This window comes from Tamandua tetradactyla, chromosome 19 (assembly GCF_023851605.1).
Source record: "Tamandua tetradactyla isolate mTamTet1 chromosome 19, mTamTet1.pri, whole genome shotgun sequence".
In the NCBI taxonomy this organism is placed as follows: domain Eukaryota; kingdom Metazoa; phylum Chordata; class Mammalia; order Pilosa; family Myrmecophagidae; genus Tamandua; species Tamandua tetradactyla.
In genome coordinates this window covers 59307917-59380005 of record NC_135345.1, presented here as the reverse complement: position 1 = coordinate 59380005, position 72089 = coordinate 59307917, and the positions used below count along the sequence as shown (strand labels likewise).

Here is a 72089-nt window from a genome sequence, read left to right as displayed (position 1 = left end):
TGATAAGCTGTCTATTGCAACTTATATATCATTCTTTATTACATACTTAATTTAGTATTATAAATATAGTTCATTTTCAATGGCATTTTGAAGTAAATTTTTTCCCAACAGTGTTTTCAATGTGAACAATGTAATTGAATAGAAGAAACATCACATATTTTACTTTTTTACTCAAGTTCTTCCATATTTTAAGTATATAATATATGGAAACACAATTGCATTGCGTGCTTGTTTTATTTATTGCTATTAACTCTAATACACTCATATTCACTCCTAATTTACCTCCATTTGCATATATATTTCAAAATAATTTGCTGTTTTGAAAGGATTCTAGATGTATTGTTACTAAAATGGACTAATTGCTAAAAGCAAAAGGTGATGATACAGCAGCAAACTATCACAGAAGATAAGAAACATTGACTCCTGTTGCACTTGACTCATGTAATTAAAGCATGCAGCTCCTCTATTTTGCTGGAATTTGTCTAAACATGCCGAGTCAGACTAAATATCTTTGCCCTGCCATATGTCCACCAATATGTCTTAAAGAAGGAGTTTTCATAGGAGCTGACTAAGGATTAGATGAAGCCAAAAAAGGGATCTAGAAATAGAGTATTTGAAGGTAGGCTAAAGTAAATGGTGAAGATAATGCAACATAAAATTGAATAAAATAAGAAAAAGTAAGGTAGAAAATAAAATTAACTAGGACATTAGACAGAAGAGCATACTCTAGACAACAGACAGAGACCTAAAGAGGCAGAAATGTTTGAACAGGAAAAATAATCAAGAATTTTATGGTCAGAAATATTTTAGTTCAAATAAGAGAACTATGAGTGAAATTTACTTAATAACTGAAAGAAGAGTCAGGGAGTGGCTCTCCTATAAGTGAAATATGTATACATACATCATGTTTGTGCTGGTTTGAAAGGAAGTATGTACCCTAGAAAATCTATGTTTTAATCCTAATCAGATTTTGTAAAGGCAGCTTTTTCTTCTAATCCTTATTCAGTACTATATGTTTGAAACTGTAATTAGATCATCTCTTCCACATTATTTTCATGGGAATGTATGCCACAAACCCATCCCGAACCAATCACTGTAGCTGGGGCTATGGATGAAATTGATGGAAGAAGCTAAATTAGATGACCAATCCTAGAGATTAACAACTTCACCTGAACTACATGAACTAAGAGTGGATGAACTGTTTCCCAGAGGAAAATCTGGATACTTTTACCTGAGAATGGGGAAATTAATTCTGGACAAACACAAACAGGTAAGAAAAAAATATATACAGGGAGAAGGGAGATCATATAGTGTTAAAGAGGAAACTAGACTGTGGGATGGAAACAGATGTGAACAATGGACATAATGGGAGAAGGATGAAGAAAGAAAGTAAATATTAGATGGGCATGAAGAAAAAGATTACAAGAAGTGAAGGGATAAAATGCCAAATGTAGTCTCAGCTGAATTTTATGATCCAAAATATATGCACATTTTTAAAACAACATGGAAAAAAAATATGTTCCACAATTACTAGTTAAATATGGCCCAAGATCACACACACACCAAAAAATTTAAAAATAAAAAAATCATGTATCACAGACTCATAATGACTTTTTCATACCATTAGGCCTTGTACACAAGGATTCTGGAATCATAGAAATTAGAGTTAGGCATGCTGATTGGAAACTGAGACATGTTATGTGCTTTGAGTTCCATTTCCTTGCAAAGTTAGATGGTTTGATGAGATGATGAAGTATACAAAATAGAAAGTAGCCTAGTCTCCCTTCTCAAGTATGCTTTCTCTCTCACTAAGTAGAAAGAGTCTCATTTACAGTTAGAGTACATACATAATAAGCATGTATCACTATGGCTAAATTCCGAGCTTCAGATTTAGCTAAATCCAAACTTGGAAATGAACAGCACTAACAAACAACAGAATTCTGCATGGCTACATATGGGTACTGCTTTTATTAAACATAAAACATTGCAAACCTTTTTGAAGTGGATGGGGACTAAAGGTTGAGTGATTGTAATGAAGCAAAATTGCAGGCTCCCAAGGGCAGGGTGGAAAAGCAAATGAACTGTGTTTTCAGTTCCTAGAAATTACTTTGGCAATTAAGAGGTGTTCATATGTGTACTTTGACTGCAATCAGGGCACCCAGTGGAATACCCAGACATTTTTTAATGTATGTTAGCCATTACTTCAGCAATTATAAAGGGGATATAAAATGCTAACATTCACATTTCCAGTAATATGGCTTTCAGTCCCTATACCATCATTGTACAAATGTATTTTGTGGCTTCTTTGAACTCAGCTTGCTCTGCAAGTTCAGGGCAACCAGCAATTCATTCCTTGCAGAGTAACCATTTTATTAGGTAGCATGGAAGTCAGAGCTCCCTATTTCATTAAATGGCAATTAAGTAATTTAAAAATAATACTAACTTTCTTAATCAGCTTGTTTTGACCTGTATACCACAGGGACTTTGGCATTCTCTAACAATTAATAAGAAAAGCACTTTACAAATACAACCAATGCTTTTAAGGTTTGAATTTCCAGCCAAGGAAAAAGAGATTTTTAAATATGTCTCATATGAAAATAAGAGGAGAGCTTTTACTGAGTTGATGTAGCAATTATCTATTGTTAGAAAATATTTAATTTTACACTAGTGTAGACCAAAAGTAGGTAGATCTCAGATGAAGAGTTATGTGTGTGAGCAAATAAAAATCCTGTAAATATACATGAAATAATTTTATTTTTCCTTAAATATATATAATTTTAAACTGCCCTTAGAGAAAATGGTATCTTGGACAATTATCTATTACTGTAAAGCAAACCATCCCAAAGGTTAGTGGCTTCAAAACAAGAAACATTTATTATGCTCATGTGTTAGTTTGTTAAACTTCCAGAAAGCAATATACCAGAAATGGTATGGCTTTTAAAAAGGGAATTCATTATGTTACAAGTTTACAGTTCTAAGGAAGTGAAAGTGTCTAAATTAAGGCATCAATAAGAGACTACCTTCACTCACCATAGGCTGGTGGCTTTTCTTAACCTCTGTCAGCTGGAAAGGCATGTGGCTGGCATCTGCTGGTCACTTGCTCCTGGGATTCTGTTGTTTTCAGCCTCTGTGCCTGTGGGGGTTCCTCACTTGGCCTCTCCTGGGCTGGGTTTCGTTTCTTGGCTTCCCTCGGTTCTCTCCAGGTTCTGACTATTTCTGAGTTCTTGCTTAGCATCCCAATCTATTTGTGTCTTTATCCTCAAACTTCTCTTCTCTGTTATCTCTGAACATTCTCCAAAATATTTTCTTTTAAAGGATTCCAGTAAACTAATCAAGACCCACCTGGAATGGTGGAGTCCAATCCAATGAGATCTATACAATGAAAGGCTATACCCACAGTTGGGCATGTCACATCCCTACAGAGACAATCCAATCAAGAGATTCTGCCCTACGGTATTGAATTAGAATTAAAAGATATGGATGCCCCCACACGATTGAACAGGATTTAAACATGGATTTTCCGGCACAAGTATACTTCGAACTGTCACAGCTCACATATATGCAGTTTGGGCTGGGCTCATCAGGGAGTTGTACTTGAAATACACTTTCAGGTGGCTCATTCAGCTAACACACAAGTTAGTGCTGGTATTGGCCAGGAGCTCTGCCACTGTATGCGCCACTCTCCACTGGTTACTTGGGCTTACTCTGAGCAGGGTGGTTAGATTCCAAGAGCAAGCATTCCCTTATGGTGGAAATTATATTCATCTTTTCTTATCTAGATGGGGAAGCCACACATCATGTCTTCTGCCAGAATCATAACCAGATTAAATGAGAAATGAAATTAAAATGAGAAAACCTAGACTCCCAGCTTTCAACTTAAAAAATGTCAAAGTCATCTGAGAAAAAGAGATATGGGTTAGAAAATATTTTTGGGAAATAAAATCTTTTTTTTTTTTAGTTTATAATGGTGTGGTAATTATAGGACACACATTCAAGACCACAATGGTTAAACAAGAAATGCATTCCTCAGAGTCATAAGAAAAGAATTGTTTTCTAAAAATTTTATGAAATGCTTTTCTAAAAATTGTATGAAATGTCTTCATTCTTATCTATCATTCTCATATATACTGATATTTTCAGTATAATCAAGAGGAAATTATTTAGAATTCAACATTGTAACTTAAATCCTATGGTGTGTCTGGAAGATCCTAGGCAAGTCATGGACTCACTGAGTATTTACTATTTATCATTGAAATTAGGTCTTATAAGAACTGTTTTACAGCAAACTAGGTTATGATTGATATAAAAAACTGAGTACATAGGAATAATTAAATTTTGTTTAAGGCAAATGTGTCAGCAATGTCACTATGTTATTATTAAATGCATGAAGCCAGTAAGAATTTTATACTTTGCTAAACAACACCACAAATGATTCTGATGGAACTTAGCAACCTTGATGATATGCAGGGGAGATGTCTATATGTTAATTCATACAGGATTAGTTTGAAAGGCTGTGAATTTCAACCTATATTGCTTGTAGTTTCCCATGTCCTGATACTCCAAGAACCAAAACTCCTCATATTGCTGAAAAGAGAAACACTGTAAAATAAACAGTTTTGTTCTTTTTTCTAAGACAGGGAAATAATAATTTCACCTATGATAAAAATGTGTTAAACTATTTTTGCTGTTGTTATTACTATTAATTCACAATTAAAATGGATCTGGACAGATCAAATATCCTGAATGACAAATTGAAAAGCTCACCGTGGTAATCTTCAATTTATTTGCCAACGACATATAGAACAGTCTATAAATCTGTCATTATCTCAATGTGGAGCATGAGCTATAACGTAGTGAATACTAACATATATGCTTCTTAATATGTGAGATTATTCACATTAGCACAGTCAAAATACCTAAATCAATCTGTTCTTTATTATGGTAATATTGAATTTATTGAATTGCTAATTATTTAACCATAAGTTTATCTTTTCATATGTCCTACTCTCGCTCTCTCTCCCACACATGTACACTCAAGGCCATACTAAAATTCAGAACACAAAAATTCAAATATGAAAATTATTTTCCATTTGCTAACACACACCAAACACACATATGTATCTAGAAACGCTAGCCCAGATTTATAGTATGCATATATATAATACATTGTTAACTCCTTTCTGTTTGGTTTTAAAGTAGAAAAGAAATCTTCCAATCTATAAAATTAAAAAGCCTATGAAATATTAGATGAGAAAACATAACTACATTAATTTAATTTCCCCCCTAAAGTCTGCATGGAGAAACACTACACTATCTTAAACTATGTTCTAATTTGCTAGCTGCTGGAATGTGATATACCAGAAATGGAATGGCCTTTAAAAAGGAGGGTTCAATAAATTGCAAGTTTACAGTTCTAAGGCTGAGGAAATGCCCCAATAAAAACAAGTCTATAAAAATGTCCAAATTCAGGCACCAACAAGAGGTTACCTTCACTCAAGAAAGGCGGATGAAGTTCAAGGTTTCTCTTTCAACTTGAAATGCATGTGGGGAACATGGTGAAGTCTGCTTCCCCTTCAAACCTCTTGCTTCATGAAGCTCCCCCAGAATCATTCTCCTTCATCTCCAAGGGTCACTGGCTGGTGGGCTCTGTAGCATTCGTGTCTCTGCTGCCCTTGCCATTCTCATGACTATTTCATCATTCTTGTGGTTCCTGCCATTCTCTGCTCTCTCAGAAATCTCAAACCTTTTCCAAAATGCTTCCTCTTTTACAGGATTCCATTAAAAGTAATCAAGGCCCACCTGAAATGGGTGGAGTCATACCTCCTTCTGGTGAAAAATTAATACCCACAAGTGGGTTAGTCACATCTCCATGGAGATAATCTAATCTAGTTTCCAACCTACGTTAATGAATAGGGATTAGAAGAAATGGTTGCACCCACAAGAATGATTAGGATGAAAACATGGCTTTTCTAAGGTACATAAATCCTTTCAAACCAACACAACTATGTAAGGGATAAAACTTCTTTTCTTGTAGTGTTATGGAATCGAAATATTATTTTGTTAATCCTTTTCTGACATAAATCAATTTGAATGAATGCTTTCCAGTTTTAATGTTACTTTAAGGAATAGAAAAATAGGAAGACTGAAACATAAATTGTTGTTATTGAAACATGGTGGAGAGGAAGTGGCAATTAGAAAAAAGAATACTCACCTGTGCTAAAAGAAATATTGTGGGATGAAAATTAAAATAGATTGACTAATCTAATTCACTAATCTAATCTATTAGATTCTAATCTTCTATCTCAGGCATTTAAACAAGTCCGGACATTGAGAAATCAATATGAAATTTCACTTTATATATTTTTTAATTTTATTTCATTTAACAAAATATGGAAACTAAATAACAGACCTCTGGCAACCATAAGTATGCAAAAAAGTTACAAAACAGGACTGAGTTTGTTTGAAAAGTCACTATGCCATGATGTGGCTGTTAATGGCAGTTTACCCATGTTTCTATTTCTCTTCTTTCCTGGCACAGGGAAAGTTCCCCAATGCCTTAAATTTAATCATAACCAAGTGAGTCAATAAAATGTGAGCAGAAGAGAGATGTGTCATTTTTGAGAGAGAAGGTTTGATTTCATATTTTCTTCTCTTGTGCCATGGAGAACTGCCTATGTGAGTGAGTATGATTCTCATATTCCCCTGACTCCAACTCACAATGACCATGTATAAAAGCAAGTAAAGTCTCTTTGTTTTAAGTTACCCAATTGATGCAGCGTCCCAAATATCTACAATAGAGCCCATGCATTAAGTTACATTACATACCTAACAAATACAATTTTGTTGAAACTCCCTCCAGGGAAACCTTGACAAACATGATGACTCTGTTTTGGCCTTTTCAATCTAAACCTTCATATGGCATTAGAATACGTTCAAGACTATAGTCAAGACTGCTGTCATCAATGTAGGCTTACCAGATGGAATTTAGTCCTGAGATGTTTGTATTTAAAGTACAACTACTTGGCTGTACTAAAAAGCAAAACTTTAATTGTGTTTGTTTCAGTTCTGAACACATTAAAATACATAAAATAGAAACTAGGAGGAAACAGGGAATTTTTCTTTTCTATTTTTTCTTTTTTTTTTTTTGCATGGGCAGGCAAGGGGAATCGAACCCGGGTCTCCAACACAGCAGGCGAGAACTCTGCCACTGAGCCACCATTGCCTACCCCAGGGAATTTGATAATAAACAGCAGAAGAAGGAAATTATTAACACAGTCTCATAAACATCACTTTATGAAAAAGAATATAGACCTGGATATATAAACAATATAATACTTAATGTCCATCAGCATTATACTGAAGTTAAAGTTTAAATGTAACAGAATCATAGCCACAATTGGTTAAGTTCTTATTTTATGCAAGGTGTTTCTATTGTTTTCAACAATTTCCCCTAGGCAGATATCATTAAGAGTTTTGCTCTTCTTCTCCTTCTTCTCTTTTTCCTCCTCCTCCTTCCTCTTCTTTTTCTTCTTTTTAACATGGGAGAACTTAAGTTTCTTCCCCTAACATTATTTCTGGAGCAGGCCATTTCACCACTATTTTCCAGGGGCACTGGCTTATAATCAGCCAAGAAAATAGAAATGATTTTTTGATATGACCAAAAAATTAAAGATGTGTTAAGGTTTGTCAAATTGAAGACAAATTTTAAGAAATTAGAAAAGAGAGGCTGTTTATCAAAAGGAGACAATTTGCAGACTGGTATTACTCTGTGCCAAGACTGTTTCTCCCAGAGAAAGAGGCAGCAAAAGTTCTGGTTTCAGGGAAATCAAGACCCAGGTTTACAGAATGTCAGAATGCCTTAGTGGTTGTGCAAGCTCAGAGTCTCAAATAACTTGTCTCACAGCTGTGTACAGATAAGTTGATCTTGGCTTTAGACACATATGGACAAGTTGTCTCCATGCACTTTCTAATTCATTTACTAATTTCCTGCTTTTTGATAATTCTCTCCCAGAAAGTACTGCCATCATGCATGACAGTTTTCAGATGCATTTAGTCTCATGGAGAATCTTGGTACTTACATTCTTCCTTTTTGGATTACAAATCACATGCCTAGGAGCATCACTTTTCTGTCAGCATGTTAACTGGGTTAAGTAACCAGGCAAGGAAAAGTATGATACAAGTTTGTCAATGTAGTTTAAAGTATACTTATTAATTTTGAAGAATCATCAGAAATGGGGCTCAGTCTTTTGCAGTCCTTAATTGATTGAAGGTGGTTAAGAACTATTGTTCATTGTATGATGATCTAGTTCAAGAGTGTGTTCAGAGAAGTTGAACACACTCTTGAAATATAATTATAAATATGATGGATGTGTTGAATTTAAGAACTCCTTTGCACCTTCCCAATTTACTTTTATCACCATCCCCCAAAATACGCAAAGAGCTGAAAAATGAAAGAAAAATGCAATGCATTTATCTGAGCTAAAATAAAATGTTAAGAGGGTTCCAGGAAGATGGTTGAATAGGTTCGATTGAGTTTAGCCCTGCTCCAAGGAAAAGTTAGAGAAGGGACAGGAGGGTGACTGAAATGGCAGTTCAAGAGTGCAACTGACCTGGAAGAGTCTTTTGCACCACATAGGGTGGCCTGGTTGCAAAAGCTGAGTATCTGCGAAGCAGAAAAATGGAGCCTAACATGGAAGCGTGGAGCCCACAGGAGTGCAAAGATGAGGACTAGGAAGTAAGAGAAGCCATGTTCCTTGAACGTTTTACCCTCACCAGTGCATCCATGACCCACGACTCACCCCACACCCTAAACACCTGAACTCTGTCGCCCGCCCCCATTCTCCACACTCCAAGGCTCCTGCCCCACCAACCCCCAGCACACATCCTTGCCCCACACCCCACCCAAGTGCAGCCCAATTCACCTTTCTTACACACCTCCCAAGCACTACCTCCCCCTCCCTGCTCCTTGCATGATATTGCCAGCACATAAAGGCTGCAGACGCAAATCTCCATACCCAGGCTACACCTGCCACTCCCCATAGTGTCTCACAGCCCGCCCCACCCTCCCCTGACATGCTTGGCTCCCAGTCATGCTCCTCAGCTCTGGAAACATCAATTTTTGGCTATCCTGGAACAGCACATGTGCACGACCTTCAGTCACGCTTCCTAGCTCTGAGAAAGTGCTGACATACACAGCCAGGTCACATTCCCCCTCAGCCCATCAAGGCATAACACTGACCTGTTAGCTCTGTGCATGTGCACAAAGGGTCCTATGCCCGAGACCAGTGCACATCAGGGCTATACCACCAAGGCTTGTGCACCTGCACAGCTACATCCTCCCTGGCCAGTAGGCACCCATGTTCACAAGCAGCAGCATAACATTCCCAACCAGCACCAATACATGCGCTGCAACACATCACCACACTATGGTGCCCTGCCCCATACCATGCACACCCACTGTGTAAACAAACACAAGGCTTTAGACTACTGAAGGAAATCAATTCCCAAAGTAAGTCAATCAAGCTATTTACATGTGATGAAAACAACATAAGATCACTAAGCATATCACAATGTAGACAGATATAGTCCAGCCTAACATCCAAAATAAAGCACCAGAGGAGACACAAACATTGGAACAACTAATCAAAGATGTTCATATAACTCCACTTAATAAAATAAGTAGGGTGGCTAATGACATAAAGGAGATCAAGAAGACAGTAGAAGAGCATAAAGAGGAATTTGATAGAATAAATAGAAAAATAGTAGATATTACAGAGATTAAAGACTCTGTTGACCAAATAAAAAGCATGCTTGAGGCATACAACATCAGATATGAGGACACAGAAAAAAGAATACAAAGGCAGGATAACTGATTTCGAACAGTCAAAATAACAAATTGCAAAAAAGGTGGGAAAATTTGAATTGGATATCAGAGAAATGATAGAACAAAGTGCACAAATATAACAATCACTGGTGTCTCAGAAAGAGAAGAGAGGAATTAAGGGCTAGGAAGAGTAGTTGAGGATATAATGGGGAAAAACTTTCCAACTCTTATAAAGGATGTAAATATAAAGTCAAAGAAGCCTAACAAACTCCAAACAGAATAAATCCAAATAGGTCTTCTCCAAGACACATACTTATCAGCCTGTCAAATGTTGAAGAGAAGCAGAAAATTTTGAAAGTGGCCACATACTATGTACTCATATGTATTATGTGGTTTCCCTAATATGTAGTTTCCCTTATGAGGGAAACCACATAAGACTGAGTTCAGACTACTCAACTGGCACCATAGAGGGAAGAAGGCAGTGGTATGATATATTTTCTCTCCTGAAAGAGAAAAACTTACAGTCAAGAGTTCTGTACCTAGCCAAGTTGCCCTTCAAAACTGAGGGAGAGACTAAAATTATCACAGACAAACAATTCCTGAAAGAATTTGGCAACAAGAGGCCAGCCCTACAAGAAATATTAAAGGGAGTTCTGCCAGTTGAAAAAAAAGACAGGAGAGGGAAGTCTGGAGGAGGGCACAGAGTTAAAGAGTACCACTAGGGTAATTTAAAGGATAAACAGAGAAAGAGGGAAAAGAATATACAGATCTGAAAAATTTAAAATAAAAAAGATAATATGGTGAATTCAAGAAGCACCTTTTCAATAATAAATTTGAATGTGAACGGACTAAACATATCAATTAAAAGATACAGATTAGCACAGTGGATTAAGAGATATAATCCAGCTACATGTTGTTTATAAGAGTCTAATCCTAGACACAAGGATACAAATATATTGAAAGTGAAAACATGGAAAAAGATTTTACAAGCAAGTCGTAACCAAAAGAATGCAGGAATAGCTATACTAATATTGGACAAAATAGAATTGAAATGTAAATACATCATAAGAAACAAAGAAGGGAACTATATATTAATTAAAGGGACAGCTCACCAAGAAGATATAACAATCATAAATGTATATGCTCCCAATCAAGGAGCTCCAAAGTACATGAGACAGACATTGTTGAAACTGAAGTAAGTGATAGATGATTCACAGTAATAGTAGGAGACTTCAATGCACCATTCTTTTCTTCTCCTCTATAGATAGAACAACCAGACAGAAGAGTAACAACAGAAGGTAAGCAGATAGAAGTTAAACAATTTGATAAATGAATTAGATCTAACAGGCATATATAGCTCATTGCACCCCCAAACCACAAGGATATACATTTTTCTCTTGTGCTCATGGAACATTTTCCAGGTTTGATCATATGCTAGGATGCAAAACAGGTCTTTATAAATTTAAAAACATTAAAATTATACAAAGCACTTTCTCTGATCACAAAGGAATGAAGCTGGGTCTCAAGAATCGCCAAAGAATGAGAACATTTACAAATATATGGAGATAAAATAACACAATCTTAGACAACCAGTGGGTCAAAGAAAAACTTGGTAGAGAAATCAGTAGCTATCTGGAGATGAATAAAAATGATAATACAAACTTATCAGAACTTATAATATGCAGCAAAGGCTATGTTGAGAGGGAAATATATTGCCCTGGATGCCTATATTAGGAAACAAGAGGTGGTACAACAGTGGATCAGAGGCAGAATTCTTGCCTGCCATGCCAGTGCCTGCCCATGCAAAAAAAAAAAAAAAAGAAAGAGTAAAAATCAATGATTTAACTGCTCACCTGGAGGAACATGAGAAAGAAAGCAAACTAGCCCCAAAGCAAATAGAAGAAAAGAAATAACAGATTAAAACAGAGTTAAATGAATGGGAGAACAAAAGAACAACAGAAAGAATCAATGAAACCAAAAGTTGGTCCTTTGAGAAAATCAATAAAAATGATGGGCCACTGATGAAGAAAAAAAGAGAAAGGATGCAAATAAGCAAAGTCAGAAATGAGAAGGAATTCATTACCACAGACACTCAAGAAATAAAAGAAATCATAAGAGGATACTATGAACAAATATATGCCAACAAACTAGAAAACTTAGATGAAATGGACAAATTTCTGGAAACACACAAACAAACTAAACTGACTCAAGAATAAAAAAAAAGATCTCAACAAATCAGTCGCATGTAAAGAGATTCAATCAGTCATCAAAACTTGTCCTACAAAGAAAAACCCAGGGACAGATGGCTTCATAGGGGAATTTTATCAAACATTCCAAAAAGAACTAACACCAATCCTGCTTAAACATTTCCAAAAACACTGAGGAAAAAGGAACTCTATGCAACTCACTTTATGAAGCTAATATCATTTTAATACCAAAACTAAGTAAAGATGCAATAAGAAAGGAAAACTACAGGCCAATTTCCCCAATGAACATATATGCAAAAATTCTCAACGAAATATTAGCAAATCAATCCCAACAGCACATTAAAGAATTATACACCATGACCAAGTGGAATATATACCAGGAATGTAAGGATGGTTCAACACAAGAAAATCAGAATTACTATCAGAATTACTGCAGTTCAGGGAGATGTATTTTGGGGGCTGTGACCATCTGATCTCCTGGTTCATGTGTGGCAATAATTTTTTCTCTTTTGAAACTCTGGTGTCTTAGGAAATGGTCATTTGAATGCATGGGCAAAAGAATCCACCATCTTTGGTCAGTAACAATTGGTGACCCAGATGGGACAAAAAGTCCTAAGAAACAAGAGACCATCTGTCCAAGGTTCTGGGGCCCTAGTAAAGCAGGGAAGTGTGAAAACAACCTTTTTGTGGCTGCTAGATGTTCTTTAGTCTAGAGGCTTGGCAACTAGGCTTTCTCTGTTCTGCTGGCACTCCACACCCTTTGGCACATTAAGAAGTTTCAAAGAGAGAAACCATTTTCAGTTCAAGTCTGGACATTTAACTGGGTGAGTGGGTCATCAGGATAAAAGTGGATCTGGGAGTTAATATGGCAGTTCAAGTTCCCTTGGACCTAGCTTTAAGGCCCAGTCCTGCTTCCAAAATGATCCGTTTGCTCTGACCTGTACATCTTTCTGTTTTCCTGGGTACCAAGCTGCATAGGTTTGAAACCCTGACCTCAATTTTTCTGTTGAGTATACTCATGAAAAATGACTAATCCAACAATTAATTGGAATTTAATGAAATTTTAAGTGCTAGGTGATGTGTTACCTATGTATAGAAGGAGTTAAAAGTTTATTTAATTTTTAATCAGCCTGTTAAATTGTTAGTTGGTGTGTTTGGTCTAGTTATTTATTGGTGTTTTACTTAAATGTAATAAGTGCTAAATGTTGGTTTAAATTCATTAGTTGGTGTCTTAACCTTTTGTGTTGGTCAAGTGTTCCTGATTAAGCTACTGATTATGGAAATTATTTTAAAGGGAACCTTCGGGCTATATTGAAAAGTAAAAAGGTTTTAGTTATGAGTTTATGAGTGTGGGGCTTGGAAACATTGTTCATTATAAACAGCCTGCTAAGATGGCCTTCATAAGTTCTGGGGGAACAAGACACAGCATAGCTTATTAACCAATGATGTAATAGATCTAATCATGTACCCCACAGGTGATGTCAATTTGATGTATTAACCCATGTATCTAATCATGTATCCCACGAGTGAAGTCACTTGTTGGAAAAAATGCCATTTTTGTGTAATTTAGTATATAAAAGTCTCCTGCTCTATAGGCACCAGAGCAGAGGGAGTAAGTACAGATGACCACTCTACCAGCTGCTACTCATGCTTTCCTTCAATTCGCTACTGGACCAGAGTGACTAAACTTTAAGCAGGGACGTGAGAATGAGAAAAATGTTTATTTCTGTAACATAATTTGGCTTTATTATGATTTAAAATTTCATATGATTTACTATTGCAGTTAAAATGTCATATGATTTATCAATACAGTTACCAAGCAGTTAAAATTGGACAGATTACCACTTAAAAATAGCCTAAATAGATAGTATAAGTCACATGAACTAAACAAGTTACCTGGTAATGATGACATAAAAAATTTAATAAAATAAGAATATACTGATGCTTCAAATATATCCTATTTAAGAAATTAGTTAAGTTTAGTTAAAAATAGTGATTTTTTTAATAACCTCAATTACCCAGATTTCAAAGAATCTGGATTCTTACTAACTTTGCCATTTATTACCTCAGTATGTAGAAGAATTTGAATTTATAGTGGTTTTGTTAATGTCAATCAGTATATTTTTGATAGTAAATGCTGTCATGAATAGCTTCAAAGAGCTCATAGTCTAGTTAAAATATAGGTGTACTAGGGGATAGTATATGACACTAGCAATAAAGGAATATAATGCTGGAAAAATCTGAAAAGCACATAAAGAATAACCTAAGAAGACCTCATAGAAAAGACGACACTTGTAAAACCTTTAATTAAGAAAGCAACATCTCAATAAACAGAACTCTGAACTAATTTTTTAAGGAGCCATAATTTAATTTTGTGAACTGACATATCTCTGGTATTACTTAGAATTTGGGGTTAATGTTGAGAAAAAATTTGACTTTTTTTCTGGATTTAAATCCCATAAGTATTGAAAAGTTGATTGCATTTTAAACTTAAGGTTTTCTGACCTTTGAAGTCAGGGCTGGATTGGACTGAGAGGTTATAAGCATATTGTAAAAGTAATCATTTGTGAGTTTTGAATAGTAAAGTATATATATGTCTGGCTGCCTGACTTTATTCCAAATCCAAGCATAAATTTCTTCCTTCTTCCATTATTTTATACTATCTCTGTCTCTTCTCACCTTTGAAAACACTGTTATTGAAAGGATGTATATATGTTTGAAAACTTTATAAATGTATTACCAAATTTATTTATAATTATTTTTATGAAACCTGGACAAATAAGGAGTATAAGTGGGATAGATAATAGTTTTATACTAAAATGAAAATATTCTCTAATTTAATTATAATTTGCTTGTTCTAGTTATTGTTGACTATAAGCCCTGAATAAATATAGAAAGTTGTCAAAAAGTTTATAAAAGTGAATTCTGTCTACCATAGTTAATGTTGATAGAAATTTAATAAGTCCAAGAAAAACAAAGATTTGTATTATATATTCCAAGAAAATAAAGATTTTTTCAAACTGGTATTCATATAAAACTAAAGGTTATTTTTCTCCTTGTTTAAATGATGCGGATTGTTAGTCTGCTTTTAATGCAAAGTTTTAAAAAGTTTTTTTTGTAATCATCCAAGTAGAAATAAAATATTTTACATTAGAAGAATATCCTTGTAAATGTTTATATTGGCCTTATCATCCTTTATTTCAGAACACAAGTCTTCTCACTTTTAAGGGAAAAACTATTACAAAAAATTTGTTCTTTTACCTTTAAAAGTAAGGTGCTAAAATAGTTTAACATATTGCATAGTAGGTGTTTGGGAAATATTACAGTAGTCAAAAGGTGTGCTGGTTTTAAAGGATGTATGTCCCCTAGAAAAGCCATGTTTTAATCTATTGAATAATCCCTATTCAATACTGTATGTAATTAGATTATATCCCTGGAGATGTAACCAAATCAAGAGTGGTTGTTAAACTGGATTAGATGATGACATGTCTCTACCCATTTGGGTGGGTCTTGATAAATTTCTTGAGTACTATAAAAGGGGAAACATTTTGGAGAATGAGAGAAGAACGACACAGCCAGAAGAGCCCAAAAGCCAGTGACCTTTGGAGATGAAGAAGGAAAATGCCTCCCGGGGAGCTTCATGAAACAGGAAGCCAGGAGAGAAAGCTAGCAGATGATGCCCTGCTCATCATGTGCCCTTCCAGCTAAGAGAGAAACCGTGACTGTGTTCACCATATGCCTTCAGAGATGAGAGAGAGACCCTGAACTTCATCAGCCTTCTTGAACCATGGTATCTTTCCCTGGATGCCATTGACTGGACATTTCTATAGACTTTTGTAATTGGGACATTATCTCAGCCTTAGAACTGTAAACTAGCAACTTACTAAATTCTTCTTTTTCAAAGCCATTCCATTTCTGATATATTGTATTCAGGCAGCTAGCTAAAGTAGAACAAAAGGGATTTTCTATCTTGTTGTTAGCTAAATTTGTATGAGTAAAATTTTACTCATATATTTACATAATGTATAAAAATTCCTAAAAACTTTACAATGTTTTCACTGTCCATGTTATATCCTGAAACTATTCTGTATGATGTGAAATGGTGATATAATGCTGTTAGTCATGGTTTTAGCTATTCTTAGTAAAAGTCTACAGATCTTAGAAATAACCAAAAATGTATTTGTCAGTCACACTGCTTTGTGCTAATACTTCTCTAAAAGGATATGTGGTCAGCTATAGGTCAGAGCTTCACCTGTAACAAGGAGAGGCTTTCAAAGAGAAACAAGACAAATATATAAATTGTACTTTATCTGTTAATTAACGTAACTCTGACAAATGTGTAAAGGTGAAGTTGAATAAAACCTCTGTTATGGTTTGTAAATATAAAACAGCTGTAAATGCTTATAAGAAAGTTAAGGTTTAGATTTGTAAACTTCAACGATTATTTATAAATTCTGAAAATTTTTTTTTGTTTAACATGGTGGTTCCCTTGAACTTAGTATCTGTGTGACACCTGAGCCTCAGAACTAGTTCTCCAGCTAGAAAAATCAGCATTACTCCACCATTTAAAAGCTTAAATATATATATTATATGCCAATTAAAGATATTGGTTAAAACTGATCTGGTTAAAACTAAAGTAAATCAATATACAAGGTAAAAATATATATATTGTCTGTATTTTAAAAATTTAACTTTTGTGTGACACCACCAAAAAAAAATGTCTGCCTTATACAAAATTTAAATTTTCTGTAGCACACTATCTAATTTAACCTGTCTGGATAGTTTATGTAAACAACCTAATTCAGCTTTATTTGACATGGAAATTAGAATAAAAAATAAAATCTTGATATTCTGTATCAGTTGATGTTATACCCTGATACATTTTACAGTATTTTGAAATGAAAATGAGGAAATATTTGCAAAGTCCTTTAAGGGACTGGAGAAAAGTAGAACTTTTAGAATTCCCCACCTGCAAAATTCTTGAAATTTTCTTAAGCAATAGGGGCTCCCAATTTAATAAGCCAAGGCCTCAATCTTGGGGTTGCCATTAAAACACTTATTTCTGTAATGGCAAATCTAACCCTATGTATAATTAATGCCTAAGATTCATTCCCAGAGAGCCTCTGCTGTTGCTCATATGTAGTCTCATTCTAAGCCAAACTCAGACCATCTCCCCTACATGGGGCATGAATTCCAGGGATGGTGTAAGCCTGGCCCGGTCATCATTGGACATGATCAGGGATAAGAATGGTCCTGGTATTATGGGATTAGTTGACCAAAAGAAGAGGAAAAAAATAGAGTTTCTATGGCTAAGAGCTTTCAAATTAAGTCAATAGGTCATTCTGGATGTTACTCTTATGCAGGTTTCAGCCAGATATTGCAAACTGACAAAGTATGGCAAACTCCAACCAACAATATTCCTGGAAACCTTAAAAAATATCCAAAGTTCTATAAATTTTTACTTATTTTGTTTTTCAGAGGCTTAAAACCTCTGGATTGTTCTAAATGCCAGATAAGCTCTGAAGCTTAGAAATATTGAACTCTCCAAGAACAACAACCTGTTCAGCCTCTGCTCCTTAATGACAACACCCCTTTTCAACCATGAAGAATTTCAAAGAGTTATTGCTTAGATATCACTCAAGATGGAGAAATAATTATTAAATGAGAGGGAGGATTTATAACTGAGCAGGTAGGATTTAAGGGATGATTTATTTTTTACTGAATTATTATATAAATACTCCTTTTTACTTTCCAGTATATTCGAGGAGACAGAGGGAAATGTGTGAAATCTTTGATTTGTAATCCAGTTGCCTTGGTTTCTGATAATGATGGTATAGCCTGTATCTTGGGCTCTTGTGATTGTAAAAACTTTGTGACTAACCTTCACTTGTAACCATTTACCCAATTTTTCAACTTGTGGTCACTGAAAACAATCCCTAATGTTTATTAGTGAAGGCTCTTGGGTAAACCCAGATATAACCCACCTCAAGTCCAAAGTTACCTTGATAACCAAACCTAGATCTAACCAAAATGGGCCTACCTGACATGCTCAAAGCTTAGACTCTAATCCATAAGTCACCTGTAGCTCATAATACTAAGCATCATGCCCACCATTACATTAAGCAGTCATTTTCTTACATATGTTATGTGACTAAGCATGCAGTCAATCTGAGCCTGCTCGATAATTAAATCACTTCTAATTACATCATCTGAGGCCATTGTGTTCATTATTCTAAAACCTGATAAAACTATCAGAATTACTGTATCTCAAGGAGACAGATTTTTGGGCCATAAAGCTATTTGATCCCCTACTTCATGCCTAGTAATAAACTCTTTCCCTCTTTGAAACAGATGCCTCAGGAATTCTTCATTTGAGCTCATGGGCAAAAGAATCCATTGCCTTTGTCTGGTAATATTGTGGGTACTAAAGAGAGTTTTCATCCTTCTTGAAGCAAGTAGAGCCCATAATGTTAAATTCTCAAAGTTCTGATACTTACAAAGAGGACCGAGTACAATAGGACCTAGTACAAGAGAGATAGATAACGTTCTCAATACAGTTCATGGAGCTCAAGCTCCTAAAGGCTTGCTGGTAAATTCCAAGAGCCAGACAATCTATTAATGAGTGGAAAGAGTTCTTTAGGTGTCTTCATGAAGTCAATCTGTCATTAAATAGTTAAATAGCAGCAAACTTCAGATCCAGTCCTCATTGCCAAACTGTAAGATGAAAGACAAATTTTAATTAATTAGAAAAGAGAACAAAAGGAGATAATTATTGTTCTAGTTTGCTAGCTGTTGGAATGCAATATACCAGAAACGGAATGGCTTTTAAAAAGGGGAATTTAATGAGTTGCTAGTTTACAGTTCTAAGGCCGAGAAAATGTCCCAGTTAAAACAAGTCTAAAGATATGTCCAATCAAAGGTATCTAGGGAAAGATACCTTGGTTCAAGAAGGCCGATGAAGTTCAGGGCTTCTCTCTCAAGTGAGAAGGCACATGGCGAACACAGTCAGGGTTTCTCTCTCAGCTGGAAGGGCACATGACTAACACAGCATCATCTGCTAGCTTTCTCTCCTGGCTTCCTATTTCATGAAGCTCCCTGGGAGGTGTCTTCCTTCTTCATCTCCAAAGGTCGCTGGCTGGTGGACTCTCTGATTTGTAGTGTTGCTCTCTCTGAATCTCTCATTCTCCAAAATGTTTCCTCTTTTATAGGACTTCAGAAACTAATCAAGACCCACTCAAATGGGTGGAGACATGTCATCCCCTAATCCAGTTTAATAACCATACTTAACTAAATCACATCAACCAGGGAGATGATCTCATTACAGTTTCAAATATACAGTATTGAATAGGGATTATTCTACCTTTAAGAAATGGGATTTATATTAAAACATGGCTTTTCTTAGGGGACATACTTCCTTTCAAACCAGCACAATTATCAAAAGGAGATAATTTACAACTTGGGGAACATAATGTCGAGATGAAAGGACTCCATTTTTTCCTGAGAAAGAGACAGTGTACATAGTAAATACAATGAGAGCACAAAATAAAATACAATTAGTTAAATAAAAGCTTATGAAAGGGAGGCCTTATAGGGGAATGAAATGCTAAGTAACATTTAATTTCAATAAAAAGTCCTGGTTTCAGGGAAATCAAAGCACAGGTTTAAAAATGTCAGAATGCCCTAGTGGTTTTGCAAGCTCAGAGAGTCTCAGGTAGATTGTCTCACAAATAATCTGGTTTAGGCATGTGTGGCCAATTTCAAGATGTACAGACTAGTTAGCTAATGCTTTTGTCATGTATAAATAAATTGATTTTTGCTTTAGACACATAAGGACAAGTTGCCTCCAGGACTTTGCTAATTCATTTCACAAATTAATTAATTAATATCATTAGCCATAAAAAATAAATAAAAGTATTTGCTTTACTTTTGGCTGAACCAAAAAATAAAAAGCAAACAAAAAAATAAAAAACAATTGTTTGCATCTCTTCTTCCTATTCTTCTCTTAAAAGAAAAACAATGTAGATTTAATCTATGTTGACTAACTTGAAACAGAAGATGAAGAAAAGAATCATCAGGAGAAGAAAAGATCATGCCCAGGTTGGTGAAAGGAGGAAGGAAGAGAGGATGGGAGAAGAGTGGGACTCTAGCATGCTCCTCTAAGGTAGACTCAGATTGACAATCTAGTTGAATGGGAAAGCACAGAACTATTCTGAAATGTTGGACCCAGAATTTAAATGCAGAAATATTTAATTTCTGAACCAGTATTTTTCTGTTGCAGAACATTGCCTCTTTACCCCTTATTCTTCATTGTGTTATATGTATTCTGAGAAAATAGTCTATAATATATATATATACTTATTTTAACTCATTTATTTATAGGTGGATTCCATCCACAAAGGATTGGGAATATCTTAACCAAAACTTATAAAATTCAATAATATGGATTACTTTTCTGTAAAAATGTATGCTATTGAATACTAAATGCAGTTTCAGTGCTAGGACAGTTCTTGAATTCAGACAGGAGGGACCCTTGCTCTGGGCCCCATGTTTTAAAAGATCCTACATGTATTAATTACCACATGCAAAAAAATTGAGGATCATGGAAGTCTGTCATTTAGGATCTATTTCTCAACACTGACATCATGCAACCTTTAACTCTAGATATTCCCTTTTAGTATAAGTCCTGTTCAGATCCAGGGCAAGTCTTCTTTCCTGTATTTCAGCTAGTCCTAGAACCAAAAGCAAGTGAGTGAAGGTCTGATGGCTGTTCCAGGGCCGGTGTTGGAGATGACACTGCCATGACGTACAGAAGGTCTTCAGCAGCATACATGCTTACATATAATAAATTAATTGACTTTCAAACCCCTTTTTCTCAGATAAGTGTGAATATATAATAGATTCTCGCATAGGAAAGCATCACTTTCCAGTGATTCTATATCCGTTTTCTTGCTTTTCTTCTCATTACAGTTTGTAATTCCAGCGGTACTCATGAATTAGCACAGCATTGAAAACAGATGCACATAGCAGCTGAAAACTATTTCCCAATAAGAAATAACTGATACTTTCCAATAAAAATTATGACATTTTCCAATAAGGTGTTAATTTTATGTTATAAATATATTTAATTGTATTCATTTATTTTTAAAAGTTAAATCATGAAAATTTTAGATTTGTTTGAGTAATTACATTTTGATTTGGATACTAATTAATTATAACTAGCATAAATTTGGCTATCTCAGATTTTTTAATACATTAGTGAACTTGCTTTGGAAATGTCTGAAAATAATTTTATTTTAAAATTTATTTAATTTGTTTTTGATAAAGACACTAAATTTTATACATTATGATACAATTGCTTTTTACTGTTTACATCAGTTATATTATTAATTAGATTGAGTATGTCAAAATCAAGTTATAAATAAAAAACACTTCAGTTTAAAAAATCCTGAAAAGCCAAAAGAAAAAAAGGTCTGCTTAAGTTTTTAAAAACTGGTGACAATTGAAGTGAATGCATTTTTGTCCAATATCATCCACATAAAATTTGCAATCAGGATATTAAATAATCTTGATTTGATGAAGCATTAATTTATTGATTGAAATAATGAAAATGTATAAGAAATTTATTTTCATTGAATCTTTCATTTAGAAAGTCTAGTTAAAATACCTACAACTACAGATTCTTTAAAAAAGGAAGATTTAGTTACTGACCATGTGATGTTGCCTGCACATAAGTAAGCACGTTGTGACTTTAGGATAGAAAGAAAGCTGACACAAATTTTAAACAACTGACAGAATTTCACAAAGACAAGTGTACTTAAATAAATTATATAAAGACTAGAACTGTGATGTCCTTAAAAGAATATTATGTTTCCTTTTGAAATTTGTTTATTTTTTATGATGTCACTAGAAGCAATTATATTTATAAAAACAATGGAAAATTAGGTTTACTATAAATGATATTGTAATGTGATGTTAGAATGGCTGAACATGTAAGATGGATATGATATTAATGAAACAAATAATCATTATCAAGGCTTAGAATCCAAATGATAATATTAAATTTATCAGGCAATAGACAAGAAGAAGTCATACCTGAAATTTTAAATGTACTATTATTCATTTCAATTAGATGGTATTCTGGATAAAAATCATTGAACGAGAAACATTTCGTCTTGTATACTGTTGAACAACTAAAAAAGTAAACAAGAAAATCATGTTTAAAAAAAGGCAAATGTTTTGATTTAAGTGAAATTGAAAAAACCCTTAATTTTGGCAATTAATATAAAACTTTGTGGAGAGTAATCTTATCATAATGTTGCCGGTGCATTGGTACAGAAAAAAAAAAGATGTAGAAGCAATATTTGATCAAGTTATAAAAATGGTTTTTCATACTTCATCTATGCTTAGCAGTGGTATTCTTTAGAGCAATTCAGAGGTTGTTTATAATTTTATTTCGTTTTCCATTTGTGTGTTTAAAAATGAAATATCCTTCCAAGAAATGATCATGATGATGAATATGCAACTGTATGACGATATTGTGAATTACTGATTATATATGTAGAACGGAATGATCAAAAGTTAAGAATGTTTGCGTTTGTTTGGTGCTTTTTGATATTTTTTTAAAAAATTAAAAATTAAAAAAAATGGAACATCTTGATGAAACACATCAAATTTAATTTCATCATCCTGTCTAAATTATTTTAAAGCCTTTAGCTTTCATTTAAACAAGATATAAGATGCATTAAAAAGTTAAGGATGGTTGGTGGGAATAGAAGATTCCCAGACAAAGAACTAATCCTTGTTAGTCTAAGTAGGTCTGCGACCTAACATTTAAATTAATTTGAATTTTATGTGTTTTATTTATTTGATATGAACTATTGTATTGTTTAACATTGTTGAAAATTGTTTACAAAAAATTCAAGCTGTCCTAAATTTGGTTATTTAAATCTAATAGAATCAAACTATTTTCAAATGTTTAATTAAAATAGTTTGTCTTTTCAAAATAAAAGCATATGAAATATGTGACAAAAGTAACAGTTCAGTTTTAGAAGAAAACTAAAATAGGTAAATAAAATAGTTGTAAATCTAGAAAGTAAATTTACATAAAATTAATCACAAAGTAACTTATATAATAGCTTTATTATAGAAATCAGTTTGCATTATAAAAATCTGGTGATAAAAATTTTGAAAGATGAATTTTAGAAAGAATATATGGATCCAGATATAGCCTAAAGAGATGGTGAAAATCATGAAAAGGTAACAACTTATGTGATCACATAAAACTCTTCGGTAATGATAAGAATGACCATCCGTGTCAACACATTACTACTGTTTGTTCTAACATATTCTTCCACAGAATGATAAAACTTGCAAACTGATAAATAACTTCATGTTTGCCTCAGGAAATCCCTACAAACTTTTCTCAAAACAGTTTACTCTGAAGTACCTCATGGTACCAACCAATAGTAATTTATTACATCAAAAATCAGTACAGTTTCCAATCATTTCACTACTTGACTTTTCTAAACTACTTTTTGAGTCCTATAAATCAATATTCTGTATATATTTCTTTCCACAAATTCACCTTTCTTAGACACAACTAAGATTCCTTCAAGGTGGTATTTTTCTTGCATAAATACTTAATAATCTAAGCTTTGTGTGTAAACAAGATTTTATGGTGTCCTTTTGGGATTTTCATAGTTAACAGGATTATCTTCTGTAATTTAAAAAATGCTGTTTGTACGACCACATTATATTCTTTTGGCATGATGTAAAAAACTCATTTCTTGTTTCCATAAATTTAGGAATACATATGGAAGTACTTACAGATAATGTTAATTGCTACTGTCACAACAGAGCAAAATTTCTATGAATTTAAATTAAGATAAATTGATTTAAATTAATAAAAAATTATCTAAGAAAATAATTATACAGGCTTTATTAGAACTTTTGAGGGACTAAATGCAAAAAAAAAACAAATTTCATAGAATAAATATATAATTAATTAAATATGTCTGTATTTTAATACTCAACCAAACATTTCTGAACTATTAAGGGAAATCCTGGTGTACAATAATGCTTGATTTAGTAATCTTTGATATCCTTTCAATCACAGAAGCCAATAACATTACACATATTGTTCAGTTATATAAAACCATACTTTTAATCACATAAAACCATAATATTGTATATATTTTTCAATGCTGTGAATGTGGAATTTTACTGTCAGGAAAGTACAGAAATTATGTTCGCAATTCAGAAGCCTCCATTTGTACTCTCATCTGCCCCCCCCATATTAATTGTAACCCTTCCAGTGATAAAAGTGTCAATTTTCCATAATCAAAAAAATTTTCCTTATCTGAAACACCATACTCACCAGTAATGGCAAATTATTGAAGTGCTTTTGACTTTTTTTCTGCCTTGACCTTCTCCATTTCAGGAGCTATTAGCTACCTGGGAGAAGCATGACTGGTTTGACAGACTAATTATGAATATTTTTCCATCAGCTCTAGGCATTAGAACTTGATGTGGAGAAGCTCACTGTGGTGGCGGTGCAGAGGTATATGTGGATACAATCACATTGTCACACTAGTTGAACAGGGATTGCACTTGCAATTTTAGTTTATTTTTTTTATTAGAGAAGTTGCAGGTTTACAGAACAATCATGTGTATCCGAAGTTTTAGTTTATAATTTTAAAATTGTAAGTTTGCATGTTTGACTATGTTGACATGGATTTTTAAACGTTATGCATTTTTTTTCTATCTGAATATAATAAGTGCTATCATCAAATGCCACTATACACTTTTATTGCTAAAACTCTTTTTGGAGAGGAGGTGTGTATCTACTTTCATTCATTAAAAACCACTTCAAATCAGCATTCTTTTTACCTCTTCATCTGTTTGCATTTTTATTTTTATATGAAGTATAAAACCCAAAATAAGTCCCAATGACAGTTATTCTTAAACCCAAACCATTGGTTTTGATACTTAGTACCCTAAGATCAGCAGATTTATATCAAATTACTCCAGGTAGCAAGTCAATTCATTTGGTTGTCAAGAGGAATATCTTGCTTCCAGGTAATCCTGGCAGATGAACCATAAAACCAGTTACTAAAAATCATATAATCCAAGAAAGGGTATATTATTTTTTACTTCGTGTTGTGAGGAGTCCTGAGAATTTCCAGCCCCAACATTTCATTGTCCACATATTTGATTTAGTGCCTCTGGTTATTCAACTGAGAACTTGCTCATAAGTTTCAATAAATGTAGAAATATTTCACACAAGAGAGGAGTTTAAGTCTGTATGCCTATGTGACTCCCACCTAAGCAATGCTAGATGGACAACAGCTTATAAACAAGTATTTAATAAGTTAATGAGTATAATCCACCTTTGTGCTCCATTTGAATAATTGAAAATCATTGAAACTCTTAAAATATTATAAAACATTGTTTTGAAGATGAAATGTTCTACATTCAATCAATACTTTAGAACAAAAATAATACTAAAAACCAGTTCAGAAGTCCAACCATGTACTGATCTCCAGCTCAAGTCTAGCTGAAATAAGTGAAATTTAGGAAAGACTTGCTAAATGATACTGTCGATTGCTGTGCAACAGATTACCCCAAGACTTCAAATTTTACATCAACAAATAATTTTTATTTCACCATTCCCGTGGGTCTGGAATTTTGCAGTAGTTTAATTGAGTGGTCATGGCTTGGAGACTCTAAAGAGGCAGTCATCTAAAGACATATTTCGGGCTAACAAATCCCCTTCCAAGATGAAATGTTGAAAGGAAAGCCAAGTTCTTGTCTCATCAACCTCTCCATAAGGATGCTTCAGTGTTTTTGTGGCATTGCAGTTGGTTTCAACAATAGCAATTGATCCCAGAGAAATAGAGCAAAGATAAAGTCACAACGCTTTTTATGTCCTAATCTCAGAAGCCACATACCATCACTTTTGCCATGTTCTATTGGTAAAACAGATCATACTTTTGATGGAATGTAAGAGCGGACTACACAAGAGAATGAATGCTAGGAAAAGAAATCATTGTGGATTATCTTGGAGGTGGGCTACTACAATATTTCATATGCAATATGCCTTTCCGTGAATCCTCTAAATCCTACCTTAAGATCAAAATGAATAATGAGAATCCTATATACTTAAACTACATTAATCTACCTCTTATAGAACTATCTCCATGGAGTTGTCTGACTGTAAATTATAATTTATATTTGTCTTTTTGACTTTTATCTAATATAATTTTATTAATTATAATGAATTAGTGAATATAATGTGAAGTTCATTGTCACATTTTTAGGACATTATCCAGTTCATCATTTTTCTTATAAAATATATTCCTAACTGAGAAGTGTCTTGTATAATTTAATACTAAGTAGATTTTATTCCTATGAGGACATTTTTAAGAGCACTAGATAATTGATCATGTTTCCCCCACTCTTTCATTCTTGCTGCCTGTACGTTTAAACACAAATGTGAACTTCAATTCCAATATTAGGTTGACATGCACAGTTTGAGTGCTTTTGCTCTTTTTTTCTCTTATAAAAATATTGTTTCTATACAATAGTCTTCTTACATGAGTCTGAAATTGAGTGAGTAGATACTAAGTACTCAGTATGTAAGCTGTTTCAAATGAATCACATTTGCTGTGGAAAATTAAGAAAAAACAGAAAAGCAGAAAGAACAAAATAATGCCACTCTCCTTGTTCCAGTAATTAGATTAAAAGACTGTTATTACTGTAAGAGAGAATCACCCCATCTCTTTTTTCAGGCAACTGTTAGCATGAGAATGCCTAATGAAATTTTCATTAAATTTTTGTTGTTGTTTACTTAAAAGAGCATGAGAAAAAATAAAAGCGCATGTGAAGACTTTTGGTTTCAGCTCATACAAATGAAGATCTTGCAAGTTGCCCTTCCCATCCTCACCACAAGGAAAAGCTCTAGACAACCCAAAAATCAACAATTTTCTTGGTCTCATCAGAGAAATGAGGTAATATGGAAAATTATCATCATGAAATCTGGAGAAAGAGGTAACTCCAGGGGTCACAAGATTTGAGCAATTGTTTACCTGGAGAGAAGCAGCCACAAGCCACGTAAGCCACAAAAAGATGAACTACAAATTCTGACTAAATGTTGGGGGGCAGATATGGGCTGGAGTAAGAATAAGAAGCTTCAGGGGAGTCCACAGCAAAGTAGATTTTCCTCAGTAGCTCCACCAGGTTCTCACAGGGAAGATAAGAAGAATATAGAGATAAATACCCATACCCCTCCACTCCTTCACATATGACCTTGGCAAGGAGATAGAAAGAGTAGACATCGTGAAATCACCCACACCATTCTTCAGTATAAAACAAAACACTTTATCTCCTGGGTTCAAACATCATCAGAAGGCATCAGTGATTCTGTCCCAGCTGGAGGAAAATAACTCTACCCTGACCCACTTCCAATTTTGAGTCAACTAAAGGGGTGGGAGGTAGGAAACGACCCTTCTATATATTTGGAGAGAGTGCTTAAAGAACTTAGACTGGAGACACTGAAGCCCAAGGATGGAATAGAAAACTGATGACAGCCACACTCCCAAGATACAAGCCACTGTGCGCACCAAAGATGGAAACTTAATTTAAAGCCTAGAAACACCCACTGCATCACACTATCACCATGTTAATAAAACTCTAGTAATAATAACAGTGGATTGCAACTGAGAGAGTTGCAAAAGACAGACTGTCTCTACAGAGCATCAAAAGTGAAATCTCAAATCAAAGAAGAGAGACAAAAGCAGGGTCAATGGAAGACTTTGAAGCCATTGGAAGAAATTGAAGTCACTCATCTTCATAGATACAACAAACATTGAACACACAGTCCAACTCCCAACCAGAATAACATAAATCCTCACTCTTAAGTCCTATCTTCTTCAGAATCTACTACAACACGTTTGACTTCCAATAATAACAGCAGCAAATGCAAGATATGTTGAAAGAAAGGAAAAGCACAATTGAAAGGACAAAGAAACCATTAGAACTAAACTCAAATGTGATGCTTATATTGAAATGATCAAGAAATTTAAAATATCTATGACTAATACATTAAAGACTCTAATGGAAATAAAAGAAAGAACAAAACAAAATAAATATTTGAAAAAATAACAGTTCCGAAGTTTACAAAATTACTTACAAACCCAAATCTGAGAAGCTCATAGAATACCAAGCATGATAAGTTTATCCAAACTACCAATACTTGGGCATATCATATTCAGAAAACCAAAAACAAAGATAAAATCTTGAAGGCACCCAGAGGGGTTGAGGAAAGCTTTACCTAAAGAAGAACAAATATAATAATTACAGGAGAATTATCAGAAGGCATACAAGGAACAAGACAGTAAAGTGAAATCTTTAAAGTAAAATAAATCATTAAACAATGGCCAAATCAGAATTCCATATTGAGTAAAAAATATATTTCAAAATAAAGGAGAAAGATGTTCTAAGGCAAGTTAAAACTTAAGGAATTCATTTTGTCATCACATTTGCCCTTCAAGAAATGTTAATGACTATTATATAGGCAAAAGGAAAATAAGATAGATAGGTCAGAAAGACGGCTCTCACTGAAGAAGGGAAGAATATTTTAAAGGAATAAGTAAAGGTAAAGTATTTTATTTCAGCTTTCTTGTTTTTGTTTGTTGATGCAATAATAGCAGCAAAGCATTGAGTGTTTATAGAATATTTAAAAGCAAAATAAATGACAAAATTTCACAAGAACCAGGAGGGAGGAATTGGTAATATTCTTTTATATTACCTTTAGTCCACATGAAACATTTTTACATTATTTGAAGAATATCTTATTTTATTCAACATATTAAATCATTAGTCCTAGGATAATCACTGAAAAAAATTAAGAATCACAAACAGTACAACAACATTAAAGAAAGCAGAAAAATGGGAGAGGGTATTCAAAGGAAAAAATACATAATGGACAGAAAAACACAAGATACAGATTTTGATTTGACCATAACAATGACCACTATAAATGTGATAGTTCTAAATGCACAAAACAACAGATACAGTCAGATTTGGACTATAAAAACACACCGAAATACAAGGACTCAGATTGGTTATAGGTAATGAAATGGAGGATGATATGACATGTATATCCTAATCAGAAAAAAGCTAGGGTAGCCACATCAATTTCATATAAAGTAGACTTTAGAACATGGAAGATAATCAAGGGTAAAAAGAGACATTAAATAGTGAAAAAGGGTCAATTCTTCAGGAAGACCTAATAATCCTAAACATGCATGCAATTGAGAATAGTGTGTCAAAATATATGAGGGAAAACTAGACAGAACATAAAGGAGAAATAGATGAATCTATAATTAACGTTGGCGATTTCAACAGCCCTATCTCACTAATTTACAGATTTAGCAGTCACAAAATCAGTAAGGCCTAGATGAGCTGAATAGCGCCATCAATCAACTTGATGATTGTTTATAGAATATTCCATCTACTATTTAACAGTTTATATTTGCTCTTAAAAGAAGCAACATTATTCTGGAATGTTTTTTTTTTTTTTGCCACAATTCATATAGAGCATAGGTGTAGGTATAAATGCAGACATAGACATGTATTTTATAAGTATATAATATATAATGAGATAATTTTTTTGCTATGACTATTAATAAGATGTGTCACTTTAATATATTTTCTGATGCTAAACCAAATTTGATTTCTTAAAAGAGCTCATGCTTAGTTGAGGAATATCATGCCAAATCTCCCTACATTGACATTTGACTGTTTACTTTCAAACTGTGTTAACATAGATATAAATTTACTTCTGTATGTTATTTTGGGATTTTGGTCACTGACAGCAGAAATTATAGGTGGTTAATATTAACTAATTATTTATATATAATTGTATTTATATATATATACAATGTGTACATATATTTATATGTACATATACACAAAGTACTCTCACCTGTACCATGTGCACACACAGAGGGAGGAATGCATATGGGCATGTACGCACACATGTGGAGGGTTAACTGAGACTTGACACTTTACTATCAAAAGCACATTGCTGAAGTCTACACAGCCAACCTTAATATCTCCCTAAAACAAATCTACCATTTGAAGAAAGAAGTCTTGTCTTTTTAGAAGAAATGAACATATAGTCGAAGTGGAGGTGAAGAGAAAAAACATTTTTCTATAAAGCAAAGGACTGGTATAATTCAGGATAGATTGTTATTATATGTCTAAATCTTTGGCATCTGAGCATTTACAAATGTATCTGAGTTCATATCAATATATCCAAAAATGGAATATTTAAATCATATTTCTTTTCAGAATGTAAATTCAGCTTTGTGAGAAGAATCAAATTGAATAAAATTTAATGGAATAAAACAGCATGAAGTAAATAAAATAATGTTTCATAAAACCATCTAGCATTTTTTTCCCATCACAAAAGAGGTCAGTAAATGTTAGTTCAACACTGACCTATTGAGTATATATGTGGGAGAAACAGTTTCAAGTTCTCATTTCAGAAGTACACTGTATAATTGAATGATAAAGTCTGATTGAACAAAAGAGACTTATTTTATTTTTCAATTCTACATAAGTAAATTATTTTATTATGTTTGTTTTCCTCTGAAAAGCAGAATACTATTTCCTGTAGCCTCTACTATGATTTTGACCACTTAGAACTACAGTTATTACTTAAGAATATTTTGGGTGTACATACATATGAATAAATCCCAAACCAAAATAAGTATTGAAAGCACTTATCAATGCTTCTCCATACCTCCCTTCTTTATCACACTAATTGGTGAAGAATTGCATAAACTGCTAATGCTAGCCTTTCAATATAAAAATTAAAACCAAAATTGATGCATGTGGCTCTGTCTTTAGCTGTCTGAACAAATGAATATCTATATCATCACCTTACTTATGCCCATGCTTCATACGTAATATAGCCAAAAGAAGTATTCTAGATAAAGCATAGAAGTGCATTTTCATATAAAGTTTGAGTTTTTATCCTTTCAAATATGTTTCTGGAGGAAATGAAGAAACAACATAAATAATTGCCATGACTTCTAAGCAAGCTCATGAGAGGAAGATTATATAACGTATCTTGCAGAATTTTATCTTTGAAACAAATGCAGATTCTAATACTAGGTAACATTCCAGAGAGAAAAGCTAAAATAATACATCATAGTGTGTTTATTGTATGTGTGCATAGGCATATATAAAATGAATTTTTGTATCATATAATTTGGAAGTACATATCAATAATTATTACTTATGTAGGAGTTACATTGTGAATTTTCATGATCTTTTATAAAAAAGAAAAATATCTCTTTGATAATACTAGTCTGTGTACATACCTAAAAACATGTATATGGGAAATATTGTACACATTTTTGTTTATATAGTTAGCTTGTATAAACCATAGCTTCATACTAATGTGTTGGAGGAAGCAGAAATAAGCACCGTTTTCAAACTTTATTGATCTTAATGATTCTAATCAATTGGAAGGTGAATTCACCTGCATAGCTTCGAGGGTACATAAGTCACTTTCATAATGTCCCAGGGGAAACATTATTTATGGGTAATCAATATGTTTGTACAACAAGAGGATAGCACTTGAGAACGGTCAATCTAAGGTAATAAATTTTATGAATTCTCAACTTCAATTTAGTTTTTTTTGGTAATATAAGGAACAACATAATACCAATTTCATAAACTTTTTTGTTCATTTATTTCATGTGTTCATTTTCTGCACATACATTATTTTATCAAATTCAGCAGTAATAAGAAGTATTGCAAATGTTTTTGGTAGTCCAGTGAAAATGCTCCCAAAATATTCACTATAAAATAAATTTCCTGATGGGTATGTATAATAATTTTCCAAGAGACACTTAGACACAGAGACCTAATTTTGATTAAGAGATATTCACTTTCACCTCCACTCTCTTATGAAACTAATTTTCCTGAGATAACATTTGTGATGTCTTTCCTCAGCTCCACAAATCATTTTCACCCGTGTTTAAAAAAGCAGGTATGGGGGTGCAAGGATAGTTCACTGGTAGAATTCTCATCTTCCATGAAGGAGCCCCTGTTCAATTCCTGGTCCATGTACTTCCCCAAACACAAACTGGCAAAAGCACACAAAGAAATAATACAAAATTTCAATAAATGGTGCTGCAATAATGGGATATTCACATGGAAAAATAATGAAATGTGGCCCTACCATATAGTGTACAAAAAAAAGTATATTTCTCAAACATTGTAAATCTCAAATATTCCCTAGCCTTGACAAGGTGCATTATCCAGAGGTGTAAAACCAACAAGATACCAAAAAATGGACAATTTGAAATATTGTTATCAGTAGTGAATATTTGACTCTAATGAGCAAGTAACAAATCAACTTGTCATGTAAGATGTTGCCAATTCTTCGCTTTCAACAAAATTGAAGGAGAACCTAATCAAATTATCTGCTAATAAATCATTAAAAATAATTTTTGATGATAGATCACTATGTGATTTTTGGCCTACGATTCAGAAGGTGATAAAAATAATTGAGTTATGTTGCTATAACAAAATTGTTTCATTTCTAACTACTTTTTTTTATGTGAACAAAACTTGTCAGGACTGATATTTATGATTATAAAAAAGTAAAGTAAATAATTATTGGCAGAATCTTGTTCATTTTTTAACAATATATGAACTAATTGACAGAAAGGCCAATCCATCTCATTAAAAATAAGTCCAAATTAATAATTACATTCATTTTAATAATTACTTAAATTACCCATATGCATACGATACATACACATATATACAAATATACATGTATATGTACAGTACTGATCAATTGCATATTATAGTGTCAACTCAACCCAAACGAATAATTTCAATATAGAAAGGCCAATAGTAATAGGAAAAATATATATTTATGGGAGAAAATGTATAATGTTCAAGCATACAAGATATTACATTAGGATAAAATTCTGTGATTGAAATAGTATAGAAAAAGTATCTCAAGGAAGACACGATCACTATTTAAAATTAAATACATTAAAACATTTTAAAAGGAGAATATAGCAATTTTATTAAACATATCAAGATCTACAATAAAATGGGCATTATGTCCTATTCAATTATTTGAATTATAATAAAGTGTTCGATGTCAAGTTATAATATGAAGTAGGTATATACTTAAACTTATTTTAGTGCAATCAAAATCAAAACATTGAAAACAACTAAATACAAGCACTTCTTTTAATGAGGTTGTTAGTGAAGAAATTGTTCTTTTAAGATAATACTTAGAGATGATGCATTTGTAAGATTGTCGAGTACAGTATGAAGGGAAATGTATTTTCTCTCCTTATCTATTATTAATATTGAAACCTAAGATAATTAAATTTGAGAATCTTTTAAGTTTCTGGATAATGTAGACTTCTGCTAGTCATATGATTTATATCTATTAAAAAGTGTCTACCTGATGACATCAATGAGCTTTATATATTTTTTATTGTTATTTTCAAACAATTCTTTTAATTAATTGAAGATTTATGAATTAACAAAATTTAAAATTGATGCTCTACTTGGCTATATGAGATTATTCTCAGAGCAATCTCAGAGCAATTATAATAATTTAGTAGATGTTATAATATAGATTATACAAATAAAGAAACTAAAGATATAAAACTTAAGATACTTGCTCAATGTCCAGTTGTTTCCAAGAGTGTTCAATTTAAAGTCCATTGTCTTCACAATAGCAGGAGAGTTTTCCTCTTATAATAAAGCCTGCATTAATGAAAAATAAATACCTGTGGGAAAAAAGTCATGCTGATTATATAAAGAATCTTCATTTTAAGTTCTTTACTTTTTTGTTATTTCTTAATATTTTAGACTTAAAAGGAAAGTTGTAGACAGTTTATAATTGTTTGTGCTTGATATTCTTAGATGACATTTCAATAAGCAATAGTAATCTTTTTACTCATGTGTCTCTGCAGATGTGGAATGCATGCCACAATAGATTATTTCATCTCTAATTCTGTCACAAAATTTTACTTTGCAGTGAACCAAAGCTATCATTTATTAGTATTAGTTCCTTTAATGATGATATAAAACAGTTGATTATTTCTTCTACATATGGTTACTTAAAAATTGAAGATAGTTAACCAGTATCCTTGAGAATTTTCATTTCTAGGTTAAAATATCCGAGTTTTTTCAACCATTTCCATGGTATGGTTGCATGGCAACCACTTCCTGCTCCATCACTCCACCCACAAAGTGTCCTAGTTACCCCTTAAAGAGTGGTTGTGCTCCAGCTAACATCGATGCAGCTGCAGTATTTACTGTCAGTAAATAGTTAGAAATGTACAAGATAACATTTAACTTTATAGAGTCTGATCACTAATCAGATAGTAAATATATAAGTTAAAAACAGTTACATTCTTCTAGAGAATTATAACTCTTGAAAAGACCTTTTGAAGACTTTGAAAAACATGCATATTACCATGTAGATTTCTATCTTCTAAGGTTACAATTTTTTTCCCACGTAGAATTTTAACCATTTTTGTGGCTAATCTAAAATTCTTACTCTATTGTTCACTTTTTAAGTTGCTTATAAATATCACCTCTTTAAAGTCTCTTTGAAACAAACTTTTTGTATTCCTGGCCCCTTCATTAATTAATGACTTGAGTGAAATCTTTACCATATGTTGGTTTATATTTTGAGTCATGTTCCTAACTTTTAATAAATGTATTTTTATAATATGAAATTTAGAGATAATTTCTAAAATGTTTGCATTGGAATTACTTCATCTGTGATCACCCCAGAATACTTTCATTTTTTTAGATCAGAAACATTGATTAAAGAATGCTTTCTGTGTATGTTTCAAAAATTATATAATCTTGAATGTATATAAAAAAGAAAATATAGTTCATATCCTAGGATATAAATAATTAATAAGATACATTATTGAAAAATACAGTTTTGAAATTAATAAAACATATAACTTAAAAAAATAGTCTTCCAGAAGACTATGTTAAGTTGTTGGAGATGTTTTTGATATATCACTTAGAAAAATGATGCAGCCTATATGAATATCACCTATCATTACCACAGTTATTTTTATGATTATTATCTCTATAATTAAATTATTATTAAATTTCCCCTTTTTGGGTATTAAACAAAACATGTGAATTCACCAAATGCTAATTAATTCAGAATATAAGAAGAAATGGAATAGTTCACATCAAAAATTCTAAAAAACACTAACAGGTCATATTTGCAATTTTAGGAATACAAAGTATTTTCCCATATAGTATCATATTTAACCTTCAAAAGCACTCTTTCACATAGATAATAGAAGTAAAATAGTCTCATTCGATAAATGGGTACACAGAGATTTACCCAAAGTCAGGTACTAAGTGAGACTTTCTTCTGTGTTTTACAATTTGTGTTCTCAGGTTTCCAAGTGAAGAGGTCTTATTAATGAAAAGTTCTTTTTTGTGTTCAAAATAATAGCAGATTTCCATAAAAATTATTGAAATTTGAAGCCAGAGGCAAATGAATGCATCATTCTATTTTATTGTCTATTTGTGCACTGAGAGTCAAGTTCCTAAAAGAAAAGTACAGAAATCTATCTAGCTGATAACCAGTGTTTAGTCTCACACAGAAATTGATTTGCTAAGAATGCTGCAGAAAATATCATAAGTTCATATATATCAATAGAGGTACAACACAACTATTTCAACAGATTTGGATTATGAAAATCAAGAATTGGAATTATATTAAGGCAAATAACCTGCAATGTCTTCAGTTAAATTTGACTTTCAAAGCACCTATAATAGTATTTTCTGCTATTAAGGTAGATATACAATTATATCAAATATATAGAAATAGTACTATTAAGAATAATCATCTTTAGCAGTTTGCAGTGAGAGATCTAGTGGAAAAAATACAGACTGCATCATTTGTTTATTTAACCTAGTAAACCAATTCTTACCTAGGGTGTGAAGTTGTCCTTTCTTGCTGCTATTGACATTCGTTCATTTTGTCTGTCCCTGAGCAATTAAACAACCTCAAAGCCTTTTATTTATATTAATATCCAATAGCATTTTTTTCTGTTTTATTTAGCTTTTGTGTGGCTATTTTCACAGAAAACTTGATTATGCAGAGCAGGAAAAAATAACAAGTACTAATGTCAGTTAAAAGTCTCTTGCTAATTAGCTTAGAACAAAATCCCTTTTAAAATAAATTACTAGATATTTCTATCCTAAAGCCAGGGATTGAAATAAAGCCCCTCAATCCAAATATTAACGTTCCCAAAGTACGATTTACAGGCTATGCAGGAAGAGAGATGGGCCAATTAGTTTTGTGAAATTCCTTTAAAAATATTACTATTCATGACTACTTATACAGTCCATTACGTTGGTTATTTGCCAGGTAAGATTTTAATTTCCCTTAAAATAAATAAGACTATAGACCTTTTCAGAACTAACTTTTCTATTGTGCAGATGTGATTTCCAAGATCCTGCAAAAAAAGTATCTGAATTTCATAAACCAGTCACAATCATATTGTCATCATTAGTACTATGTATTTATTATGTTGTGTACAGCTTCTATCCTAAGGACGATTTAGAGTTATGTCCTGAATGAGTCATGGATACTGTCTTGATATTGAATTTAACAAATTGTGGTTCCCTATTTCAAAAGATTTTCATTTCTTTCTAGTTTAATAAAAGGTCATAGCATTTTATAAAGAAATAAAATGATATTGAAAGTGAAGTAAAGGGCAAAGTGACACAAATTGGGGATTAAAATCAAGCTCCAGACAGTTCTCCAATTCTCCAGAAAATTGAATCTAAGAAAGTGATAATCAAGTTTACCTTTTCTATTCATATTACAAGTGTGCAGAGGTATAATATCAATAAATTGAAATACTCTAATAAAATTAAGGTGGAATACCTTGACACACAAGAAAATAATGAGGAGAAAAGAGAAATGCTGGCATCTCTTTGAATGTCATAAAATGTATGAACATTCATTCCATTGTATTCCCTAGAAATAAGAACTGATTGGCATAGATTGGTAGATTTTGTTTTATAAGACAATTAAATTCTAGTTTCATTCAAATTCTCATTTAATGTACTAAAACCTAGCTAATTATACCATACTTGTATTTGATAACTCAATGTATATTGTTCATTAGTTAATAAGGTAATAATGTCAAGTTGTCATTATTGTACTGATGAAAAACAAAACCTTTTTGAAATAATGAACACAAAAACAAGAGGGGTTTTCAAGTCCTTGGAAATAATCTCACAGGGCAAATAATGTTTGGGGGCTTTCAAGTGAGACGAACGTGTGTCAGGACAAGGATTTAGCACAACATTGTGATTAGAACTTCATTCAACTCTTCCAGCATCACTGTCCTCTTCTGTTTGTTTATTTATTCACTTATTCCTTCATTTTTTAATCAAATATTTATCAGCAGCCTTCTACATACCAAGATATTTGCTGTATTCTGGAAATGTAAGAAAAAACTGGGTACGTTTCTCCTCTTCAATAAACCTTGAGGGAGGCGGATTCAAAAGTTAGTTGAAATATAAAACAAGTCCCATTGAGGGTCATTCACATACACATGCATTTATTCATTCATCCAATGCATCCTCACTGTGCACTTAGGTGATGGGGATTTCTCTGTTCTAGCAATATAGTTCGTAGTAGTCAGGGTTCTCCAGGGAAACAGAAGCAATAAGAGAGATCAGTAAATATGAGATTTTGCAAAAGTATCTCACACAACTGTTGGGATACAAGAGTCTAAATTCCACAGGGCAAGCTGTGAGCTGGCAAGTCTCATGAAGGATTTCAAAGAATTCTCCAGGAGAGGCTGATTGGCTGAAGCAGAGAGAGACAGATTCTCTCTTTCAACTTCTCCTTTAAAGCCTCCAAAAAGATTAGATTAAACTTCTCACATTAAGAAAGGCTCTCCTCTTAGCTAACTGTAGATATTATCAGCCATAGATGCAATCAATGTGCTGATGACTTAAGTCCACGAAATGTCCTCATAGGAACAGACTGGCCGGTACTTGCTTGACCAGACAACTGGGCACCATCACCTGACCAAATTGACAAAAAACCTGACCGTCACCCTATTATGAAACAAAATATATCTACTTTCATAAAGTTTTTGGTCTAGCAAATGTGACAGACAATAAACAAATAAATATGTTAAAGAGATACATGTATATTCAAATAAATTAAACAGTTTATAACCCCTCAATCCAAGTAAGATTTAATAGGGTGGGTATAAAAAAAGACATTATTGTTGAAACAAATATAATATGGTGTGTTTACATACACCCCCCCACACACAGATATATATGAATATGTGTGTGAAATATAAACTTAATGGAGAACAATAAAACAGAAAAACAGAGGAAAGAGTGTTTGGAAAGTCCTCTAAACCTTAATAAGATATTTCTTGAGCATTTACAGCAATGAGAAATGGAGGTAATTATGTGCATATGTGAGGAAAATATTCCTGATACTTGTAATTGCAGTCTACCAAGAATATCAAAGATCCTAGTGTGACTAGAGCAAAGTGAGAAAGAGCGCAGTGGTAGAAGATAATTATATCAGAATCTACAAAGTATACCTAATCATTTTCTTTTTCTTTCTGGTTATACAGACATCCAAGACTGCTATGCAGAAGTCATCTTATAATTGAGTTTCCGTCAATGGAACATGACTGAAGTTGATACGTGCACTTCCAGAGGTAGCCCATAAAATGCTCCCACTTAAAAACACCCATATATACTTACTGCCTTGATGCAGAAGAGCTTGCAAACCTAAGAAGCCAAACAATGTATATATCAATTGCTTCCCTTGCTTCACAGTAAATAAGTGTTCTTGCATTGTTGAGGAATACCACTATTTCTACGGAAAAGTTGTTACAATAGTGTGTCATGGGAACATAGGTTCAGGGCACAAAAGAAACTTTCAGCAAAAGATCCCTTTATTACTTGCACAGTATAAAGATCCAGAAAGGGCTAATCATTTATTTGATACTTGTGCAGCACAGAGTCCAAAAGGCCAGGGGAAAAAGTTCCATTATGGCCAGTCTCTATGGCTGAAAATTGCTCTGGGGCAAAGTCAATAGATGGCAACTTCACATGCCTATTTTGTATCGGAGAAGAAAGACAAATCTATACTATGTGAGTGTGTTTTTGTCCAAAGGAGCAAGGAGGCCCTGCCACAGAGAATTTCTTCTGTGATAAGCATCTGGGGCTGCTTATTTCCAGTTTCCAGGTTTGCAATATGGAAGGGCCTTTTCATTAGACTTAACATCTCCCTCAGGTTGTGTAATGGCACAAATAGAAAAGGAGGTAGAAGTAGGGCAGGTTAAAATATGGCTACTTAGACTGTGTTTGTGACCACCCCAGTGAACGAGGTGGGGATAGGTAAGTCTGGGTGATGATAGCTTAATAAATGTCTGTGTTTCTCTAACAATTTCTTAAGAGTTTGTTCATAGCTGTACTTAAAGGAAAGAATTCATATCTGTGTAATACTGTGTATTGCTGCAGAATCATTATAACCTATATATTTCTAAAATCACAGATATTAAAAATGCTAAATGAATTAAATTTTTGAAAAAATATTTTGAGTGAGAGATGATAAGAAAATTTGTAGTTGACAGAATTTTCCTCAAGTTGAAGAAGGAGACACTAAATGAAGGAGGAGACTAAGGAGGAACTTATCATCCAGTAGTTACTAGAATTTCTTAAAATTTGATCTTGGCTAATGGGGAAATTTCAAAAATCAAAGATATTCTCTTAATAATACTTTCAAAACATGCACTGCCAACATTTTAAAGACGGCAGTATTCCCATATCATTACATTTTAACTGCTTAGTTTCAGCATCACTATCCCAAAGATAGGATGGGCAGGTTGTTATTTCCACTGAGGAAAGAAGGAAATGGAGTCCGAGAATTTACATATTCTGATCAAATTTGTACAGTGAATTTAACATAAGGTTTGAACTAGTTTTGTTGGCCCGGTTCAGTGTCTTTTTAATTCTCCTGTGTGCCTCACTTCATTGCTGAGAAACAGGAGGCAATTAGATATGAAAAATATAAACAAGCAAGAAGTCCTCCTGTGCAGTAGATATTTATGGTAGAGCTAGTAGTTTAGAGAGAAATAGAAAGGGAAAGAGAAACAGAGAGAAAAATATATGGAATAAGACTCTCAGCAAGATGATAGAATAAGAAAGGTTGAGTCCACCCCAGCTCCATGAAATAATGAGGGAAGGGACTAGGATAGCAATTCTGGGGGGTGAGTGGTGAGAGAGGATCTTCATCTCTACATACGGACTTGAGTCCGGATATTACTCTTCTTCCCCCACAGAGGCCCGGAGACCTCAGGTGCTCGAGGATAAGCAGGTGAGGCTGAGGAAGCAGCCAGACTGAATACTATGCCCTCTTGCCAAACATGTCTGGATTGGCTGTGGGCAAGGGAAGCTGAGATACCCAGCCCGACAACCCAAAGTCGTCACACATGAGAGTTGGGAGGTAAACAGACCAATTGCGCATCCAAGTGGTAGGCCCTGGCTGGAATTACATTGGGTTCCTAATTAATTTATCCAGCACCTGTAGGCCTGAGGAGGAGATGGCTCACAAACAATAGCTGCTGGGAGCAGCAGAATGAGCAGTCTGGCAAATTGTCTATCTGCCTTTCTGTCAAAAGAGCTTGACGAAGAATTACAAACCCCACATGAGATCCAGGACTTGGTGTGGGTTGAAAGAACTGACAGTCCAAGTCCAAAAGGAGACTTTCAATGCAAATAAACACAAAATCATAGAAATGTGAAGGAAATCAGCCTGCAAAATAATCGCATCAAGACATTAAGATGCCCTGTGTGCAACAGAAAATCAGAAAGTATGTTAAGACACACGTAGATACGGTCCAGCCAAATGAACCTAATTAAGTCACCAGAAGGGACACAGAGTTTAGGACAACTAATCAAGGGCATTCATAGTAACATAAAAGATATTTAGAAGACACTGGAAGAGCATGTCTTGAAATCTAATTCATTTCAAGTTATAGAATTACTGATAGAACAAATGGATCAGACAATAAGAAAAAAACAGCTGAAAGTAAAACTTAAAATGTATAAATCTGTGATTTATATAATAAATAAAGTAAAAATTCTTTAATAGTCTGAATAACTTTTATAGTCCTGTTTAAAATGAAAAAGCAATAGATAACTTTACCAACAGAATATGTCATATAGGGAAAAAATAGATTATTTTTAATCATTATCATCGGTTATCATGTACCATAAGAAAGCATGATGACCCTCAGACAACAAAAAGTAAAGGAATAAAACTGTAATTTTGAGAGATATTCTGTTGTAACTAGCTAAAACTGTTTATTTAATAGTTCTCAGAAAGCATGGGGTCTTCAATCCATAATATTTTTCTACTGACTATTATTTAGCAGAAGTGTCTTTTAATTCCCCAAAGAGCAGACAACTTAGAAGATTTGCCTTTTGAAAATGCCATCAATACATTTTCATATTTTCAGCAGCAGAAATGTTTAATTTTGAAATGAATTCATTATTATGAAATTACAGAAGTAAAATCACACCTTTGTATAACATTTGGGGTTTAAAAATCGACAGATCTCTGTTCAAATCCTGACGACATCATGACCTAGCTCTGTGTCACCAGTCAGTCACTTACCTGGATGTTTAGTTTTCCCACTGGTTAAAGTGAATAAGTAATATTGAGTGTCTTTTCATGCTGCAATGACTGACTAAGATGATGCATATAAACAGCCTGGCATATAAGAGATTTTCACTAAATTTTAGATGTTAAATAAAATGAATCTGAGTTCTTAACCCCAATTTTTTGGTCATAATTAATACTTTTCAAAAAAAGCAGAATGAAGCAATGAAATTTTAGATGCCACTATTAAATTGATTGGATTTTAGCTGTCAGTGAGTTAGACATTCTTTTGATGCGACTGTAGTAAACAAATAAATCATTAGGTTTAGGAGATGAACAGAAACTGTAAACTTTCAGTGCTCCCAAAGAGTAAGGTTGATATAAAGGTGTGACTAAAAAAAAAAAAAAGGACTGATATGACATCAAAACTCCTTTATAATTAATTTTTCAGCTTTGTTTTGCTTACTTACAATTTCAGAAATTAAAATTAATATCAGAATTTAATATATCTTAGGGATTTCAATCTATTTGGAAAATTATTATTTGGAAGGGCTTAAAATAGTGTGCCTGGCATAGTAGTATATAAGTATGTTATATACACGTGTATGTGTTCTACATATAATACAGAAAGAGTGAGAAAAGAAGAGAGGGAGGGAGAGAGTGAGAGAGAGAAAGAAAGAATACATTTACACATGACATGTATTCGTTACACAGCTGCATAGATGGATGAGTAAATAGGCTGTAACACTTACATCTTATTTTTGTAACGGGAATGATATAAATAGGAGAGACTGAGTTGAGAGTTTTCAACTTATGTACACACATAGAAATCCTTTCTATAGTACTTCCTAACCCTGCTTCTTCTCTAGGTAAAAGGTGATTTTCAAGATAGCATGTTTTTTTTTCCTGATTGTAATTGAGGCAAAGATAAATAACATTATTGAAAATCGATGAGTTTTAAATACTGAGATACATTTCTTGTGTTAGAAAAGATGGTAGTTTTCTAGTCTCTCCAATGAACAATGCTAACAAATGAGTAATCTAGACCAGCCTTGTAAGGAGTCAAGTTGCAATGGAAGCAATGGAATTGTCAGCTGGACTTTTATTGCTTTTTTTCTACCATGAAGTAATATATTGTCTTCACTATATACTGCCTTTTAAAATATTTTTCCTCTATAAAAAAGTTAAATATTAAATTTTCTTTTTCTTCACAATTTATATAAAATAAATATACAAAAAGCTGTATATACAAATTTGTATACAATTTATATAAAAATGTACAATTTATATAAAAAGCAATATGCAAAAAGTTGAAATACTCAGAAGAGAAATGAAAACGCACACACACAAAAAAATAATAATCAGTGCTCCTGTCTATGGATGTCAGCTTTTTTTGACTTTATATTAAGGATATTTGAACACCACCCCTGTCTTACATCATCAGCATGTAATAAAGAAAAAGACATTTTAACACAACTCATAGAACATGTATAATTCCTGAATAAACTCAAACATTGGTTCATGAAAAATTCACCACAGGGGGTTTTAATTTTTCTAATTTTAGATGCAACTATCAACTAGCATTTTAGAACCACTAGTTTAGGGAAAACTTTCCTCTTTTCAATGCATTGCATAAAGGAAAGTTTCTCTCAGAAATGAGAGAATTGAAATGAGAACCCAAAGAAAGAAATGTTCAGTGAAGAATCATAAAATCCTAACATATTTAATTATTACTAAGATTCTAATGTTCCACTTGCCTCCTAAAAATACCATCAAGAAGTTTTTCTGTCATTTCATCTTTCTACAATAAAATTTCCTGATTACACTCATCTACCCTATTTGCCCCTCCTGTACATGAATGATTTGACCTCGGCATTCTTTCTAAGGCCAAATCCTTCACTTGTTCCCAGAAATTACCACCTGTCTCCTTTAAAATTATAATTGGCACCTTTCTTCTTCAAAGTCATTTTCTGTTGAGTGATTCCTATCATCAAAATAATCTCTAGACTTTTGTCCCTTAAAAAACACCTCACTTTATATCAGAGCCTTAACGGCATAGGTGTACTACCAGCAAGATTTCTCCTCAAGTGCTGTTCTCAGTTCTTGCAACTTTCCATACAAAAACTATTAAATGGTTTCCTTTTTTAATTAGAATAAGGCTAAAGTTACTTACACACCTAAAAGACCTATATGAAATAGTACCCATGTTTTTTCCAGCCCATCATTTTTCTCAAATGTAGTTTTTTGAGATGTACTATACAATTTCATACACTATAAAATCCATCCAAAGTATACAATCAATGGTTCACAGTATTGTCACATGGATGTGCATTCATTACCCTGATCAATCTTAGAATATATGGATGAGTCCAGAAAGAGCAAGAAAAAAGTAAAAAGAAAATCTGAAACATTCCAGACCTCTTATCTGCCCTCCCCCTATTGACACCAATTTAAACACTTAAAATATAGATGAGGTAACTAAGACAGTGCAGTATTGTCAGATTAGATAGACAGATAGATAGGTAGATAGATAGATCATTAGATAGATAGAGATAGATAGATAGATAGATAGATAGATAGATGATAGATAGATAGATGATAGATAGATAGATAGATAAGATAAAGATCAGTGGGACAGAATAAAACATCCAGAAATAGATCTATACACACATGGGCTGTTGACTCTTTTTTGCTATATGGCTACACAGTCATTATCAATGATCAGGGCTTTTGGATTACAGCTCAACAATTTCTGGTATTTCCTGCTAGATATTTTAATACACTAGAAACTAAAAGAAAATATCAACATAATGAACCAGTAGTCATAATTATCTGTTAAACGCTAATTTCACAGTTACACCTCCTCCCTCTCATTTAATCATGGTAACATTCTTCAGGGGTATCTGGCCAATGGCCATTTTACCTTCTTCTTCCTGCAAAGGGGTGTTGACCTTAGGAAGTAGAAGAATGAAACTTAATGTTCTTGGAGAGATTGGTGCCTCTGTGTTTCAGAGTTTATCTGGCATAGGAACAATCTGGAGGTTCTAATTTCCTGAAAAAATAAACTTACTAGGCAAAATATTTATAGAGACTTAAGTTATTCTTTAGGGTTTTCAGGAATATTATTGGTAGAGGCTTGACATACTGTGGCAATTTGCAATATCTGGCTGAAACTTACATAAGAGCAACCTCCAGAAAAGCCTCTCAACTCAATTTGAAATCTCTTAGCCTCTGAAACTTTATTTTGTTCCATTTCTTTTCCCCTTTTTGGCCAAGAAGGAATTCCCAATCCCATGAAGCCAGGGCCAGGCTCATCCCTGGTAGACATGTCCCACAATGTCAGGGAGACTTACGACCCTGGGAGTCATGTCCCATGTAGAAGGAAGAGAAATGATTTTATTGGCAGAGTTGGCTTAGAGAGAGAGGCCACATTTGAAAAACAAAAGAGGTTCTCTTGGGGTGACTCTTAGGCATGATTATAAGTTTAGCTTCACCATTGTAGAGATAAGTCAAACCCATATTGAATCATGCGATATCTTTCACTTATATATTCAGCCATGCTAATCATTTGGGTCTTCAAACATATAAGCTGACAGCCTTTCTGCCACAGGGCTTTTGGATTCAGGTTACCCTCTTTCTGGAATGTTTAGCCCTGATAAACTCATAGAGTCATAATTCAGTTCTAAACTCAAATATCACTATCCCCAGAGAGCTGCAATACTTAGTTTGCCATCAGTAATGTCCCTCATCCGTTCATCTTTAATCCTATGACCTACCTTATTTCCATCACCTACCTTGCTTGCTTCATATCACTATCTGCAATTGTCTTTGATTAGTTTGATAGATGTATAATTAGCACTCTGGAATAAAAGCTCCATGAGATCAGGGACCTTATCTCTTTAATTTACTGCCACATGTAAAAGTTACTGTCACATAATACTAGACAATAATATTTGCTGTTAATATCTTCAAATATTAAATTATGTGTACATGAAAATTGTTCATATTCACTGCATATATGTTTATAAATAATATTAATTGGTATATGTATTAGATTGTTAAGGTATTTGACCGCCTCTGTAACTACTTTTATAAGGCATGAAGAATAACTGCAAATGAGCTTCCTTACAATTCACAAACAATTAGAACCTTATAGTAACTTTTTGTATTTTTATCATGCTTTACATTAAAAATGACAAAAATTTATGGGTCATTTGAAACTGTGTGTACTCCCAAAAAACATCTTCTTAAATCTAATCCACTTCTATGGGTATAAATCCCTGTGTAAGTAGGATCTTTCAGTAAAGCCATTTTAGTTAAGGTATGACCCACATCATTCAGATGGGTCTTAATCCTCTTTTTGGAGTCCTTTATAAACAAGGTAAATACAAAGAGAGAAGCCATGAAGCCAGATGCTGAAAGCAACAAAACCTGGAAGAGAGGAGAGTCCAGCTGACACTGCCACGTTCCTTGCCATCTGGCAGAGTGGATTGCTGGCAGCTGGTCCTCATGAAGAAATGATGATGCTTTGATGATGACTTCATTTGGACATTTTTCCCAGCCTCAAAACTATGAACTAATAAAGTCCCATTGTTATGCTAACCCATTTCATGGTATCTGTTTTCAGTAGCTTAGGAAACTAAACAGGTTTTGGTATTTTGGTATCAGGAAAAAAGGATTACAGCTATTGCAAATAAAACAAATGTGCAAATAGCTTTCAGATTGATTAATGGATAGAGGCTTTAAGAATTGTTTGATAAGAAAGGGTTAGATTGCTTTGAATAGAATGCTAGTAGAAATATGGGCATTAGAGGCACTTCCTTTGAAGACTTAGACAGAAATGATAAATGTGTATTTGAAACTGAAGAAAAGATGATCCTTGTTTTAAAGTAGCAAAGAAATTGGGAAAATTGAGTTCTGATATTTGATAGAAGGCAAAATTTGAAAGCAATGAGCATGGATACTTATCTGAGAAGATTTCCAAGCTAAATGTGGAATGTCCAGCTTGATCTCTCCTTACAGCTTATAGTAAAATGTGAGAAGAAATGGACAAGCTGAAAATGAAATTCCTGGGCACAAATAAACCAGAAACTGATAATTTAGAAAATTCTGAGCCTCTGGAAAACAAGTCCGCAGACAATAGTCCTCCATGTGAGGTTTTAATTGAACATAGATTTAGTCAGTCATTTCTGTGCAAGTCAGTATTGGAAATACAGTTATCCAGAAAGGATTTGTGGAAAGTTCGTTTGTCTTTGTTTGGACCCCTGTGTACTACATACAAAACTGGCAAGTATTTTGTGAGAGCTGTATGAACAGATCCACTGTCAGCCTGGGCTAAAAGGAACAGAAAATGGACAGATTGAAGGAAAAATCACTTCAAAGGCAGGACCATGGAGGTTGAAATCTGGACTGAAGACATCTTCTCAGGCCAAGAGAATGAGCCCACACGTGTGTGGAAAGGGTGAGTATGCTTCAGTACTTGGAGGTAGAAGACCTTTTTCCTGTTATTTAGGAAGGTAGCTGCTTCCCCTGTCTTCAGAAAGGGTGAAGCATATTCCCCATGGATTGTGGAGGAGGTGCCACCACCCCAGTACTTGACTAGGCTGGAACCTATGCCTCAGGGATTGTGGAGAGCTTGGCTGCCATTCCCATGCTTGAAGAGATTGGAGCCTTCACCCCTGTGGTCTTGGAGAGCATGGCTGCTGTGCAACTTCTCGGAAAGGGTGGAGCTGCCAATCCATCAGGCCTAGAAAAAGAAAATATTCTACAGATGACTCTCAGACCTTGACATCTAAAGGAGAATGCCTGCAGTTTTTGGAATTGTTTGGAAACTGTGACCACTGTTTTCCTTCTAATTTCTCACTTCAGGAATAGAAATGTTTATCCTATGCCCGTCTCCCTTCTGTATATTGGAAGCAGATAACTTGTTCCCTTGGTTTCGCAGGTCCATAGATGGAGGGCAACTGTGCCCCAGGACAGATCACAACTAAAACTGATTTTAATGAGATTTTTTACTCAGAATTATTACTGTAATGACTTAAGGCTTTTGGAATGTTGTGATGGAATGTATGCATTTTGTATATAGAAAGAACTTGTATTTGGGATCTGGAGTGCGGTGATTTCTGTACTCCAGAAAAGCATGTTCTTAAATCTAATCAATTTCTGTGGGTTATTTGCAAGTAATTTGTAAGTAAGCTTTTTGTTGAGACTACTTCAGTTAAGATGTGACCCACTTCAGTCAGGATGGGTCTTAAAATCACTACTGGAGCATTTTATATATGGAGTGAATATATATATATATGGAAAATAAGGTCATGGAAATAAGAAGCTGAAATCAATGAAATGTAGAAGAGAAGGGAGAGACCAGCAGATGCCGTCATTTGCCTTGCCATGTAACAGACCAGCCAAGGATCAATGGCAGCTAGACTTTGGGAAGAAAGCATCACCTTCTCGATGTCCTTATTTGGACATTTTCTTGGCCTCAAAACTGTAAGACAATAAATTTCCATTGAAAAATGCCAAACAATTTTGTGATACATGTCTTCAGCAGCCTAGGAAACTAAAACATCTATCCTCTCTCATATTTATTACAAGGGATAAGCATAAGGTTACACACACACACACACACACACACACACACACACACATATATATGCAAAATTTAATTTTCAAAAGCAGTTTGGAATTTTTATTGGCAAGTGGAAATTTGTGATACTTGTGCTTTTTCTAGATCAAAGTTATAGAAGTACAATTTACAATCTCTTGAGTGACCTGTCATCTTGATATGCACTCAGAATTTGCAGAAGGCAGATTCTGAGGTGATCCACACTGAGCCCTGACTCCTGGCATTCACATCTCAAAAAACATACTGGACCTAAAAAAATACTATTGAAAAAAACGAAAAGTATACTAGATCTAGTGCTTTTCTATCAACTGATAGAATACAGCAAAATAAAGGGTTATCATTTTCATAATTAGGTTACAAAAGACTGTGATACTGTTATGCAAATAGATATTATTGTTTTCTGGATTGCATGTTTTTTTTACTTATTTAAAAATTAAAGAAGTTGTAGGTTTACTGAAAAATCAGGCATAAAATACACAATTTGCAAATACCACTCTATTATTAATATATTGAATTACTGTGGTTCATTTGTTACAATTCATGAAAGAACATATTTATAATTGTACTGTTAACCAGTCTATAGTTTACAATAGGGTTCCATATTCCTATTTCCTATTCATTCAATTTGTTTTTTGCTTTTTAATTGCATTCTAAAATACACAGAACCCATAATTTCTCCATTTAACCACATTCAAATATAAAATTCAATGCTGTTAATTGCACTCACAATGCTGTGTTACCATCACCACCATTCATTACCATAACTTTACCATCAACTAAAATTGGATATACAATTAAGCACTAACTCCCCATTCCTTAACACACCTTGGACTCCGGTAACACATATTCTAAACTCTAATTAAGTAAATTTACTTATTATGATTATTTCATATCAGTGAGATCATACAATATTTGTCCCTTTGTGGCTTGCTTATTTTATTCAAATGATGTCTTCAACGTTCATCCCTATTGCAGCCTATAACAGAACTTCATTCTTTTTCATAGCTAGCTAATATCCCATTATATGTATACCCATCATTTTATTTATCCATCCATCAATTAATGGACATTTGAGTTGCTTCCATCTTTTAGCAATTGTGAAGAATGCTACTATGAACATCAGTGTGAAAATATCTGTTCATGACCCTGCTTTCAATTTTTCTGGGTATATTCCTAGAAGTGGTATTGCTGGATCATATGGAAATCCTACATTCTGCAGAACTGCCAAACTGTCTTCCACAGTGGCTGCACTATTTTACATTCCCACAAGCAATACAAATAGCTGAAAAGCACAAGAAAAGATGCACAACAGTTTTAGCTATTAGGAAAAGGCAAATCAAACCGCAAGATATAATTTTGCACCATTACAATGCCTATTATTTTCTCTAAAAAGCAGAAAATTACAAGTATTGAAGAGGATGTAGGTTGCATGTTTCAATAAAGTAAGCTGACATGTCAGAGCAATCCATGTGGCTAAAAACTGTGAGTGACCTCTTCTGGTCTACCGTCAACCAGGAACTGAAAACTGCCAGAACAGCGTGGAAGCCGCCCTTGCTTAGATGAGCCTTGAGATGATTATGGCCCAGCTGACACCTTGCTAGGCAACCTGTGAGAGTCCTGACATGAGTAGCCTGCAAAGCTGGGACTGGATACCTGACCGACCGAAATTGTGATATAATACGTATGCATTGTTTTAAGCAACTAATTTGGGGGGTAATTTATCACACAGAAATAGATAACAAAGACAGGTTCCTTTTCATTTATACTCCATCTTAAAGTAAATACTTAAGAGTTCCCACCTTTTTTTTTTGTCCTTACTGTAGTGTAAGCCATTTAAATATTTTCCTCTGAAAGTTTTTATTTTTCTAAATCTGTGATTCTTTCCTTCTTATCTAGTGAAACCACAGTCACAGTGTATACAATAATACAATTTTCTGATCAATCTCTGAGTTCTGCAGTGAGAACTGAACGTTATTGACCATCTAACCCTATATGTGTATCTACTGCTAAGTTTTTGTAATTTTAGAAACAGATGCTTGCATGATAGGTTGGGAAGCTGAGACGGATGAGACACATTTCAGTGGCATATGGATTGAGAGGGAAGCAGAGATCGGCATAAATAAATTGGAACTTCTCAAGAGTTGGGAAGCTTGTCAAAAATAGCTGTCCCTAATCACTTCTTTTATTAGGCATCTGTCAGACCATGCAACTAGATGTTTTTGAATTTAGAGGCCACAATTTGAAATGATCACATCTAGTTTCAAATAGTTTATGAAATGTAAATAAAAATCAATATAAGGCTTCTAATTCCCCCCCAATCAATCCCCCTAGGGAAAATCATAGAGTTTATTTTTTATTAGAAGCCAAGAAGCTAAAATGTGTTACCTGTTTACATTTGTTTCTGGTACATAGTAGGCATTCAATAAATAGGTGCTGCTTGGATTAAAGTATATCTATTTAAATCTAATTGAATAACACAGTGCGATATTGTTATTTCTGTCTCCTAAATCAATCAATTGTATTTTAAAATATATTAATTTTTTAATGATTGGTTTTATGTATATCTTACTTCCTAGATGCTGGTTTCATGATGACAAGGAAAATGCATTTTTTAAAACACCATTTCCCTGTACCTTAACAGGCCAAGACACATTGAATATACCCCATATTTATTAACTAATGCACAAAGTAAATAATTAAATTAACTTCTAACATTTGTTCTAATATTAAAAATTTGTTTAAACTATTTGAAATGTAAGCAATTATTTCAGCTTCTCTTAATTTCTTATTCTATGTCATTCAATATCCACACTGTTGCTAGGTTTTGGTTTGTTGTTGTTTTGTTTCTTATTTCTTTAATAATTGTTTTTAAGCATATGTTTGCATGCTATACCTGCATGTGTCAAACTGAACTCAAGTACAGTGATGGATCTCCTAGCTATACATAGATAATTGTCTAAAGAATAAAATTATCCCCTTAATATGTCATACAAAGCTTTTGTTGTCACAGTGTATAAAAAATTTTGCAGTCTTGAATCAGCAGTTCTGTGACTGGAACTATGGGCTTCTAGCTGTCACTTGAATGGTATCGTGCATTGCATATGACTTCTTCTCAATGTCACTGTTTATAAAAGTGAAGATACAAATACTCATTTTGATATTTGTTGAAGGGATTGGATGTGCTAACATATGGAAAGAATATATCTAAGTATGTGGTCCATACAATTGAAGGGAAGTTATCCTCCTCAACAACCGCATTTTCTATCCACCTCACTTCCATTTATTCCTCCAGCCATGCCATTACAGGAAAGTTAGGAACCTAATAGGGTATTTTGCTTCAAGGAGCATTCCCTATGTCCGGATGGCTTGCTCACCTAATTTCTTCTTTGTAAAGTCGAAGTCTTTCTTTCAGACCCAACTCAAATAATTTTACCTCTAAGTTGCTTTTCCTAATATTCCCACAATCCATACTGCATTATACATGCCTTTATTCTATTTTTTAAATAATTTCTTCCCTCACATAATTATCTCTCATCCATTAATGTGCTGTTAACATTTCAGTGGCACAAAAAAAAGCATGTTTCATTTCACTTTGCATTCTCTTTGTTTAGTACAGCACAAGGTAGTCAATAAATATCTGGCTAATACATTACATTAATTAATCATTGAGAACTTATTTCTAGTCACTGAATTTGTGTCAAACGTTTGTGTATGCAATAGCACCCCCTAAATAAACCCTTCATCTCTTGTTCATTTGCCATGAAACTGGCTATATCAACTAGGGTTAGTAGAAAAGGTGCAGTGCTTTTGTAGGGTTGGTCATAGGTAATTCTCCCCCAAAGCTGGGATACACAGTTTATTCACTTCTTATCACATGAAAGAAATATAGGTCCCTCTACTCTAATGTTACTCTAATTTTGGCTCTCATTTTACCTTCAATTAAATAGTCAAAAGAACAATTAAATTTAAGGAACTTCTTCCTGATTAGAGCACCTTGGCTCCATGTACCCTATCACTGGGAACACTGATATAAACTTAGATTTCTTGGTCAAAATGATAATGAATTATGCTCCTCGAGGCTGTGGTTAATTAAATTGGCTACCCTTTTGTCTTCAGCATGGGCAGCTGGGGCACTGTACTACAGAGAACTGATGAATCCTATTTAAGGTAAGTCCTCAAGGGATGTGAATTCCTGCTGTCTGACAGGAACATGATTCAGATCACAAAGTTTTCCAATCTACTAAGTAGGTCAAACTCTCTAAGGGAGAATATAAAGCAATTTAGAATTTGTTAAAATCAGAAACCATGAATTTAATTAATTATTATATCTAACAACCTTTTAAAAATACTGCTTTGGATCACTGGTTTTGAAGAAACTTAAGGAATTTTTTATATTTAATAGAAAGCATTTGGATCAAAGAGCAATTCTATTTGAAACCACAAGGCTCAGTATTAGAGGGTTTTAAGAAAAGGACATGTCCTTAACTATATTGAAAGAATTATACTACAATTTTTAAAGCACCAGTCAGATAGGTGATAAAAGTGTGATGATGGATGGCAAATTACATTATATCATGTATTTTTAATGATAATCAGCCTATATGTTTACCTAATGATTCAGTGCTAAGAATGACTGTTGTGGCTGTCATTTTTATTTTATCATTTAGAGTCTGTTAATAGTTTTTCATAATAGTACTCCTATAATGTAAATCACAAGAACCATATCAATATTTCCACATGTGCTATTAATTGCCTTGAGAAATATATTAAACTACTCTAAGTCAAAGTAGAAATGAAAAGTTCACAATAATAACAGTTATTAAGTAGTTATGAAATGGAAGTCATTGCAGTAATAATTTTATATTGACTATTTTATTAAATATTCACAATTATACATGGCAGGTATCGTTATTCCCACTTTAAAGATAAAAACAAAGCAAGAGGGAATAGGTAATTTGCTCAAAATTATGCAACTAATCCACGGCAAAGTGAAGTTTCAAACCTGTCTTAACAAATAAACCTACACTGTCAAAAACTAAAGGATATTGCTTTCTTTTGGCCATGAATTGAAAGATTTCATAGAACCATATATTTCAGAACTAGTTGTCATGTCAACAATAATATAATGCTATTTTATTAAATATGTCCTATGGATCAGTAGCATCATATCGCCTGGTAGGTTGTTAGAATTGCAGAATCACAGTCACAGTCATAAACACTGAACAAGTATATGCATTTTCACAAGATCCCAAAGTGTTTTCAGTGTGTAATAAATTTGAGAAGCACTGATCTCTTAGGGTGTTCTTCAGTCTCAACTACATTTTAGAATCCCCTGGAATATGCTATTAAATGTGTGTGTGTGTGTGTGTGTGTGTGTAAATATATATACATATGTGTGTATGTATATAAGACCTTTGGGAAGATGGAAGTGCAGGAAACAGCAGTTTTCTCATCCCTCTTCCAAAAACAGCTAGTGGTTAGGAAGAGACTATGCAAAACTAATGTTCTGGGGCTCCAGACACCAGAGGACTCCCATGTTACACCCAGGGAAGAATAGGATGGAAAGATGGAAAAACTGCAGCAAAAACTATGAGGGAATTGGCCCCAAGCAGGAGCTAGCACCCACCACTCACCTTCAAGGCAAACAGCCTAGTGGGTCTGTGAATGGCTGCTATGGATGAATAGGTGTATGGGGGTCTTCTTCCCTGGGAAAATGGGTGGCATGGACAAGGACTGAGTGTGGCTTCTGATCAGTGAATCTGGACTGTTGGCTGGCTTTGAATCACAGTTCTATCCTACCCAGAACAGGAAACCTTCTGGCCATTGTTTCAATACTGCCCACTTAAAATTTAAAAAAAAATTCCCTTCTAGAACTGTGCGAAAAAGTTTGCTAAAGAGCACCGTCTGTTGAGAAGACAAGAAAATCCAATTTTGGGCAGCTGAAGAGGGTGAGAAACCAATGTTTTTTGTTTTTTTGTTTTTTTTTTTTTCATCATTGCTGTGTTGCTCCCCAGGAATCTTTGTAACAGGTCTATGCCCCATTTGTGGGCTCCAGACCCTGTTTTCATCAATTAAACAAGGGCAATTCTAAAGGTCTAGAATAAGTTGAACTAAGAATCAAAGAGGTGACTTAACACAATGCCAAACAATAATAAAACATTAGGCAAAAGAGAGAAAGTAATCATCAGAATAAACACATCAAGACAATCAGATGCCTAGACTTAACCAAAAATCACAAGACATAATAAGGAACAAGATATGACCTAATCAAAGAAACAAATTTAAAAGTCATAGAAGTTAGAGTATTTGTAACAACTAATCAAAGAAGAAAGTAATTCTTCAGACGTAAGGAATTTTTAATTAGACTATTTTCTGCTTTCTCATTGGAAACCATGGATGCGAGAAGCAGTGGTATGATATAGTAAAGACGCTGAGAGAGAAAAACAGCCAGCCAAGAATTCTTTATCAAGCAAAACTGTCCTTCGAAATGAAGGGGAATTTAAAATTTTCACAAATTAAAGAGAAACTGTGAAACTATGAGAGCTCATTAATAAGAAATCTACCCTTCAAGAAATATTAAAGGAAGTAGTGCAGGCTGAAAGAAAAAAACAAGAGAGAGAAGCTATGAGGGGAGGGTAAAAGTGAAGATTATTAGTAAGGGTAATGAAAAGAGTAAAAAAAGAGACAAAAACAAAATATGGCATGTGAAAGCCAAAGGATAAAATGGTTGAAGTAAGTACTGCCTTTCAGTAATAACATTGGATGTTAATGGATTAAACTCCCCTATCAAAAGATACAGGTTGGAAGAATGGGTTAAAAACTATGAGCCTTCTATATGCCGTCTACCAGAAACTCACCTTAGATCCAAGGTATAAGTAGGCTGAAAGTGAAATGTTGGAAAAAGTTACTCCAAGGAAGCAATAACCAAAAATGAGCTGGGGTACCTATACTCATAGCAGACAAAATAGACTAAATGCACAAATGTCATGAGACAATGAATGGCATTACATTTGGATAAAATGGGAAATCTCCCGAGAAAAAATAATGATCATAAATATTTATGCACTTAACCACAGTACCCGAAAATACATGAGGCAAACACTGGCAAAACTGAAGGAAGAAATCGACAGTTTCACAATAGTAGTTGGAGACTTCAATACACTGCTATTCTCAACACATAGAATATCTAGAAAGAAGATAATAAGGAAGCAGAGAACTTCAAAATATGATAAATTAACTACATCTAACAGACATATACAAAACATTGCACACTAAAACAACAGGATATGCATTCCTCTCAAATGTTTATAGATCATTCTCCAGAGCACAAGCTGTGTCACAAAACAGGCCTCAATAAATTTTAAAAGATTGAAAATTTACAAAATACTTTCTCTGTTAACAATGGAATGAAGTTGGAAATTAATAATTTAGAGAACTAGAAAATTCACAAATATATAGATATTAAAAAGCATGTTCAATCTGTGGGTAAAAGGAGAAGTTTTGAGAGAAATCAGCAAATATCTCAAGACAAATGAAAGTGTGAACACAGCTTATCAAAACTTATGGGATGCAGTGAAGGGAGTGCTGAGAGACTGACAAAGAAAACAGAAGAGAAGATGAAAGTAAATAAAATCATAGATGAGAGGGAAGACATTATTACTGATCCCACCAAAATGAAAAAGATCATAAGAGATTCTTATGAACAACTGTGTGCCAAAAAATCAGACAACTTTAATGAAATTTCCTAGTAACACATGAATAACCTACAAAATAGAAGACCCAACCTATCACAAGTAAAGAAATTGAATCAGTTATCAAAAACCTCTCCTGAAAGAAAAGACCAGGACAAGATAGGTGGCTTCACAGGTGAGTTCAACCAATCTTTCTAAGAAGAATCAGCACCAATCCTGCTCAAATCCTTCCAAAAAAAAGTTAAAGAGGAGAGACAACTACCTAAAATGTTTTTTGTTAAACAACATCACCCCAATATCAAAGCCAGATAAAGATATTACAAGAAAAGAAAACTCCTGAACAAAATACTTGTAAACCAAATCCAACAGCAGATTAAAAGATTTATACACTATGATCAAGTGTGTTTTATCTCATGTATGCAAGCATGGTTCGATGCAAGAAAACCAATTTATATAATATTCCACGTTAACAAATTGAAGAGAAAAATGCATTATCAAGTCAATTGATGCAAAAAAAAAAAGGCATTTGATAAAAACCAGCATCCTTCCTTGGTAAAAACTCTTCGAAAGATAGGACTAGAAGGGAACTTCCTCAATATGATAAAGGGCATATGTGAAAAACCTACAGCTAACACTGTACTCAATAGTGAAAGATTGAAAGCTTTCCTTCTCAGATCAGGAGCAAGAGAAAGATACCCCTCTGTCACTATTGTTATTCAGCCTTGTACTAGAAGTTCTACTGGAGCAATTAGGCAAGAAAAAGGAATGAAAGGCATACAAAAGGAGGAAGTAAATTTGCAGATGACATGATTCTGTATTTAGAAAGTCCTGAACAATCTACAATGAAGCTACTAGAACTAATAAATGAGTTCAGCAAAGTGATGGGATAAAAGATCAACATAAAAAATCAGTAGTGTTTCAACACCTAAGTAATGAGCAATCCTAGAAGGAAATCAAGGGAAAATATCCATTTACAGTAACAACTAACAGAATCAAATACCTAGGAATAAATTTCACCAAGATTGTAAGGGACCTGTACTCAGAAAACCACAAAATATTGCTAGAAGAAATCAAGGAAGACCTAAATAGATGGAAGAGCATTCTGTGTTCATGGATTGGAGACTAAGTATCATAGAGTTGTCAATTCTACCTAAATTGATCCACAGATTCAAAGCAATCCCAATCAAAATTACAACAGCCTCTCCAGCACTTGTCATTTTCTGTTTTGTTGATAATGGCCATTCTGGTGGGTGTGAGATGATATCTCATTGCGGTTTTGATTTGCATTTCTCTAATGGCCAAGGACATTGAGCATCTCTTCATGTGCCTTTTGGCCATTTGTATTTCCTCTTCTGAGAGGTGTCTGTTCAATTCTTTTTCCCATTTTGTAATTGGGTTGGCTGTCTTTCTGTTGTTGAGTTGGACAATCTCTTTATAAATTCTGGATACTAGGCCTTTATCTGATATGTCATTTCCAAATATTGTCTCCCATTGTGTAGGCTGTCTTTCTACTTTCTTGATGAGGAGAGGATGCAGAGAAAGAGGCACACTTATCCACTGCTGATGGGAATGCCAAATGGTGCAACCACTGTGGAAGGCAGTTTGGCGGTTCCTCAAAAAACTGAATATAGAATTGCCATACGACCCAGCAATACCATTGCTAGGTATCTACTCAAAGGACTTAAGGGCAAAGACACAAACGGACATTTGCACACCAATGTTTATAGCAGCGTTATTTACAATTGCAAAGAGATGGAAACAGGCAAAATGTCCATCAATAGACGAGTGGCTAAACAAACTGTGGTATATACATACGATGGAATATTATGCAGCTTTAAGACAGAATAAACTTATGAAGCATGTAATAACATGGATGGACCTAGAGAACATTATACTGAGTGAGTCTAGCCAAAAACTAAAGGACAAATACTGTATGGTCCCACTGATGTGAACCGACATTCGAGAATAAACTTGGAACATGTCATTGGTAACAGAGTCCAGCAGGAGTTAGAAACAGGGTAAGATAATGGCCAATTGGAGTTGAAGGGATACAGATGGTGTAACAGGACTAGATACAAAAACTCAAAAATGGACAGCACAATAATACCTAATTGTAAAGTAATCATGTTAAAACATTGAATGAAGCTGCATCTGAGCTATAAGTTTTTTTGTTTTGTCTGTCTGTTTGTTTGTCTTTTTTTTTCTTTTTCCTTTTTTTCTATTATTATTTTTTTCTCTATATTAACATTCTATATCTTTTTCTGCTGTTTTGCTAGTTCTCCTAAATCGATGCAAATGTACTAAGAAATGATGATCATGCATCTATGTGATGATGTTAAGAATTACTGATTGCATATGTAGAATGGAATGATTTCTAAATGTTGTGTTAATTTCTTTTTTTTCTTTAATTAATAAAAAAAAAAAAATTCCAACAGCCTACTTTAGAAAAACCAATTATCAAATTTATTTGGAAGAGTAACAAGCCCCAAATAAGCCAAAGCATCTTGAAAATGAAAAATGAAGTTAGAGGATTCACAATTTCTACTTTAAAATATATTACAAAACTACAGTGGTCATAATACATGGTGCAGGCATAAGATAGACATACCAATCAGTGGAATCAAATTGAGAGTTCAAAAATATATCTTCACATCATTGAGTAATTGTTAACAAGGTTGCCAAACCACCCAAATGTTATAGAACAGTTTCATCACCAAATGATGCTGGGAGGAGTGGATAATGATATCCAAAAGAATGAAAAAACACCTTTCTTTCATATTCTAAACAAAAAGAAGATCAAAATGGATCAAAGACCTAAATATAAGAGCCAAGACCATACAACACCTAGTACAAAATGTTAGGAAGCATCTTCAAGATATTGTGGTAGGTAGTAGTTTCTTAGACTTTATACTCAAAGCACAAGCAATGAACGAAAAAAATGACAAATGGGACCTCATCAAAATCAAATGTTTTTTTTTTTTTTTTGCTTCAAAAGACTTTGAAAAGAATGCCAAATGGCAGCCTACTCAATGGGAGAAAATATTTGGAAACTACATATGCAGTAAGAGTTTGATATCCAGAATGTATAAAGTAATCCTATAACTTAACAATAAAAAGACAACACAATTAAGAAACAGGCAAAAGACTTGAATAGACAATTTTCCAAAGAAGAAATGCAAATGACTAAAAGTACATGAAAAAATGCTCAACACTACTAGCTATTGGGGAAATAATAATATTTATTATTGTTAAATAATAAATAAATTATTAATAATGTTATTATTAAAACCACACTGAGACATCATTTCACACCTACTAGACTAGTCACTATTAAAAAAAAAAGAAAACTACAAGGTTGGATAGGAAGTGGAGAAATAGGAACACTTAGTCACTGCTGTTCTGAATGTAAAATGATGGAACCATTATTGAAGACAGTTTGATGATTCCTCAGGAAGTTAGTGATGAAGTATGATCCGGTGATTCCACTACTAGGTATATACCCAAAAGAACTAAAAACAGGGATGCAAACAGACATTTTCACAACAATGTTCATAGCTGCATCATTCACAATTGCCAAAAACTGGAAACAGCCCAAATGTCCATCAACTGATGAATGAATAAACAAAATGTGGTATATACATATGGAATGTTATTCATCTGTAAGAAGAGATGAAGTCTTGATGCATGTGAGAACATGAATGAGCCTTAAGGATATCATTTGAGTGAGATAAGCCAAGCACAAAGGTCAAATATTGTATGGTCTCGGTCTGAGTAGTATGAGCTAATTATAATTAGCAAATTCAAGGGGTTAATACCTAGAGTATAAGATATGCAGAGGTAGAATGAGGGTAAAGAAAGGGGAAGTGAATTTGTGCTTAATGTATGAGGAATATTTAAGAGTTTGATTGTAGATGTTTGGAAAAGGATGGAAGGAATGGTAGCATATTATTGTGCATCTAATCAATAGCCCTAAATTTTGCGTGTGATTATGGTTGAAAGGGAAAGTTTAGGGTCATGTTTGTCAAAAAGAAAGAAAGCAGAAGGATAACACATGGGGCTGTATAACGTAGTGATATTTGTTACAGATGATGAAAATGGTTAATAGTAAAAATATAAGCATGTTTTATGAACTAGAACAAATGTCCATCAGTATTGCAAGGTGTCAATAATGGGAAAAGACACACCTAATGCAGACTGTGTACTATAGTTAACAGTTATATTTTACTATTCTTTCATCATCTGTAACAAAGGTATCATGCTAATGCTAGATGGGGTTTTTATTCTTATTGTTTGTAGCAATGAAACTGTTCTAAAATTAATTGATAGTGGTGATGAATGATTATACTATATTAACTATACAATGATTATACTGAGTCATTGTACACTTGGGATGGATTGTATGGTGTGTGAATAAAGCTATATATATATATATATATCCTATTTCAAAACAAGTATAAACCATGATCGTAATCGATGGAGATATTCCAGTATCAGCATTTTCAAGGCATTCAAGGTGCTTACAACTTATTGTCAGGTTTGAGAAGCATGATGTCATACTCTAATACGGCGGTTCTCACACTTCAGTATGCACCAGAGTAAGCTGCAGGGTTTTCTAAAACGTTGATTGCTGGGTCATAGCTCAGGACTTTCATTCTATAGATATGGGAATGGGAACCTAGAATTTGTGTTTCTAACATGTTCCAAGGTGATGCCGATACCAGGACCACAACTGAGAACCACTGATAAACTAAGACTTGGACTTAATAAGTGAAGTAATGTAAGTGACGAAGGATTGAGGTACAGTGTTAGAGAGTTCAGAATCTGAAGTAAGGTCCATCTAATTTGAAATCTACTTCTCTCTTCTGCTGTAATGCTGGGCAAGATAATTATATTTAACCTGAGTGAGAAAATCTCTTTATTCATACAACAAAGATAATACTGCCAGTTTCATAGACAGTGCTGCATATAATATAAATATATACATATATGCATACACATTTTATTAGTTTATATATATTGTTTATATATATAAATATTAATTTATATATACATATATGTATAGATACATATATACAGAGGATGGTGTCTAATAGGTATCATTTGCTTTCTCCATAGTGTAGCTAATTATTGACAAGACTGGAATTGAAATTCAGGCCTCCAGCTTGCCCTCTACATCCCAATTGCATTATCTAATTTTAAAGTTTATTTGCTGAGTAGGAAATTGCTACTAAGCAGAGGTAGTCAAACATGGTGAGAGAAAGGGAAGATTTTTAAAAATTTTATAGATTAAATATCTAAAATATAATCATACTGGAAAATTACCAAGAATAGATATATCACTTGTTCAATTAAAAAGTTTTCAGGCCCCGGTGGCTCAGCAGGCAGAGTTCTTGCCTGCCATGCTGAAAAAAAAAAAAAAAAAGGTTTTCTCCCTCTTGCCTTTTGAATAAAGTAGTGGCCAGAAGCTCTTCTACCATAAATAAAAGGATCTACGAAGAAACCCATTGAAACTCATAGATATGCTTGGCTCTCCTTGGATTTTTTACAAGGTTTAATTAAATTTTATGTCATTGGATTTGTAGTTCTTTAAAAAATGTGATCCCTGCTAACTGTCCCAAGTCTCCTACTATCTCGATATATATTGCTTTCAATCCAACTAAAACAAAGAGCTTGCAGATTCCAGAAATCAAAATCCAGTTTCAGAAATCCAGGCTCCCACTTCTACACATGAATTTTCTAATGCCTTTAACGCCTTTATCACTTCTCTTCTGTTAAACTGCCAATATCATATATACATATATATTTTGCACTTAGCACTACATTCCATTGAAATAATCAGTGTATTTTCTATCTTTACAATTATTCCCTAAGTCCTGAGAAGGTAGATTTTCTTTATTTACCCTTATCTTCCCAAAGCTGTCAAAAAAAGTTTGCTTTATTGCAGATGTTCAATAAATGTTTACTGACAGACAGTGCAACAGTGTCCCTCAAAGTGGGACAGCCATGCCAAAACACAAAAAAAAGTCAAATGAAAATATACAAGTACCACACAGATATAGCAAAAATGACTAAACCTTAAGAAATTTTGCAATAATGAATTTTGTGTGACTAGCATTTTCAAAATTAGGGCAGCCATTATTCAACTTTGTAAAGTGAAATTTCCAAGAGATTAGAAATGCTATGAGAAATATGGATATAAATCCAATATGGAAACTAATAAAAAGTGCTTATTGTTACTTTCCACACTAAAACATCAAGGTGCTAGAGTCTTCATGAAAATGATGGGTATATATAGAGAGAATAAAGGTTAGAGAAGGAAAAATGTACTACACTTGCAAAGATGCTCTATACTATATGTGGTTGAAGTAAACTAAATTAAACAAAAAAGCTTAAAAGGTATTTAAGAACATATCCAAATTCATTTTCTTTTATAGGAACACTGCAATTAGGGCAGCCAACAAGGTTATGAGGCAGGACATATTTTGTGAAATTGCGGAGGAAGCTATGAGTCTTGCTGTGCCAAAATAAATAAACCACAAGATAAAAATAACACAGAAGTAGAACAAGCAAGAAATGATGTTATTAACAACTAACTTTGACAATTACTTTTCCTCAGGTAAAGCAAGGGCAGTTTGCGAAGGTTAGTACATAAGGCAAATAATTGACAATACTAGCAATATGAACATAATAGTGAAATATAAGTATAAATATACTTATTCCATTTTATACTATCAAAATAGTTATCAAAAAGCCTCCTAATATTAATAATAGATGCCTGAAGTTTCATATAATAAATTTAGCTTCAAATAGTGTCCTATTTATTTGCCTTGTTTCTGAAAAAATATATGGAAAAGTGGTAATACTGTGCTAAAGAGTAAATGAGAAAGCATTAAGTTTGGTCTCTCTTCTTTTGAAACTCCTGTTACTGACCTCTTACCTCATCCTAGGTAATATTTTCCAGGAACAGTAATTCCCTGAGCTTCAGAGAGGAGCGGCAGTGGTGACAATAACCTGCATATGGTCACCCTCATCAAGGAATTGACACAAAAGTCAACTTTCTTGAGATGGTTTCCCAAGGCTTCCTCTTAGCTTTTGCCCTGCAAAGTGGACCTACCAAAGGCAAACTCTGCCATTCATGGAAACAACTCAGAACCGCTTTGAAGTACTCCCATCTTTTATCTGCTCAGTATTTGTAATCAAACAACCAAATTAAGTAGAGGTTTAGAAGAGAGTTCATAAGCCAAATATAACAGACTTGATGGTAAGTATTAGAAAGCTTCAGTACAAACGTTTCTAGACACACAGATTATTAGTATAATCATTTGATCTATTAAAGAAAGTGTGCATTAAAATACTTGACTTATGTAACATTATGTGATACTTGTTTTATAATTATGTAACATTATGATATTGAAATCATCACAGGTGCAAATTTTAAGGCTCAAAAATTTATGTTGTTTGTTTGTTTTAAAGATAACAAGACAATCCTGAAAAATAATAGATAATTGTCTGTCTAGGAATGATTAAATATAGTCTTGCTAGGGGTAGAAGGTTAGCAGAGTGTGTCATGAAAATATGATTTATGTACTTACTGATAAAGTGATTTGTTAGAGAAGTAGTTAGAAATTCCTTTTTTTAGTTTAAGAAAAAGGCCATTTAGTCAAACAGTATAAGAACTTGGTCCTGGGATTTCTACATCTATCCACCAGAAAGATATTTATTGTTTGCTTCCTCTCCTTTGGAGATCTTTTTGTTAATGTACTAATTTCTAAAAAGGGAGTGTTCTTTTTGTCTGAGTCCAGTATTTGTGCTTAAAGTACACTTTACCCTTTCATGTGCCATTATACCTATAAAACTGAAAGAATCATTGCAATATTGCTTATAGAAAATGCTATTAGAAAAAAAGTGTTGTACAATCATGATTTATTAATTCACAACTTTTAACAAGCACCTACTGTTAGCCACGAACTCTTTGGAGCATTAAGTTTACAATTGTAAACAAAAAAGAGGACCTAGAATTGCATTGTGAAAGCATACGTGGGGAGTACACAGACAGATAATAGAAAGAAAAAAAAAACAAGTAAATAAATGTTAGGTCAGAAGATGATAAATGCTACAGAGGAAAAAAAAATCAGAGGAGGGAATTAAGGAGAGTCTGGTAGAGGGATAGATGCTATTTATAGAGGCTGTTAAAGCTGACATTTGAACAGAGATCAGTAGTAAATGAGAAAGAAGCCATGTGGGTATCTAGGAAAGTGTTTCTTTAGGCCAAGGGAATAGAAATTGCAGATACCCTAGGGCAAGGGTAGGCAGCGAGACCAGTCTGCTGGAGCAAAACAGATAGGGAGAGTGATTAGGGGGGAGGGAAAATTGGTAGGCAACTAAGGAGCTGGATTAAATATGGCCTCATAAAGAATGCTGGCTTTTCACTGAGTAAAATGGGAGATAAGAAGAGAAGAATGGCATAACCTGTTATACATTTTAAAAAGACAATTCTAGTGACTGCTTTAAGAATACGCATAGCCAGTTAGAAGGCTATGACTATACTACTGGCTTGGATAGGATGAACTAATCACATTAGTTTGCTGATGGTTTACATATGTCATGTGACAGAAAAGAAGAAATTATGGGGGAATCAACATCAATTTATATGTTTTCTCCTGGCCATTGATGAAGCCAGACGATCTATTACTGCACCACAATAGAATGCTCATCTCCCCACCTCCATTGTATCTCCTGCTTCCCCAGAAACAATAAAGTCTCTGGTTTTCCATTTTCATACAGTACACAAGTTCTCATTTTTTACTTTACCCATCTTCAATCATGTATATATATATTATATAAAAGCAATAACATCTTTTACAAATAGTCAAGTCTTTATTATATTTTCTCTTCTTTCCCTTAATCTGAAAGTCGTCACTCTTTAAGACAGGAAATATATTGATCACAATCTATATGCCACAAAGAGTAGTAAACATTTTATATGCATGAATTAATTAAATTCCATACAATTATTGTTTATGAACACATTTATGTGGAAGTTATTCCTGCACTTCTCACAGTCTAAGAGGGACTGGCTTACACAGGGTCATCCAGATGGTTGTGAAGGAGCAAAGATTTGATACAAGATCTGTGTGCTTTCTTGAACAAACAATTCATCTCATTAATTGTTTTAATGACTAATAATTTAAGTATCAGAAGTTAATTATCTCCTTCACCCACACTGTAAGACTTCCTATATAACTGTCTATGTTATTGATTATATTTTAACATAAACTACTTGCTGTGGGCTTTGTTAAGGTCAGAATCCATCCCAGGCTCTGGACCGAGCGTAAATCCATAAATGCAGGATGAGATGGTCGGTCCTAACTCTCAGTGTCGGGGAGGACTCAAGATGAAGGGCACAGGTAAGGGCTGTGTGTTTGGGCTTGTGTATGTGCATATAAAAGAACCTGATTAAATAGCTCATTTTAGGTAGCTTCCCTAAAAATGTTATTTTGATTTTAAATGGGCAGATTTGGCAAATAATATGTTTTAGTGGTTGATTTTTTTTAACTTTTCATGTAAGCAATCTCAATAAATTTTTCCATGAGTTTGTAGTCATCATTTCCATATAGCTGTGTCCCATATCTGTTCCATTTAGCATATGTAGTTTACTTTAGTTCTTCACAATTTTGAAAGACATTGGTATTGTACTACCTTTGGGAAAACAAGGATGTGATCATATGATCTAATCTAGAACAGCTTTGTTCTGCCCTATAGCATTCATTTGAATTCAATAAGCTTTTAAAAATGGGCAATAGCTCAACATAGGAAGCAACAGTCAACCCCAAATGAAAATATAATTATTGCCTTCTTTAAATAATTAACCACTGGGATTAAGTTTCCATTTTTCCTACTTAAATTCAGTGCTAGTTTTAAGATATTATTCTCAAGTTTTGTATTTTATATGGTAATTTAGGGCAGTTCATTTATATTTATAATTGTGGTTAGGATCAGCTGTAAATGCATTATGCATATGCAGATAAATAAATAGTTGGAAAATTACCTGCACAAATCAACGAAACACTTTGTATTCTGCAATTAATGATACATAAAGTTCTTGAAATCTAGTTCATTTTCCACAATAAGAAAAATTGCAGGCAATTATGAGAGCCCTTTCTAAACTACTTAAATCACCCATGATTGGCACCTGGTCTTTTGTATACAGTTCTATTTGGTTGATTTTGCATTTTCTGTCAATTAAATGTGCATGAATTTCCTCTCATAGTCACTTCAAATGAATGAGTTCTAAGAGAAAGCCCAGTTCTAAAGTTCAGGAAAAAAACACTAGACATCACAACAGTGTTCTCAACAGCTGACCTTCTCAGGATGAGAAATAGGTTTTATTTCAAAATGGATTTGCATAGATTAGAATGACTATTGAGTAGGGTTCCCTGGCTTACCAGGAAAAAGAACTACATTAGGATAGCAGTAGTAGTCCTGAATATGCATAGGTCTATATCTGTTATCTGTGGCTAGTATTTGCTGACGATACAATCTCTTCAGCAATTTGTTCCAAGGGTTTCTATGGGACAGGATCAGGATGTGACAGAAAAGGATAAGAAGGTGAAAGAATTAAAAAATGTTTAACTGTCCTATTTAACCTAGTAAAAATCAGAAAAAAGTTAATGGCCATGAAGGCATAAAAAATTAACTACTCTGATCCCAACCCCATTTCAGCAAACTCTCTATGAGCTCTTGTTACTTAGACCATGAGTCTCTGAAGTACATGTGTCTCAGGAAGTTAACCTTACCTCCTACTGAATGAAGAACAAAAAAGGATATTGTACTAACTGTTCTATCTACTGCCAATCCCTGTTGAAATTAGAAACTCTGAAATCATAAATACATACATATGAATCCAAATGTATTAAAAGTTGGGGAATAAAACTTCAATTTGCAATAATATGAAAAGCTCTCTGGATAATAGAAATAATTTATTGATTGATTGCTCTGTTTAATTAAAAAAAAACTATATTTTTAAAATGCACAGAAACTTTGATTGGAAGCCTTATATTACTGCTTGGAATCTTATATGCTGATTTTATTTGCAATATATATAATGTACATATTAACCTAGAAAATACAATGAAACTGCTTCACTTTCTTGTTTGTGAATTTTAGGAAATTTTATTGTTAAAAAAAGTGTATGATTCAGAAGTATAGGAATGTTTGTAACTATAGAGATAAATCACATTAACCCTTAAATTACACAAAAATATTTAAGCATTTATAAATTGTCATCTAATGAAGAGCCAAACTGAGAAAATGTGGGGATGGGGAGAGCAGAACAGACAAGGTCGAAGGACAATATGAGAATAGACTGTTTGGGAAGCCCCAAGAGGTGTAAGTGCGCCAGAGGTTATGGTGCTACACTTTGGGCAAGTAAAAGACTGCAAAAGCTATTTTAATAAAAGAGGCAAGATGGATGCCACACATTTTATAGTGTATTCGGATTGACACAGTTAGTTTGCATTTGATGTAATATAGACTCAAAGTTCAGAAAAATATATTAAAATGTGAATAGTCATGCCATAAGTCAGGCTATTAAGATTATAGTGCAAGTCACAATTCTCATAGTTTACATAGAGACAGCACCTGCCTTACATAAAAAGTAGAATAGGGTTTCATCAGTCACAGCCATGTTATCAGATGGGCCTCTGAAATTTAATATGGGCAAATGGATTTAGATTACTTTATTGGCTATGTGAACTATAGTATGAATCTCCATTTTACCTCTGGCTTTCAAACTCTTGCACATTCATGAATACATCATGAGCTCCACACAAACTCCCTAAAGAAAACACCAAGAAGTGTTTTCACAACTGCTCAGAATTCTCTTGGTCCTTCCAACTTCACCTATTCTCCTAACTCGCCACTATGTAAATTTATCTATGTATCTATGTATCCATGTATGTATGTATGTATGTATATATCTGTCTATCTATGTATTTTTCTATCTATCTATCTATCTATCTATCTATCTATCTATCTATCTATCTATCTATCTATCTATCTATCTATCTATGTATCTATCTATCTATCTATCTATCTATCTATCTATCTATCTATCTATCTATCTATCTATGTATCTATCTATCTGTCTATCTATCTATCATTCTTTTTATCTATCAAACTATCTATCTATATATCTGTCTTTCTATGTTACAGAAGTTACAGGTTCACAGAAAGTTCATGCATAAAATACAGGATTGCCATTTACTACCCTGTTTTTAACTCCTTGCATCAATGTGGTACACCTGTTACAACAGATTAAAGAACATGTTTATAATTGTACTACTAATTATAGTCTATGGTTTGAAAACCAATTTTTAACACCTCGCCTCCAGCCAATTTTGATGACTTTCCACTCTGCCTGTCATCAGAGCTTACTAGACTTCTGAAATTATTATGGTTTTGCTCCAGTCCATAGTTCTATATCCTCTGTAGTGTTGTGTATGAAATCCTACCAACAACTCTTTATACATGAAACCCTATTCTTCACACTTACATTCACTATCCTTGAACTAGAAAGGAATGGAAGGATTTGGGGAAATAGATAATGAAAACTTAAAAACTTAATGTCTAGGAGGTTATAATACAGAAATGTTAATACATTAAAATTTTAAGAGCACAGAATTAAGAAAATATTATGCATTATTTTTTACTAATTCATCACTTAGATGCAGACAACATAAAGCATGCAAAATATTTTTTAATTTATTTATTTCAAAAAAGACACTAGCAGTTTAAAATAGAATACTGTTACTGAGTTTGTTCAAGATTTAAAATCTCCAAATTGAGGTGTCAATATTATTAAACAATTTTACCTAAATTTTTGAATCATTATACAAATTATAAAGTGCTTTCAAAAGTATTTTCATGCATAATAACAGCTAGATTGTTAATTCATGGTGTCCGCTCTGCAGTATATACTCTTTTTCTGTACTGATGTTTAACGTCAGGAAATTCCATGTAAAATTCTCAATTTCCAGCCTCAGTAGTAAAAAAATTTAAAAGATCTGGTTATTATGGATCTATATTTCCACATGCCAAAAGGCCAAGCAAAAGTTCTCACTGCTCTCCACATTTCTTATTGAATTTTTGAAATCAATTATTTATTTTATACTCATGGAGTTGTACAATCAGAATATTCTGCTCTTTTTTTGTCTTTTTTATTTTAACAAATTTCAAGCTTATGGCAAGGTTGTAATAACAATAAAAAGTACTCTTATCTTCCCATAGGCATAAAACTATATATTTGTTTCTGAATCACTTAAAAGTTATAGGCATCGTCTTTTTTTTATTTCTTTCAGTGTGTATTTCCTCAGAAGAAGGAAGGGCATAGCCACCATGTAAGCATTAAATCATTAAACAGATGTTTGTAGGATGCTATTATTTAACCACAGCCCATATTCCCATTTTCTCAATTGTCTCATAGTGTTCTCTATACTTATGTAGTCCCACAGCCCAGGGTCGTGCACTGCATTGACTTTCCACGACTGCTCCGTCTCGCTCTAATCCTCAAAGAGTTCCTCAGCTTTTCTTTATATTTCTTGGCTTTGACAGTTTGAATACACAGACAGTGACTTTACAGAAGTTCCTTCAGTTTGATTTGTCTGTTTACTCACAGATAGATTCAGTTTTGAATTTATGGAGGGAAAGCCACAAAAATGATGCTGTGAACTTCTCAGTATAACACTTCAGCACAGGGTGTTGGTTTGTCCCATACTGGTGATGTTAACTTTGATAATTGGATTAAAATCGTGCCCACCAGGTTTCTCTGCAGTAGAAGTAATATATTCTTGTTTATAATTAGCTAACTTCTGCGGAGATACTTTGAGATTATGTATTTATCCTATTTCTCATCACACATGCACACTTACATTTACTTGGAAACATCCATTCATGACTTTACAACTATATAATTGTGACTTCGTTTTTAGTTGGCATTCTACTGTTAAGAAATGATTCTCATTTGATTCAGTGGGTTATAATATAGTATCATTTATTAGGATACACATATTGTTCCAGATTTCACCAGTGGGAGTCCATTCGAGCTGGCTGCACTGCATTTTGATTTGACTCTATCATTCTATGAATATTTTTATTTCTGGTAGAAAAATACCTTAGGTCCATCTTTACTTGCCCTGCTATAGCCCTTGAAGTAACCATCTTTCCTCTTTAGAAGGATCTAGAAATGCTTGGAAAGATGATTTTGTATATAAATTTCAGAGTAGGCTTTAACTTTTTACCAAAAAAAAAGGCTTATGACTTTTATTTCGATAGCAATGACACTACAGATCACATAACAGCAGTATTGAGTCTTCTAATTCATAATGAACATGTCATATCTCTCTTAAGTCTTCTTTAATTTCTCTCAATGTCTTGTAGTTTTCTGTGCAGCTGACTTGTATATCTCTAATTAAATGAAATCCCTCAATATTTCATGTTTCTTGGAAAAATTGTATCTGTATTGTTTCCTTCATTTTTCATTTCCAATCATAGGTGTAAGTTTATAGAGATATTTTGATTTCTGTACCAACCTTGCATTTCTTGGCCTGATAAATACATTTATTAGATTAATTTTTTTAATTATTATTCCAGTTTATTTACTGTAATATATTTAAATTCTATTTTTCTATTAGATTTCTTCGGTTTTACTCTGGAGAATACATACCTTCAATTTATTCACAGTTGACTCGAGATTTTCTTTATCAGTTCATACAAAATATTTTAAGTTGCGAGAAATATGGTTTTATTCATCCCCTTTGCATTTCATGATCATTTTGTTATGCATTTTACATCTGCTAATGTTGTGAACATCCCAAATACAATTTTATATTTTTTATTTAAACAATCAGGTATCTTTTAAAGAAATTAAGAGATGAATAAAATTATAGCCTTTTATTCTTACCAACACATTTATCATTTCTGATCTTTTATTCATTTCTGTAGGTCCACGTTTTCATCTGATTTCATATTCCTTCAGTTTTGAACTTCCTTTCAAATTTTGTGTATTTGCGATTTATCCTTTATCTCAAAATATCTTTATTTTCCTTCATTCTGAAGGTCACTGTTACTGTGTATTAATTTCACATTAACAAATTTTTATTTTTCCTTTTAGACTCTATTGCTTCAGATGAGAAGTCATTTGTTGTATCCCTGTATGCAATGTGTCTTTTTTTCTGGCTAATTTCAGGATTTTCTTATTATATCTTTAATGGAAGTGCAAAACTCTTCTCCCTATCTCTTTCCTTATTCCACCTTCAAGAAGATCTGATAGTGGTCAAGTTAAAACTATGGCGCAACTAGTTTCAAATATACTTTTAGTGAGAGAAGTAAAGGTAATATAATCAGAATTGGTCAAGAGAATATTTATCATAAAGAGTGAATATCTTTACTCTTTTTTCTCATAGTTTCAGTTGTAGCGAGACCTCCTAGGTATTCTTGTCAGGATCTAACCTGAAACATAAATTTAAAAAGCACAATTATTTAAAATATTAAGTACGGTGTGGAAATCATTGATGTGTGACTGATTCACAATTCTGATAAGAGCCAGAGTAGTCATATAAAGAAGGCTAGAAACAAGTCATTGATCAGCTTTCCAAAATATTGCAAAACTATGAAAAAAATGTTATTCTTACTACACAGATAAGGGAGATAAACTTTGAAACAAGAATTGACAAACCTTTCCTATGAAGGGTTAGATAGTAAATATATTAGGCTTTGCAATCACATAATCTCTGTTGCAACTATCCAATATTGCTACTGTAGCATGAAAGCAGCCAGAGACAATGGGCTTATGTAAAGAAATGAACGTGGCTCTGTTCCATTGCATTTTTATTCATGAACATTGATATTTAAATATAATTAAGTTTAGACCATGAAATGTTATTTTTTTTCATTTATTTAATAATGTAAAGTACATTTTAGCTTAGCCAGATGG

The 72089-nt window shown here is 33.5% G+C and overlaps 1 long non-coding RNA gene across 1 annotated transcript; it reads right to left on the bottom strand.

Annotated features, from left to right (window-relative positions):
• Positions 1–33761: 33761 nt before the first annotated feature.
• Positions 33762–46297, bottom strand: LOC143663641 (uncharacterized). Its single transcript, XR_013166088.1, has 3 exons — positions 46214–46297; positions 37560–37624; positions 33762–33846 (listed from the first exon to the last, which is right to left on the bottom strand). It is a non-coding gene; the product is annotated as an uncharacterized LOC143663641 (long non-coding RNA).
• Positions 46298–72089: the final 25792 nt, after the last annotated feature.